We start from the raw sequence: 58,489 nt of genomic DNA on the forward strand, positions 1-58,489 counted from the left end.
AAATTATTGAACATACCTGGTTCTATGATTTAGCCATTCTTACAGACATAATAGCTAAATCTTAAACTTGAGGGAGAGGGGGAGAACTAAAGTCTTTGAATTAAAGGGTATTATAAATTCATTTTAAATCAAAATTAATTTTGTGAAAATATTACACAAATATAAGGAATATACATTTTTACCATAATGTAATGCACGTTTCGCCACTTTGAAAATCTGGAGAACTAAAGCATGAAATATAAGAAAACTGAAACAATCATTTGGAAAATCTCATCGAACTTAAATTAGTTTCTAAATTAGATGTTTTGAGTGTATTTAAAATTAGGCCAACTACTTCATTCACTTCAAACCCATTACATAATACTAGTATTTAAGAAAAATGGTAAATGATTGCGAATATGTTAAATAACAATTCTATTGATCTAGAAATGGAAAAAACTCATTTTCATCCTAATTAAGATCAAGAATATCACAAAAAGCCATTTGAATAGTCCTAGATCAGAAAAATCATGAACTGTTAAACTTTTAAAAAGATAAATTTCTGCTTCCGATTTACTTAAAAATGTGAAAGAGGATTTTCAACAATAAACTTGTTAATATATATGTTTAGATACAGGATAACAAATCAACATCCCAACGACTGCATGGATTTAGCCATAACATGTACCAGAGGGACAGAAACCTCGCAGAAGAAATGCAGTGTTAAATTTCAGATTAAAATATGATTTCCCTGTATTTAACTTCCATCTTGCTGAATTTTTTGTAAATAATACAAGGAGTATACCTTTTCCTTAACATGTTATACCACACATTTTTATACTTTGTGTAACGCATTTATAACTAAAATATTAAAAGTGCACTAGGTAATTGTAGCTAGCCAAAATTTTATAAACTCAAAATTGACTCCCAGTAAGTTAAAGTTGCGCATAACTGCACTAAGGTAAAGGAATGCAATTTTATTTCTTTGTCTGTATTTGGTTTCATTTTCATATAAAAAGAGTTAAAAATAGAGTTATCTAAGTAACAAAATTTAAACACACATTTTCAGTAAAGCCACAGATGTCCTTTTGCACTGCATTATTTCTCCGTTCTTTTTCTGTCACGATCTCATGTTCTGCATTCCAAGAGTGCACAAAAGTGATGACAAATTACACTACAAGAGGCCAAAAAGGAATCATTAGATTTTAACTACTTTGATATTAAAGAATAATTATACACAAAGAGAAATATGTAATATTGTTTCTTAATACATAAAAGTTCAAAAGTAGCCTTTTTTGTTTTAAACTCCAGCAATGTGCTACATTGTTACTAAAATCATGACTGCAGTCGATAGAAAAGCAAATGATTTTCCTAATATGACAGAAGTACAGTAAGCGAAAGGGGTTTTTAATGTATGGGTACAACATGAATAACGAAAGAAAAAAAATTTAGACAGTTATTACAGATACACAGAATAAAAGGGATAATGATCTTCGAGAAGAGTAAATAATTTCAGCACTGGTAGAAAGATGGCACCAAAAGACAATAAGTCGGTAATTTTAAATCACAAATAAACAAAATAAACTTTACTGTTAGCTTTGAAGCAGGTGTTATATATTAAACTATCTTAATTCACACACAGAATTAGTGACATAACAGATCAAAATAGAGTAAGAATCAAACTCGCAATATATTAACATTAAAAAAGCTATACATATATACTTTTAAAGATTTTATTTTTAAAAAAAAGGGCACAAAAACACCACTCTAAAAACAGACTTCGAAGAACATCTTGGAAACAAAAGTCATATACCATAAAAGAAATATTTCATTCCGAATTTTAGCGTAAGAACCGTTTCTAATTTTGAGTTCTTTACTTAGGTACTCTCATCCAAGAGAGAGGACAGCTTAGTCCAATGTACAAGAAATAATAATGAAATATTACCAGGTCACTTTAATGAAATTATAGCAATATTTCACTCAGGGAAAGAACACATTGTCTAACTGCCCGGGTTTGAGCCCAGCTTTAATACAGGTAACCAAAACACATCAAATGCCATTGAAAGATACAGCATTTTGAGATGTAGCAAAAAATTTAAATGCAATTTCGTGGAAGAGCTATTGCAGTTACCTACAAACTAAAATTATGACCAAAAATTCAAGAAAACTAAGATACTCCTTTTTCTTTTGAAGGAATCAAAGTCATATACTAATGTAGGGATGCTCGACTTATTGTACTATAACACCTAAACATAGGAATGAAATTTTGTCAGCTATGCGAGATGTCCAATACCGAGAAATTCCGTAAATTATAGAATAGAATCTGCGTCTGAAAACAAACGAAAGGTAAAACATAATTCAAATGCTTTACTTTTAGCCTTGAAGCAGGTGTTGTATATAAAACTGTGTTAATTCACATACAGAATTAGTAATATAAAAGCTCAAAATATTGTATGAACCAAACACGCATTATATAAACATTAAAAATTCTATATACATTTATTAGTGTTACGAGGGTTTATTCTGAAATATTATAAGGTCACTTTCAAAGAAATGATAGAAATTTTCACTCAGGGAAGGGATATTCTGTCTGGCTGCCAGGGTTCCATCCCAGCTTCTGTTACAAAAGTTTCATAGAAGAATTTTAAAAATCCAGAAACGAAACTTATGAAGAAATTATTGAACATACCTGGTTCTATGATTTAGCCATTCTTACAGACATAATAGCTAAATCTTAAACTTGAGGGAGAGGGGGAGAACTAAAGTCTTTGAATTAAAGGGTATTATAAATTCATTTTAAATCAAAATTAATTTTGTGAAAATATTACACAAATATAAGGAATATACATTTTTACCATAATGTAATGCACGTTTCGCCACTTTGAAAATCTGGAGAACTAAAGCATGAAATATAAGAAAACTGAAACAATCATTTGGAAAATCTCATCGAACTTAAATTAGTTTCTAAATTAGATGTTTTGAGTGTATTTAAAATTAGGCCAACTACTTCATTCACTTCAAACCCATTACATAATACTAGTATTTAAGAAAAATGGTAAATGATTGCGAATATGTTAAATAACAATTCTATTGATCTAGAAATGGAAAAAACTCATTTTCATCCTAATTAAGATCAAGAATATCACAAAAAGCCATTTGAATAGTCCTAGATCAGAAAAATCATGAACTGTTAAACTTTTAAAAAGATAAATTTCTGCTTCCGATTTACTTAAAAATGTGAAAGAGGATTTTCAACAATGAACTTGTTAATATATATGTTTAGATACAGGATAACAAATCAACATCCCAACGACTGCATGGATTTAGCCATAACATGTACCAGAGGGACAGAAACCTCGCAGAAGAAATGCAGTGTTAAATTTCAGATTAAAATATGATTTCCCTGTATTTAACTTCCATCTTGCTGAATTTTTTGTAAATAATACAAGGAGTATACCTTTTTCTTAACATGTTATACCACACATTTTTATACTTTGTGTAACGCATTTATAACTAAAATATTAAAAGTGCACTAGGTAATTGTAGCTAGCCAAAATTTTATAAACTCAAAATTGACTCCCAGTAAGTTAAAGTTGCGCATAACTGCACTAAGGTAAAGGAATGCAATTTTATTTCTTTGTCTGTATTTGGTTTCATTTTCATATAAAAAGAGTTAAAAATAGAGTTATCTAAGTAACAAAATTTAAACACACATTTTCAGTAAAGCCACAGATGTCCTTTTGCACTGCATTATTTCTCCGTTCTTTTTCTGTCACGATCTCATGTTCTGCATTCCAAGAGTGCACAAAAGTGATGACAAATTACACTACAAGAGGCCAAAAAGGAATCATTAGATTTTAACTACTTTGATATTAAAGAATAATTATACACAAAGAGAAATATGTAATATTGTTTCTTAATACATAAAAGTTCAAAAGTAGCCTTTTTTGTTTTAAACTCCAGCAATGTGCTACATTGTTACTAAAATCATGACTGCAGTCGATAGAAAAGCAAATGATTTTCCTAATATGACAGAAGTACAGTAAGCGAAAGGGGTTTTTAATGTATGGGTACAACATGAATAACGAAAGAAAAAAAATTTAGACAGTTATTACAGATACACAGAATAAAAGGGATAATGATCTTCGAGAAGAGTAAATAATTTCAGCACTGGTAGAAAGATGGCACCAAAAGACAATAAGTCGGTAATTTTAAATCACAAATAAACAAAATAAACTTTACTGTTAGCTTTGAAGCAGGTGTTATATATTAAACTATCTTAATTCACACACAGAATTAGTGACATAACAGATCAAAATAGAGTAAGAATCAAACTCGCAATATATTAACATTAAAAAAGCTATACATATATACTTTTAAAGATTTTATTTTTAAAAAAAAGGGCACAAAAACACCACTCTAAAAACAGACTTCGAAGAACATCTTGGAAACAAAAGTCATATACCATAAAAGAAATATTTCATTCCGAATTTTAGCGTAAGAACCGTTTCTAATTTTGAGTTCTTTACTTAGGTACTCTCATCCAAGAGAGAGGACAGCTTAGTCCAATGTACAAGAAATAATAATGAAATATTACCAGGTCACTTTAATGAAATTATAGCAATATTTCACTCAGGGAAAGAACACATTGTCTAACTGCCCGGGTTTGAGCCCAGCTTTAATACAGGTAACCAAAACACATCAAATGCCATTGAAAGATACAGCATTTTGAGATGTAGCAAAAAATTTAAATGCAATTTCGTGGAAGAGCTATTGCAGTTACCTACAAACTAAAATTATGACCAAAAATTCAAGAAAACTAAGATACTCCTTTTTCTTTTGAAGGAATCAAAGTCATATACTAATGTAGGGATGCTCGACTTATTGTACTATAACACCTAAACATAGGAATGAAATTTTGTCAGCTATGCGAGATGTCCAATACCGAGAAATTCCGTAAATTGTAGAATAGAATCTGCGTCTGAAAACAGACGAAAGGTAAAACATAATTCAAATGCTTTACTTTTAGCCTTGAAGCAGGTGTTGTATATAAAACTGTGTTAATTCACATACAGAATTAGTAATATAAAAGCTCAAAATATTGTATGAACCAAACACGCATTATATAAACATTAAAAATTCTATATACATTTATTAGTGTTACGAGGGTTTATTCTGAAATATTATAAGGTCACTTTCAAAGAAATGATAGAAATTTTCACTCACGGAAGGGACATTCTGTCTGGCTGCCAGGGTTCCATCCCAGCTTCGGTTACAAAAGTTTCATAGAAGAATTTTAAAAATCCAGAAACGAAACTTATGAAGAAATTATTGAACATACCTGGTTCTATTATTTAGCCATTCTTACAGACATAATAACTAAATCTTAAACTTGAGGGAGGGGGGGAGAACTAAAGTCTTTGAATTAAAGGGTATTATAAATTCATTTTAAATCAAAATTAATTTTGTGAAAATATTACACAAATATAAGGAATATACATTTTTACCATAATGTAATGCACGTTTCGCCACTTTGAAAATCTGGAGAACTAAAGCATGAAATATAAGAAAACTGAAACAATCATTTGGAAAATCTCATCGAACTTAAATTAGTTTCTAAATTAGATGTTTTGAGTGTATTTAAAATTAGGCCAACTACTTCATTCACTTCAAACCCATTACATAATACTAGTATTTAAGAAAAATGGTAAATGATTGCGAATATGTTAAATAACAATTCTATTGATCTAGAAATGGAAAAAACTGATTTTCATCCTAATTAAGATCAAGAATATCACAAAAAGCCCTTTGAATAGTCCTAGATCAGAAAAATCATGAACTGTTAAACTTTTAAAAAGATAAATTTCTGATTCCGATCTGCTTAAAAATGTGAAAGAGGATTTTCAACAATGAACTTGTTAATATATATGTTTAGATACAGGATAACAAATCAACATCCCAACGACTGCATGGATTTAGCCATAACATGTACCAGAGGGACAAAAACCTCGCAGAAGAAATGCAGTGTTAAATTTCAGATTAAAATATGATTTCCCTGTATTTAACTTCCATCTTGCTGAATTTTTTGTAAATAATACAAGGAGTATACCTTTTCCTTAACATGTTATACCACACATTTTTATACTTTGTGTAACGCATTTATAACTAAAATATTAAAAGTGCACTAGGTAATTGTAGCTAGCCAAAATTTTATAAACTCAAAATTGACTCCCAGTAAGTTAAAGTTGCGCATAACTGCACTAAGGTAAAGGAATGCAATTTTATTTCTTTGTCTGTATTTGGTTTCATTTTCATATAAAAAGAGTTAAAAATAGAGTTATCTAAGTAACAGAATTTAAACACACATTTTCAGTAAAGCCACAGATGTCCTTTTGCTCTGCATTATTTCTCCGTTCTTTTTCTGTCACGATCTCATGTTCTGCATTCCAAGAGTGCACAAAAGTGATGACAAATTACACTACAAGAGGCCAAAAAGGAATCATTAGATTTTACCTACTTTGATATTAAAGAATAATTATACACAAAGAGAAATATGTAATATTGTTTCTTAATACATAAAAGTTCAAAAGTAGCCTTTTTTGTTTTAAACTCCAGCAATGTGCTACATTGTTACTAAAATCATGACTGCAGTCGATAGAAAAGCAAATGATTTTCCTAATATGACAGAAGTACAGTAAGCGAAAGGGGTTTTTAATGTATGGGTACAACATGAATAACGAAAGAAAAAAAATTTAGACAGTTATTACAGATACACAGAATAAAAGGGATAATGATCTTCGAGAAGAGTAAATAATTTCAGCACTGGTAGAAAGATGGCACCAAAAGACAATAAGTCGGTAATTTTAAATCACAAATAAACAAAATAAACTTTACTGTTAGCTTTGAAGCAGGTGTTATATATTAAACTATCTTAATTCACACACAGAATTAGTGACATAACAGATCAAAATAGAGTAAGAATCAAACTCGCAATATATTAACATTAAAAAAGCTATACATATATACTTTTAAAGATTTTATTTTTAAAAAAAAGGGCACAAAAACACCACTCTAAAAACAGACTTCGAAGAACATCTTGGAAACAAAAGTCATATACCATAAAAGAAATATTTCATTCCGAATTTTAGCGTAAGAACCGTTTCTAATTTTGAGTTCTTTACTTAGGTACTCTCATCCAAGAGAGAGGACAGCTTAGTCCAATGTACAAGAAATAATAATGAAATATTACCAGGTCACTTTAATGAAATTATAGCAATATTTCACTCAGGGAAAGAACACATTGTCTAACTGCCCGGGTTTGAGCCCAGCTTTAATACAGGTAACCAAAACACATCAAATGCCATTGAAAGATACAGCATTTTGAGATGTAGCAAAAAATTTAAATGCAATTTCGTGGAAGAGCTATTGCAGTTACCTACAAACTAAAATTATGACCAAAAATTCAAGAAAACTAAGATACTCCTTTTTCTTTTGAAGGAATCAAAGTCATATACTAATGTAGGGATGCTCGACTTATTGTACTATAACACCTAAACATAGGAATGAAATTTTGTCAGCTATGCGAGATGTCCAATACCGAGAAATTCCGTAAATTATAGAATAGAATCTGCGTCTGAAAACAGACGAAAGGTAAAACATAATTCAAATGCTTTACTTTTAGCCTTGAAGCAGGTGTTGTATATAAAACTGTGTTAATTCACATACAGAATTAGTAATATAAAAGCTCAAAATATTGTATGAACCAAACACGCATTATATAAACATTAAAAATTCTATATACATTTATTAGTGTTACGAGGGTTTATTCTGAAATATTATAAGGTCACTTTCAAAGAAATGATAGAAATTTTCACTCAGGGAAGGGATATTCTGTCTGGCTGCCAGGGTTCCATCCCAGCTTCTGTTACAAAAGTTTCATAGAAGAATTTTAAAAATCCAGAAACGAAACTTATGAAGAAATTATTGAACATACCTGGTTCTATGATTTAGCCATTCTTACAGACATAATAGCTAAATCTTAAACTTGAGGGAGAGGGGGAGAACTAAAGTCTTTGAATTAAAGGGTATTATAAATTCATTTTAAATCAAAATTAATTTTGTGAAAATATTACACAAATATAAGGAATATACATTTTTACCATAATGTAATGCACGTTTCGCCACTTTGAAAATCTGGAGAACTAAAGCATGAAATATAAGAAAACTGAAACAATCATTTGGAAAATCTCATCGAACTTAAATTAGTTTCTAAATTAGATGTTTTGAGTGTATTTAAAATTAGGCCAACTACTTCATTCACTTCAAACCCATTACATAATACTAGTATTTAAGAAAAATGGTAAATGATTGCGAATATGTTAAATAACAATTCTATTGATCTAGAAATGGAAAAAACTCATTTTCATCCTAATTAAGATCAAGAATATCACAAAAAGCCATTTGAATAGTCCTAGATCAGAAAAATCATGAACTGTTAAACTTTTAAAAAGATAAATTTCTGCTTCCGATTTACTTAAAAATGTGAAAGAGGATTTTCAACAATGAACTTGTTAATATATATGTTTAGATACAGGATAACAAATCAACATCCCAACGACTGCATGGATTTAGCCATAACATGTACCAGAGGGACAGAAACCTCGCAGAAGAAATGCAGTGTTAAATTTCAGATTAAAATATGATTTCCCTGTATTTAACTTCCATCTTGCTGAATTTTTTGTAAATAATACAAGGAGTATACCTTTTCCTTAACATGTTATACCACACATTTTTATACTTTGTGTAACGCATTTATAACTAAAATATTAAAAGTGCACTAGGTAATTGTAGCTAGCCAAAATTTTATAAACTCAAAATTGACTCCCAGTAAGTTAAAGTTGCGCATAACTGCACTAAGGTAAAGGAATGCAATTTTATTTCTTTGTCTGTATTTGGTTTCATTTTCATATAAAAAGAGTTAAAAATAGAGTTATCTAAGTAACAAAATTTAAACACACATTTTCAGTAAAGCCACAGATGTCCTTTTGCACTGCATTATTTCTCCGTTCTTTTTCTGTCACGATCTCATGTTCTGCATTCCAAGAGTGCACAAAAGTGATGACAAATTACACTACAAGAGGCCAAAAAGGAATCATTAGATTTTAACTACTTTGATATTAAAGAATAATTATACACAAAGAGAAATATGTAATATTGTTTCTTAATACATAAAAGTTCAAAAGTAGCCTTTTTTGTTTTAAACTCCAGCAATGTGCTACATTGTTACTAAAATCATGACTGCAGTCGATAGAAAAGCAAATGATTTTCCTAATATGACAGAAGTACAGTAAGCGAAAGGGGTTTTTAATGTATGGGTACAACATGAATAACGAAAGAAAAAAAATTTAGACAGTTATTACAGATACACAGAATAAAAGGGATAATGATCTTCGAGAAGAGTAAATAATTTCAGCACTGGTAGAAAGATGGCACCAAAAGACAATAAGTCGGTAATTTTAAATCACAAATAAACAAAATAAACTTTACTGTTAGCTTTGAAGCAGGTGTTATATATTAAACTATCTTAATTCACACACAGAATTAGTGACATAACAGATCAAAATAGAGTAAGAATCAAACTCGCAATATATTAACATTAAAAAAGCTATACATATATACTTTTAAAGATTTTATTTTTAAAAAAAAGGGCACAAAAACACCACTCTAAAAACAGACTTCGAAGAACATCTTGGAAACAAAAGTCATATACCATAAAAGAAATATTTCATTCCGAATTTTAGCGTAAGAACCGTTTCTAATTTTGAGTTCTTTACTTAGGTACTCTCATCCAAGAGAGAGGACAGCTTAGTCCAATGTACAAGAAATAATAATGAAATATTACCAGGTCACTTTAATGAAATTATAGCAATATTTCACTCAGGGAAAGAACACATTGTCTAACTGCCCGGGTTTGAGCCCAGCTTTAATACAGGTAACCAAAACACATCAAATGCCATTGAAAGATACAGCATTTTGAGATGTAGCAAAAAATTTAAATGCAATTTCGTGGAAGAGCTATTGCAGTTACCTACAAACTAAAATTATGACCAAAAATTCAAGAAAACTAAGATACTCCTTTTTCTTTTGAAGGAATCAAAGTCATATACTAATGTAGGGATGCTCGACTTATTGTACTATAACACCTAAACATAGGAATGAAATTTTGTCAGCTATGCGAGATGTCCAATACCGAGAAATTCCGTAAATTGTAGAATAGAATCTGCGTCTGAAAACAGACGAAAGGTAAAACATAATTCAAATGCTTTACTTTTAGCCTTGAAGCAGGTGTTGTATATAAAACTGTGTTAATTCACATACAGAATTAGTAATATAAAAGCTCAAAATATTGTATGAACCAAACACGCATTATATAAACATTAAAAATTCTATATACATTTATTAGTGTTACGAGGGTTTATTCTGAAATATTATAAGGTCACTTTCAAAGAAATGATAGAAATTTTCACTCACGGAAGGGACATTCTGTCTGGCTGCCAGGGTTCCATCCCAGCTTCGGTTACAAAAGTTTCATAGAAGAATTTTAAAAATCCAGAAACGAAACTTATGAAGAAATTATTGAACATACCTGGTTCTATTATTTAGCCATTCTTACAGACATAATAACTAAATCTTAAACTTGAGGGAGGGGGGGAGAACTAAAGTCTTTGAATTAAAGGGTATTATAAATTCATTTTAAATCAAAATTAATTTTGTGAAAATATTACACAAATATAAGGAATATACATTTTTACCATAATGTAATGCACGTTTCGCCACTTTGAAAATCTGGAGAACTAAAGCATGAAATATAAGAAAACTGAAACAATCATTTGGAAAATCTCATCGAACTTAAATTAGTTTCTAAATTAGATGTTTTGAGTGTATTTAAAATTAGGCCAACTACTTCATTCACTTCAAACCCATTACATAATACTAGTATTTAAGAAAAATGGTAAATGATTGCGAATATGTTAAATAACAATTCTATTGATCTAGAAATGGAAAAAACTGATTTTCATCCTAATTAAGATCAGGAATATCACAAAAAGCCCTTTGAATAGTCCTAGATCAGAAAAATCATGAACTGTTAAACTTTTAAAAAGATAAATTTCTGATTCCGATCTGCTTAAAAATGTGAAAGAGGATTTTCAACAATGAACTTGTTAATATATATGTTTAGATACAGGATAACAAATCAACATCCCAACGACTGCATGGATTTAGCCATAACATGTACCAGAGGGACAAAAACCTCGCAGAAGAAATGCAGTGTTAAATTTCAGATTAAAATATGATTTCCCTGTATTTAACTTCCATCTTGCTGAATTTTTTGTAAATAATACAAGGAGTATACCTTTTCCTTAACATGTTATACCACACATTTTTATACTTTGTGTAACGCATTTATAACTAAAATATTAAAAGTGCACTAGGTAATTGTAGCTAGCCAAAATTTTATAAACTCAAAATTGACTCCCAGTAAGTTAAAGTTGCGCATAACTGCACTAAGGTAAAGGAATGCAATTTTATTTCTTTGTCTGTATTTGGTTTCATTTTCATATAAAAAGAGTTAAAAATAGAGTTATCTAAGTAACAGAATTTAAACACACATTTTCAGTAAAGCCACAGATGTCCTTTTGCTCTGCATTATTTCTCCGTTCTTTTTCTGTCACGATCTCATGTTCTGCATTCCAAGAGTGCACAAAAGTGATGACAAATTACACTACAAGAGGCCAAAAAGGAATCATTAGATTTTAACTACTTTGATATTAAAGAATAATTATACACAAAGAGAAATATGTAATATTGTTTCTTAATACATTAAAGTTCAAAAGTAGCCTTTTTTGTTTTAAACTCCAGCAATGTGCTACATTGTTACTAAAATCATGACTGCAGTCGATAGAAAAGCAAATGATTTTCCTAATATGACAGAAGTACAGTAAGCGAAAGGGGTTTTTAATGTATGGGTACAACATGAATAACGAAAGAAAAAAAATTTAGACAGTTATTACAGATACACAGAATAAAAGGGATAATGATCTTCGAGAAGAGTAAATAATTTCAGCACTGGTAGAAAGATGGCACCAAAAGACAATAAGTCGGTAATTTTAAATCACAAATAAACAAAATAAACTTTACTGTTAGCTTTGAAGCAGGTGTTATATATTAAACTATCTTAATTCACACACAGAATTAGTGACATAACAGATCAAAATAGAGTAAGAATCAAACTCGCAATATATTAACATTAAAAAAGCTATACATATATACTTTTAAAGATTTTATTTTTAAAAAAAAGGGCACAAAAACACCACTCTAAAAACAGACTTCGAAGAACATCTTGGAAACAAAAGTCATATACCATAAAAGAAATATTTCATTCCGAATTTTAGCGTAAGAACCGTTTCTAATTTTGAGTTCTTTACTTAGGTACTCTCATCCAAGAGAGAGGACAGCTTAGTCCAATGTACAAGAAATAATAATGAAATATTACCAGGTCACTTTAATGAAATTATAGCAATATTTCACTCAGGGAAAGAACACATTGTCTAACTGCCCGGGTTTGAGCCCAGCTTTAATACAGGTAACCAAAACACATCAAATGCCATTGAAAGATACAGCATTTTGAGATGTAGCAAAAAATTTAAATGCAATTTCGTGGAAGAGCTATTGCAGTTACCTACAAACTAAAATTATGACCAAAAATTCAAGAAAACTAAGATACTCCTTTTTCTTTCGAAGGAATCAAAGTCATATACTAATGTAGGGATGCTCGACTTATTGTACTATAAAACCTAAACATAGGAATGAAATTTTGTCAGCTATGCGAGATGTCCAATACCGAGAAATTCCGTAAATTGTAGAATAGAATCTGCGTCTGAAAACAGACGAAAGGTAAAACATAATTCAAATGCTTTACTTTTAGCCTTGAAGCAGGTGTTGTATATAAAACTGTGTTAATTCACATACAGAATTAGTAATATAAAAGCTCAAAATATTGTATGAACCAAACACGCATTATATAAACATTAAAAATTCTATATACATTTATTAGTGTTACGAGGGTTTATTCTGAAATATTATAAGGTCACTTTCAAAGAAATGATAGAAATTTTCACTCAGGGAAGGGATATTCTGTCTAGCTGCCAGGGTTCCATCCCAGCTTCTGTTACAAAAGTTTCATAGAAGAATTTTAAAAATCCAGAAACGAAACTTATGAAGAAATTATTGAACATACCTGGTTCTATGATTTAGCCATTCTTACAGACATAATAGCTAAATCTTAAACTTGAGGGAGGGGGGGAGAACTAAAGTCTTTGAATTAAAGGGTATTATAAATTCATTTTAAATCAAAATTAATTTTGTGAAAATATTACACAAATATAAGGAATATACATTTTTACCATAATGTAATGCACGTTTCGCCACTTTGAAAATCTGGAGAACTAAAGCATGAAATATAAGAAAACTGAAACAATCATTTGGAAAATCTCATCGAACTTAAATTAGTTTCTAAATTAGATGTTTTGAGTGTATTTAAAATTAGGCCAACTACTTCATTCACTTCAAACCCATTACATAATACTAGTATTTAAGAAAAATGGTAAATGATTGCGAATATGTTAAATAACAATTCTATTGATCTAGAAATGGAAAAAACTGATTTTCATCCTAATTAAGATCAAGAATATCACAAAAAGCCATTTGAATAGTCCTAGATCAGAAAAATCATGAACTGTTAAACTTTTAAAAAGATAAATTTCTGCTTCCGATTTACTTAAAAATGTGAAAGAGGATTTTCAACAATGAACTTCTTAATATATATGTTTAGATACAGGATAACAAATCAACATCCCAACGACTGCATGGATTTAGCCATAACATGTACCAGAGGGACAGAAACCTCGCAGAAGAAATGCAGTGTTAAATTTCAGATTAAAATATGATTTCCCTGTATTTAACTTCCATCTTGCTGAATTTTTTGTAAATAATACAAGGAGTATACCTTTTCCTTAACATGTTATACCACACATTTTTATACTTTGTGTAACGCATTTATAACTAAAATATTAAAAGTGCACTAGGTAATTGTAGCTAGCCAAAATTTTATAAACTCAAAATTGACTCCCAGTAAGTTAAAGTTGCGCATAACTGCACTAAGGTAAAGGAATGCAATTTTATTTCTTTGTCTGTATTTGGTTTCATTTTCATATAAAAAGAGTTAAAAATAAGAGTTATCTAAGTAACAAAATTTAAACACACATTTTCAGTAAAGCCACAGATGTCCTTTTGCTCTGCATTATTTCTCCGTTCTTTTTCTGTCACGATCTCATGTTCTGCATTCCAAGAGTGCACAAAAGTGATGACAAATTACACTACAAGAGGCCAAAAAGGAATCATTAGATTTTAACTACTTTGATATTAAAGAATAATTATACACAAAGAGAAATATGTAATATTGTTTCTTAATACATAAAAGTTCAAAAGTAGCCTTTTTTGTTTTAAACTCCAGCAATGTGCTACATTGTTACTAAAATCATGACTGCAGTCAATAGAAAAGCAAATGATTTTCCTAATATGACAGAAGTACAGTAAGCGAAAGGGGTTTTTAATGTATGGGTACAACATGAATAACGAAAGAAAAAAAATTTAGACAGTTATTACGGATACACAGAATAAAAGGGATAATGATCTTCGAGAAGAGTAAATAATTTCAGCTCTGGTAATCTGGAGAAGAATAGTTAATTTCAGCGATGGTAGAAAGATGGCACCGAAAGACAATAAGTAGGTAATTTTAAATGACAAATAAACAAAATTAACTTTACTGTTAGCTTTGAAGCAGGTGTTATATATTAAACTATCTTAATTCACACACAGAATTAGTGACATAACAGATCAAAATAGAGTAAGGATCAAACTCGCAATATATTAATATTAAAAAAGCTATACATATATACTTTTAAAGATTTTATTTTAAAAAAAGGGCACAAAAACACCACTCTAAGAACAGTCTTCGAAGAACATCTTGGAAACAAAAGTCATATACCATAAAAGAAATACTTCATTCCGAATTTTAACGTAAGAACCGTTTCTAATTTTGAGTTCTTTACTTAGGTACTCTCATCCAAGAGAGAGGACAGCTTAGTCCAATGTACAAGAAATTATAATGAAATATTACCAGGTCACTTGAATGAAATTATAGCAATATTTCACTCAGGGAAAGAACACATTGTCTAACAGCCCGGGTTCGAGCCCAGCTTTAATACAGGTAACCAAAACACATCAAATGCCATTGAAAGACACAGCATTTAGAGATGTAGCAAAAAATTTAAATGCAATTTCGTGGAAGAGCTATTGCAATTACCTACAAACTAAAATTATGACCAAAAATTCAAGAAAACTAAGATACTCCTTTTTCTTTCGAAGGAATCAAAGTCATATACTAATGTAGGGATGCTCGACTTATTGTACTATAAAACCTAAACATAGGAATGAAATTTTGTCAGCTATGCGAGATGTCCAATACCGAGAAATTCCGTAAATTGTAGAAAAGAATCTGCGTCTCAAAAACAGACGAAAGGTAAAACATAATTCAAATGCTTTACTTTTAGCCTTGAAGCAGGTGTTCTATATTAAAGTGTGTTAATTCACATACAGAAATAGTAATATAAAAGCTCAAAATATTGTATGAACCAAACACGCATTATATAAACATTAAAAATTCTATATACATTTATTAGTGTTACGAGGGTTTATTCTGAAATATTATAAGGTCACTTTCAAAGAAATGATAGAAATTTTCACTCAGGGAAGGGATATTCTGTCTGGCTGCCAGGGTTCGAATCCCAGCTTCTGTTACAAAAGTTTCATAGAAGAATTTTAAAAATCCAGAAACGAAACTTATGAAGAAATTATTGAACATACCTGGTTCTATGATTTAGCCATTCTTACAGACATAATAGCTAAATCTTAAACTTGAGGGAGGGGGGGAGAACTAAAGTCTCTGAATTAAAGGGTATTATAAATTCATTTTAAATCAAAATTAATTTTGTGAAAATATTACACAAATATAAGGAATATACATTTTTACCATAATGTAATGCACGTTTCGCCACTTTGAAAATCTGGAGAACTACAGCATGAAATATAAGAAAACTGAAACAATCATTTGGAAAATCTCATCGAACTTAAATTAGTTTCTAAATTAGATGTTTTGAGTGTATTTAAAATTAGGCCAACTACTTCATTCACTTCAAACCCATTACATAATACTAGTATTTAAGAAAAATGGTAAATGATTGCGAATATGTTAAATAACAATTCTATTGATCTAGAAATGGAAAAAACTCATTTTCATCCTAATTAAGATCAAGAATATCACAAAAAGCCCTTTGAATAGTCCTAGATCAGAAAAATCATGAACTGTTAAACTTTTAAAAAGATAAATTTCTGATTCCGATCTGCTTAAAAATGTGAAAGAGGATTTTCAACAATGAACTTGTTAATATATATGTTTAGATACAGGATAACAAATCAACATCCCAACGACTGCATGGATTTAGCCATAACATGTACAAGAGGGACAAAAACCTCGCAGAAGAAATGCAGTGTTAAATTTCAGATTAAAATATGATTTCCCTGTATTTAACTTCCATCTTGCTGAATTTTTTGTAAATAATACAAGGAGTATACCTTTTTCTTAACATGTTATACCACACATTTTTATACTTTGTGTAACGCATTTATAACTAAAATATTAAAAGTGCACTAGGTAATTGTAGCTAGCCAAAATTTTATAAACTCAAAATTGACTCCCAGTAAGTTAAAGTTGCGCATAACTGCACTAAGGTAAAGGAATGCAATTTTATTTCTTTGTCTGTATTTGGTTTCATTTTCATATAAAAAGAGTTAAAAATAGAGTTATCTAAGTAACAAAATTTAAACACACATTTTCAGTAAAGCCACAGATGTCCTTTTGCTCTGCATTATTTCTCCGTTCTTTTTCTGTCACGATCTCATGTTCTGCATTCCAAGAGTGCACAAAAGTGATGACAAATTACACTACAAGAGGCCAAAAAGGAATCATTAGATTTTAACTACTTTGATATTAAAGAATAATTATACACAAAGAGAAATATGTAATATTGTTTCTTAATACATAAAAGTTCAAAAGTAGCCTTTTTTGTTTTAAACTCCAGCAATGTGCTACATTGTTACTAAAATCATGACTGCAGTCGATAGAAAAGCAAATGATTTTCCTAATATGACAGAAGTACAGTAAGCGAAAGGGGTTTTTAATGTATGGGTACAACATGAATAACGAAAGAAAAAAAATTTAGACAGTTATTACAGATACACAGAATAAAAGGGATAATGATCTTCGAGAAGAGTAAATAATTTCAGCACTGGTAGAAAGATGGCACCAAAAGACAATAAGTCGGTAATTTTAAATCACAAATAAACAAAATAAACTTTACTGTTAGCTTTGAAGCAGGTGTTATATATTAAACTATCTTAATTCACACACAGAATTAGTGACATAACAGATCAAAATAGAGTAAGAATCAAACTCGCAATATATTAACATTAAAAAAGCTATACATATATACTTTTAAAGATTTTATTTTTAAAAAAAAGGGCACAAAAACACCACTCTAAAAACAGACTTCGAAGAACATCTTGGAAACAAAAGTCATATACCATAAAAGAAATATTTCATTCCGAATTTTAGCGTAAGAACCGTTTCTAATTTTGAGTTCTTTACTTAGGTACTCTCATCCAAGAGAGAGGACAGCTTAGTCCAATGTACAAGAAATAATAATGAAATATTACCAGGTCACTTTAATGAAATTATAGCAATATTTCACTCAGGGAAAGAACACATTGTCTAACTGCCCGGGTTTGAGCCCAGCTTTAATACAGGTAACCAAAACACATCAAATGCCATTGAAAGATACAGCATTTTGAGATGTAGCAAAAAATTTAAATGCAATTTCGTGGAAGAGCTATTGCAGTTACCTACAAACTAAAATTATGACCAAAAATTCAAGAAAACTAAGATACTCCTTTTTCTTTCGAAGGAATCAAAGTCATATACTAATGTAGGGATGCTCGACTTATTGTACTATAAAACCTAAACATAGGAATGAAATTTTGTCAGCTATGCGAGATGTCCAATACCGAGAAATTCCGTAAATTGTAGAATAGAATCTGCGTCTGAAAACAGACGAAAGCTAAAACATAATTCAAATGCTTTACTTTTAGCCTTGAAGCAGGTGTTGTATATAAAACTGTGTTAATTCACATACAGAATTAGTAATATAAAAGCTCAAAATATTGTATGAACCAAACACGCATTATATAAACATTAAAAATTCTATATACATTTATTAGTGTTACGAGGGTTTATTCTGAAATATTATAAGGTCACTTTCAAAGAAATGATAGAAATTTTCACTCAGGGAAGGGATATTCTGTCTAGCTGCCAGGGTTCCATCCCAGCTTCTGTTACAAAAGTTTCATAGAAGAATTTTAAAAATCCAGAAACGAAACTTATGAAGAAATTATTGAACATACCTGGTTCTATGATTTAGCCATTCTTACAGACATAATAGCTAAATCTTAAACTTGAGGGAGGGGGGGAGAACTAAAGTCTTTGAATTAAAGGGTATTATAAATTCATTTTAAATCAAAATTAATTTTGTGAAAATATTACACAAATATAAGGAATATACATTTTTACCATAATGTAATGCACGTTTCGCCACTTTGAAAATCTGGAGAACTAAAGCATGAAATATAAGAAAACTGAAACAATCATTTGGAAAATCTCATCGAACTTAAATTAGTTTCTAAATTAGATGTTTTGAGTGTATTTAAAATTAGGCCAACTACTTCATTCACTTCAAACCCATTACATAATACTAGTATTTAAGAAAAATGGTAAATGATTGCGAATATGTTAAATAACAATTCTATTGATCTAGAAATGGAAAAAACTCATTTTCATCCTAATTAAGATCAAGAATATCACAAAAAGCCATTTGAATAGTCCTAGATCAGAAAAATCATGAACTGTTAAACTTTTAAAAAGATAAATTTCTGCTTCCGATTTACTTAAAAATGTGAAAGAGGATTTTCAACAATGAACTTCTTAATATATATGTTTAGATACAGGATAACAAATCAACATCCCAACGACTGCATGGATTTAGCCATAACATGTACCAGAGGGACAGAAACCTCGCAGAAGAAATGCAGTGTTAAATTTCAGATTAAAATATGATTTCCCTGTATTTAACTTCCATCTTGCTGAATTTTTTGTAAATAATACAAGGAGTATACCTTTTCCTTAACATGTTATACCACACATTTTTATACTTTGTGTAACGCATTTATAACTAAAATATTAAAAGTGCACTAGGTAATTGTAGCTAGCCAAAATTTTATAAACTCAAAATTGACTCCCAGTAAGTTAAAGTTGCGCATAACTGCACTAAGGTAAAGGAATGCAATTTTATTTCTTTGTCTGTATTTGGTTTCATTTTCATATAAAAAGAGTTAAAAATAGAGTTATCTAAGTAACAAAATTTAAACACACATTTTCAGTAAAGCCACAGATGTCCTTTTGCTCTGCATTATTTCTCCGTTCTTTTTCTGTCACGATCTCATGTTCTGCATTCCAAGAGTGCACAAAAGTGATGACAAATTACACTACAAGAGGCCAAAAAGGAATCATTAGATTTTAACTACTTTGATATTAAAGAATAATTATACACAAAGAGAAATATGTAATATTGTTTCTTAATACATAAAAGTTCAAAAGTAGCCTTTTTTGTTTTAAACTCCAGCAATGTGCTACATTGTTACTAAAATCATGACTGCAGTCAATAGAAAAGCAAATGATTTTCCTAATACGACAGAAGTACAGTAAGCGAAAGGGGTTTTTAATGTATGGGTACAACATGAATAACGAAAGAAAAAAAATTTAGACAGTTATTACGGATACACAGAATAAAAGGGATAATGATCTTCGAGAAGAGTAAATAATTTCAGCTCTGGTAATCTGGAGAAGAATAGTTAATTTCAGCGATGGTAGAAAGATGGCACCGAAAGACAATAAGTAGGTAATTTTAAATGACAAATAAACAAAATTAACTTTACTGTTAGCTTTGAAGCAGGTGTTATATATTAAACTATCTTAATTCACACACAGAATTAGTGACATAACAGATCAAAATAGAGTAAGGATCAAACTCGCAATATATTAATATTAAAAAAGCTATACATATATACTTTTAAAGATTTTATTTTAAAAAAAGGGCACAAAAACACCACTCTAAGAACAGACTTCGAAGAACATCTTGGAAACAAAAGTCATATACCATAAAAGAAATACTTCATTCCGAATTTTAACGTAAGAACCGTTTCTAATTTTGAGTTCTTTACTTAGGTACTCTCATCCAAGAGAGAGGACAGCTTAGTCCAATGTACAAGAAATTATAATGAAATATTACCAGGTCACTTGAATGAAATTATAGCAATATTTCACTCAGGGAAAGAACACATTGTCTAACAGCCCGGGTTCGAGCCCAGCTTTAATACAGGTAACCAAAACACATCAAATGCCATTGAAAGACACAGCATTTAGAGATGTAGCAAAAAATTTAAATGCAATTTCGTGGAAGAGCTATTGCAATTACCTACAAACTAAAATTATGACCAAAAATTCAAGAAAACTAAGATACTCCTTTTTCTTTCGAAGGAATCAAAGTCATATACTAATGTAGGGATGCTCGACTTATTGTACTATAAAACCTAAACATAGGAATGAAATTTTGTCAGCTATGCGAGATGTCCAATACCGAGAAATTCCGTAAATTGTAGAAAAGAATCTGCGTCTCAAAAACAGACGAAAGGTAAAACATAATTCAAATGCTTTACTTTTAGCCTTGAAGCAGGTGTTCTATATTAAAGTGTGTTAATTCACATACAGAAATAGTAATATAAAAGCTCAAAATATTGTATGAACCAAACACGCATTATATAAACATTAAAAATTCTATATACATTTATTAGTGTTACGAGGGTTTATTCTGAAATATTATAAGGTCACTTTCAAAGAAATGATAGAAATTTTCACTCAGGGAAGGGATATTCTGTCTGGCTGCCAGGGTTCGAATCCCAGCTTCTGTTACAAAAGTTTCATAGAAGAATTTTAAAAATCCAGAAACGAAACTTATGAAGAAATTATTGAACATACCTGGTTCTATGATTTAGCCATTCTTACAGACATAATAGCTAAATCTTAAACTTGAGGGAGGGGGGGAGAACTAAAATCTCTGAATTAAAGGGTATTATAAATTCATTTTAAATCAAAATTAATTTTGTGAAAATATTACACAAATATAAGGAATATACATTTTTACCATAATGTAATGCACGTTTCGCCACTTTGAAAATCTGGAGAACTACAGCATGAAATATAAGAAAACTGAAACAATCATTTGGAAAATCTCATCGAACTTAAATTAGTTTCTAAATTAGATGTTTTGAGTGTATTTAAAATTAGGCCAACTACTTCATTCACTTCAAACCCATTACATAATACTAGTATTTAAGAAAAATGGTAAATGATTGCGAATATGTTAAATAACAATTCTATTGATCTAGAAATGGAAAAAACTGATTTTCATCCTAATTAAGATCAAGAATATCACAAAAAGCCATTTGAATAGTCCTAGATCAGAAAAATCATGAACTGTTAAACTTTTAAAAAGATAAATTTCTGATTCCGATCTGCTTAAAAATGTGAAAGAGGATTTTCAACAATGAACTTGTTAATATATATGTTTAGATACAGGATAACAAATCAACATCCCAACGACTGCATGGATTTAGCCATAACATGTACAAGAGGGACAAAAACCTCGCAGAAGAAATGCAGTGTTAAATTTCAGATTAAAATATGATTTCCCTGTATTTAACTTCCATCTTGCTGAATTTTTTGTAAATAATACAAGGAGTATACCTTTTTCTTAACATGTTATACCACACATTTTTATACTTTGTGTAACGCATTTATAACTAAAATATTAAAAGTGCACTAGGTAATTGTAGCTAGCCAAAATTTTATAAACTCAAAATTGACTCCCAGTAAGTTAAAGTTGCGCATAACTGCACTAAGGTAAAGGAATGCAATTTTATTTCTTTGTCTGTATTTGGTTTCATTTTCATATAAAAAGAGTTAAAAATAGAGTTATCTAAGTAACAAAATTTAAACACACATTTTCAGTAAAGCCACAGATGTCCTTTTGCTCTGCATTATTTCTCCGTTCTTTTTCTGTCACGATCTCATGTTCTGCATTCCAAGAGTGCACAAAAGTGATGACAAATTACACTACAAGAGGCCAAAAAGGAATCATTAGATTTTAACTACTTTGATATTAAAGAATAATTATACACAAAGAGAAATATGTAATATTGTTTCTTAATACATAAAAGTTCAAAAGTAGCCTTTTTTGTTTTAAACTCCAGCAATGTGCTACATTGTTACTAAAATCATGACTGCAGTCGATAGAAAAGCAAATGATTTTCCTAATATGACAGAAGTACAGTAAGCGAAAGGGGTTTTTAATGTATGGGTACAACATGAATAACGAAAGAAAAAAAATTTAGACAGTTATTACAGATACACAGAATAAAAGGGATAATGATCTTCGAGAAGAGTAAATAATTTCAGCACTGGTAGAAAGATGGCACCAAAAGACAATAAGTCGGTAATTTTAAATCACAAATAAACAAAATAAACTTTACTGTTAGCTTTGAAGCAGGTGTTATATATTAAACTATCTTAATTCACACACAGAATTAGTGACATAACAGATCAAAATAGAGTAAGAATCAAACTCGCAATATATTAACATTAAAAAAGCTATACATATATACTTTTAAAGATTTTATTTTTAAAAAAAAGGGCACAAAAACACCACTCTAAAAACAGACTTCGAAGAACATCTTGGAAACAAAAGTCATATACCATAAAAGAAATATTTCATTCCGAATTTTAGCGTAAGAACCGTTTCTAATTTTGAGTTCTTTACTTAGGTACTCTCATCCAAGAGAGAGGACAGCTTAGTCCAATGTACAAGAAATAATAATGAAATATTACCAGGTCACTTTAATGAAATTATAGCAATATTTCACTCAGGGAAAGAACACATTGTCTAACTGCCCGGGTTTGAGCCCAGCTTTAATAGGTAACCAAAACACATCAAATGCCATTGAAAGATACAGCATTTTGAGATGTAGCAAAAAATTTAAATGCAATTTCGTGGAAGAGCTATTGCAGTTACCTACAAACTAAAATTATGACCAAAAATTCAAGAAAACTAAGATACTCCTTTTTCTTTTGAAGGAATCAAAGTCATATACTAATGTAGGGATGCTCGACTTATTGTACTATAAAACCTAAACATAGGAATGAAATTTTGTCAGCTATGCGAGATGTCCAATACCGAGAAATTCCGTAAATTGTAGAATAGAATCTGCGTCTGAAAACAGACGAAAGGTAAAACATAATTCAAATGCTTTACTTTTAGCCTTGAAGCAGGTGTTGTATATAAAACTGTGTTAATTCACATACAGAATTAGTAATATAAAAGCTCAAAATATTGTATGAACCAAATACGCATTATATAAACATTAAAAATTCTATATACATTTATTAGTGTTACGAGGGTTTATTCTGAAATATTATAAGGTCACTTTCAAAGAAATGATAGAAATTTTCACTCACGGAAGGGACATTCTGTCTGGCTGCCAGGGTTCCATCCCAGCTTCGGTTACAAAAGTTTCATAGAAGAATTTTAAAAATCCAGAAACGAAACTTATGAAGAAATTATTGAACATACCTGGTTCTATTATTTAGCCATTCTTACAGACATAATAACTAAATCTTAAACTTGAGGGAGGGGGGGAGAACTAAAGTCTTTGAATTAAAGGGTATTATAAATTCATTTTAAATCAAAATTAATTTTGTGAAAATATTACACAAATATAAGGAATATACATTTTTACCATAATGTAATGCACGTTTCGCCACTTTGAAAATCTGGAGAACTAAAGCATGAAATATAAGAAAACTGAAACAATCATTTGGAAAATCTCATCGAGCTTAAATTAGTTTCTAAATTACATGTTTTGAGTGTATTTAAAATTAGGCCAACTACTTCATTCACTTCAAACCCATTACATAATACTAGTATTTAAGAAAAATGGTAAATGATTGCGAATATGTTAAATAACAATTCTATTGATCTAGAAATGGAAAAAACTGATTTTCATCCTAATTAAGATCAAGAATATCACAAAAAGCCATTTGAATAGTCCTAGATCAGAAAAATCATGAACTGTTAAACTTTTAAAAAGATAAATTCCTGCTTTCGATCCACTTAAAAATGTGAAAGAGGATTTTCAACAATGAACTTGTTAAAATCAATGTTTAGATAGAAGATAACAAATCAACATCACAACGACTGCAAGGATTTAGCCATAACATCGCATGTACCAGAGGGGAAAAAACTCGCAGAAGAAATGCAGTGTTAAATTTCAGATTAAAATATGATTTCCCTGTATTTAACTTCCACCTTGCTGAATTTTTTGTAAATAATACAAGGTGTATACCTTTTCCGTAACATATTATACCACACATTTTTATACTTTGTGTAACGCATTTATAACAGAAATATTAAAAGTGCACTAGGTAATTGTAGCTAGCCAAAATTTTATAAACTCAAAATTGACTCCCAGTAAGTTAAAGTTGCGCATAACTGCACTAAGGTAAGGAATGCAATTTTATTTCTTTGTCTGTATTTGGTTTCATTTTCATATAAAAAGAGTTAAAAATAGGGTTATCTAAGTAACAAAATTTAAACACACATTTTCAGTAAAAATTGCAGAATAACAGATTTTGTCTTCCTGAAGACGCAACACCTCGCTATTCCAGCTATGATACAGACTGCATACTGTCAGAGAGAAATTCCTTTCTTAAACAGGGAATCCATAGACTTTAATGTGTTTTGACACAAGTACTGTTTATAACTAATCCAAGGTCCAGGAATAAAATACTTTAGAGTAAATCCACCTAAATTTTTATGATTTCCAATCATCTGTATAGACTGTTTATTTATCAGGACTAAACTCTCAATCTGCATTCTACATACCTCATATGATTCTTCAAGTCACGTTTCGTAGCCTATAATTTTTAATACAGCAGGTACTTTCTGAGCGCAGACTTCTAAAGCATGATTTCGTGTATAGCAGTACCTTAAAGGATTCCATTTAATTTGTCCACTGCTAGTATTTCATTCATACGTGGTTCAACATTCAGCCATCAACACCGAAAAGAATTTATCTGCTACTTTAAACAATTTACATCGACTGAAAATGAAGCCCAAATAAAAATCTTACAAACCTCAAAAGCAAAGGATGCCGAAGAATTTTCACATACGGAAGATAGAGAAGTCAAACAATGAATCAGAAAATTACAAAAGAAGAATTGGGTTCTTATAAAACCCTTGATAATAAAAGCGCTCATTACGAAGAAGAGCTTTTAACTAAAGATAAGATGAAGGAATTGTTAAATAACAGAAAAGCAATGTCTGATCTTCTAGCGGAGATTGACCCAATTAAAGAAAAAATAGGACACTTTAAAAGTAATACTGGGAAACATGTGCTCTTTACAGCGAACGGCTACAGTTTGATCAGTCGTTATTATAAGCAAAAGACATCAGCTTTTTCAAAAAATAATTCTGTCATGTATTTGCCAAGAGAACGGAAAGAAGTCCAAAAGAAACTTTCAGAGTGCTTTTCAAAACAAAGTTGAAAGTTAATCTGCAGAATTTTACTTCGATAATAATAAAAAATCTGTGATCTGATTTCAAAATGAATTTTTATTTATCGAATCAATTTTGAATAGATCTTCGCAAATTGGTTCAAAAAACTTCACAATATGCCAAAATTGTTCAGATTAAGGAAAAAATATAATAAAGTATGCTTAAAACAACTAAGAAAAAGCCCATTTTGAGCATCCTTAACAGAAGATAATTTGGCTCCACTAACTTTCTTTACAAGTACACATTAAATTTTTATTTACATTTATTTTTTGTTCGACACTTAACTTTCAATGGTTTTAACAGAAATAGCACTTGAGAGAGACACCCTAAATTCAGAAAAAACTGAAACAAAATTGTTTTATACACAGGCAGTGCAATTAAATTGGCCTGTTGGGAAGAGAAAACCCCGTCGGACAGGGAAAATATTAGGCCACACAGAGAAGAAAATGTTTAGCCTCCTTCTCGTAATGCGAAAGGAGGCCACTTGGGAAAATGTTACACCACAGCAGTAATTTTGAAACCACTACGAAGCAACAGAACTCTAACAAATCTCAGACTTCTGATAATTATAATGTGATTAACAGTTCAACCGCACTTCGAATATTACAAAAGAAAACACCAATTCAGACAATTCAAAATGGAATTCAAAACCTACGAAATTAACGCATAAATGCTACCCTAAACATTAAAACATAATTTGATGCGTTCATGTAAAATAAATAACTAGTAAAGCTCCAATATAAAGCAACATGTGAAAAGAGACGTACAAATTATAACATTCAAGCATTTCTAGTGGAAATAAAGTTGATATAAAACAAGAATTACCAGCCACAGATGTCCTTTTGCTCTGCATTATTTCTCCGTTCTTCTTGTGTCACGATTTCATGTTCTGCATTCCAAGAGTGCACAAGAATGATGACAAATTACACTAGAAGAGGCCAAAAAGGGAAAAAAGGAGTCATTAGATTTTAACTACTTTGATATTAAAGAATAATTATACACAAAGAGAAATATCTAAAATTGTTTCTTAATACATAAAAGTTCAAAAGTAGCCTTTTTTGTTTTAAACTCGAGCTATGTGCTACATTGTTACTAAAATCATGACTGCAGTCGATAGAAAAGCAAATGATTTTCCTAATACGACAGAAGTACAGTAAGCGAAAGGGGTTTTTAATGTATGGGTACAACATGAATAACGAAAGAAAAAAAATTTAGACGGTTATTACGGATACACAGAATAAAAGGGATAATGATCTTCGAGAAGAGTAAATAATTTCAGCTCTGGTAATCTGGAGAAGAATAGTTAATTTCAGCGATGGTAGAAAGATGGCACCGAAAGACAATAAGTAGGTAATTTTAAATGACAAATAAACAAAATTAACTTTACTGTTAGCTTTGAAGCAGGTGTTATATATTAAACTATCTTAATTCACACACAGAATTAGTGACATAACAGATCAAAATAGAGTAAGGATCAAACTCGCAATATATTAATATTAAAAAAGCTATACATATATACTTTTAAAGATTTTATTTTAAAAAAAGGGCACAAAAACACCACTCTAAGAACAGTCTTCGAAGAACATCTTGGAAACAAAAGTCATATACCATAAAAGAAATACTTCATTCCGAATTTTAACGTAAGAACCGTTTCTAATTTTGAGTTCTTTACTTAGGTACTCTCATCCAAGAGAGAGGACAGCTTAGTCCAATGTACAAGAAATTATAATGAAATATTACCAGGTCACTTGAATGAAATTATAGCAATATTTCACTCAGGGAAAGAACACATTGTCTAACAGCCCGGGTTCGAGCCCAGCTTTAATACAGGTAACCAAAACACATCAAATGCCATTGAAAGACACAGCATTTAGAGATGTAGCAAAAAATTTAAATGCAATTTCGTGGAAGAGCTATTGCAATTACCTACAAACTAAAATTATGACCAAAAATTCAAGAAAACTAAGATACTCCTTTTTCTTTCGAAGGAATCAAAGTCATATACTAATGTAGGGATGCTCGACTTATTGTACTATAAAACCTAAACATAGGAATGAAATTTTGTCAGCTATGCGAGATGTCCAATACCGAGAAATTCCGTAAATTGTAGAAAAGAATCTGCGTCTCAAAAACAGACGAAAGGTAAAACATAATTCAAATGCTTTACTTTTAGCCTTGAAGCAGGTGTTCTATATTAAAGTGTGTTAATTCACATACAGAAATAGTAATATAAAAGCTCAAAATATTGTATGAACCAAACACGCATTATATAAACATTAAAAATTCTATATACATTTATTAGTGTTACGAGGGTTTATTCTGAAATATTATAAGGTCACTTTCAAAGAAATGATAGAAATTTTCACTCAGGGAAGGGATATTCTGTCTGGCTGCCAGGGTTCGAATCCCAGCTTCTGTTACAAAAGTTTCATAGAAGAATTTTAAAAATCCAGAAACGAAACTTATGAAGAAATTATTGAACATACCTGGTTCTATGATTTAGCCATTCTTACAGACATAATAGCTAAATCTTAAACTTGAGGGAGGGGGGGAGAACTAAAGTCTCTGAATTAAAGGGTATTATAAATTCATTTTAAATCAAAATTAATTTTGTGAAAATATTACACAAATATAAGGAATATACATTTTTACCATAATGTAATGCACGTTTCGCCACTTTGAAAATCTGGAGAACTAAAGCATGAAATATAAGAAAACTGAAACAATCATTTGGAAAATCTCATCGAACTTAAATTAGTTTCTAAATTAGATGTTTTGAGTGTATTTAAAATTAGGCCAACTACTTCATTCACTTCAAACCCATTACATAATACTAGTATTTAAGAAAAATGGTAAATGATTGCGAATATGTTAAATAACAATTCTATTGATCTAGAAATGGAAAAAACTGATTTTCATCCTAATTAAGATCAAGAATATCACAAAAAGCCATTTGAATAGTCCTAGATCAGAAAAATCATGAACTGTTAAACTTTTAAAAAGATAAATTTCTGATTCCGATCTGCTTAAAAATGTGAAAGAGGATTTTCAACAATGAACTTGTTAATATATATGTTTAGATACAGGATAACAAATCAACATCCCAACGACTGCATGGATTTAGCCATAACATGTACAAGAGGGACAAAAACCTCGCAGAAGAAATGCAGTGTTAAATTTCAGACTAAAATATGATTTCCCTGTATTTAACTTCCATCTTGCTGAATTTTTTGTAAATAATACAAGGAGTATACCTTTTCCTTAACATGTTATACCACACATTTTTATACTTTGTGTAACGCATTTATAACTAAAATATTAAAAGTGCACTAGGTAATTGTAGCTAGCCAAAATTTTATAAACTCAAAATTGACTCCCAGTAAGTTAAAGTTGCGCATAACTGCACTAAGGTAAAGGAATGCAATTTTATTTCTTTGTCTGTATTTGGTTTCATTTTCATATAAAAAGAGTTAAAAATAGAGTTATCTAAGTAACAAAATTTAAACACACATTTTCAGTAAAGCCACAGATGTCCTTTTGCTCTGCATTATTTCTCCGTTCTTTTTCTGTCACGATCTCATGTTCTGCATTCCAAGAGTGCACAAAAGTGATGACAAATTACACTACAAGAGGCCAAAAAGGAATCATTAGATTTTAACTACTTTGATATTAAAGAATAATTATACACAAAGAGAAATATGTAATATTGTTTCTTAATACATAAAAGTTCAAAAGTAGCCTTTTTTGTTTTAAACTCCAGCAATGTGCTACATTGTTACTAAAATCATGACTGCAGTCGATAGAAAAGCAAATGATTTTCCTAATATGACAGAAGTACAGTAAGCGAAAGGGGTTTTTAATGTATGGGTACAACATGAATAACGAAAGAAAAAAAATTTAGACAGTTATTACAGATACACAGAATAAAAGGGATAATGATCTTCGAGAAGAGTAAATAATTTCAGCACTGGTAGAAAGATGGCACCAAAAGACAATAAGTCGGTAATTTTAAATCACAAATAAACAAAATAAACTTTACTGTTAGCTTTGAAGCAGGTGTTATATATTAAACTATCTTAATTCACACACAGAATTAGTGACATAACAGATCAAAATAGAGTAAGAATCAAACTCGCAATATATTAACATTAAAAAAGCTATACATATATACTTTTAAAGATTTTATTTTTAAAAAAAAGGGCACAAAAACACCACTCTAAAAACAGACTTCGAAGAACATCTTGGAAACAAAAGTCATATACCATAAAAGAAATATTTCATTCCGAATTTTAGCGTAAGAACCGTTTCTAATTTTGAGTTCTTTACTTAGGTACTCTCATCCAAGAGAGAGGACAGCTTAGTCCAATGTACAAGAAATAATAATGAAATATTACCAGGTCACTTTAATGAAATTATAGCAATATTTCACTCAGGGAAAGAACACATTGTCTAACTGCCCGGGTTTGAGCCCAGCTTTAATAGGTAACCAAAACACATCAAATGCCATTGAAAGATACAGCATTTTGAGATGTAGCAAAAAATTTAAATGCAATTTCGTGGAAGAGCTATTGCAGTTACCTACAAACTAAAATTATGACCAAAAATTCAAGAAAACTAAGATACTCCTTTTTCTTTCGAAGGAATCAAAGTCATATACTAATGTAGGGATGCTCGACTTATTGTACTATAAAACCTAAACATAGGAATGAAATTTTGTCAGCTATGCGAGATGTCCAATACCGAGAAATTCCGTAAATTGTAGAATAGAATCTGCGTCTGAAAACAGACGAAAGGTAAAACATAATTCAAATGCTTTACTTTTAGCCTTGAAGCAGGTGTTGTATATAAAACTGTGTTAATTCACATACAGAATTAGTAATATAAAAGCTCAAAATATTGTATGAACCAAATACGCATTATATAAACATTAAAAATTCTATATACATTTATTAGTGTTACGAGGGTTTATTCTGAAATATTATAAGGTCACTTTCAAAGAAATGATAGAAATTTTCACTCACGGAAGGGACATTCTGTCTGGCTGCCAGGGTTCCATCCCAGCTTCGGTTACAAAAGTTTCATAGAAGAATTTTAAAAATCCAGAAACGAAACTTATGAAGAAATTATTGAACATACCTGGTTCTATTATTTAGCCATTCTTACAGACATAATAACTAAATCTTAAACTTGAGGGAGGGGGGGAGAACTAAAGTCTTTGAATTAAAGGGTATTATAAATTCATTTTAAATCAAAATTAATTTTGTGAAAATATTACACAAATATAAGGAATATACATTTTTACCATAATGTAATGCACGTTTCGCCACTTTGAAAATCTGGAGAACTAAAGCATGAAATATAAGAAAACTGAAACAATCATTTGGAAAATCTCATCGAACTTAAATTAGTTTCTAAATTACATGTTTTGAGTGTATTTAAAATTAGGCCAACTACTTCATTCACTTCAAACCCATTACATAATACTAGTATTTAAGAAAAATGGTAAATGATTGCGAATATGTTAAATAACAATTCTATTGATCTAGAAATGGAAAAAACTGATTTTCATCCTAATTAAGATCAAGAATATCACAAAAAGCCATTTGAATAGTCCTAGATCAGAAAAATCATGAACTGTTAAACTTTTAAAAAGATAAATTCCTGCTTTCGATCCACTTAAAAATGTGAAAGAGGATTTTCAACAATGAACTTGTTAAAATCAATGTTTAGATAGAAGATAACAAATCAACATCACAACGACTGCAAGGATTTAGCCATAACATCGCATGTACCAGAGGGGAAAAAACTCGCAGAAGAAATGCAGTGTTAAATTTCAGATTAAAATATGATTTCCCTGTATTTAACTTCCACCTTGCTGAATTTTTTGTAAATAATACAAGGTGTATACCTTTTCCTTAACATATTATACCACACATTTTTATACTTTGTGTAACGCATTTATAACAGAAATATTAAAAGTGCACTAGGTAATTGTAGCTAGCCAAAATTTTATAAACTCAAAATTGACTCCCAGTAAGTTAAAGTTGCGCATAACTGCACTAAGGTAAGGAATGCAATTTTATTTCTTTGTCTGTATTTGGTTTCATTTTCATATAAAAAGAGTTAAAAATAGGGTTATCTAAGTAACAAAATTTAAACACACATTTTCAGTAAAAATTGCAGAATAACAGATTTTGTCTTCCTGAAGACGCAACACCTCGCTATTCCAGCTATGATACAGACTGCATACTGTCAGAGAGAAATTCCTTTCTTAAACAGGGAATCCATAGACTTTAATGTGTTTTGACACAAGTACTGTTTATAACTAATCCAAGGTCCAGGAATAAAATACTTTAGAGTAAATCCACCTAAATTTTTATGATTTCCAATCATCTGTATAGACTGTTTATTTATCAGGACTAAACTCTCAATCTGCATTCTACATACCTCATATGATTCTTCAAGTCACGTTTCGTAGCCTATAATTTTTAATACAGCAGGTACTTTCTGAGCGCAGACTTCTAAAGCATGATTTCGTGTATAGCAGTACCTTAAAGGATTCCATTTAATTTGTCCACTGCTAGTATTTCATTCATACGTGGTTCAACATTCAGCCATCAACACCGAAAAGAATTTATCTGCTACTTTAAACAATTTACATCGACTGAAAATGAAGCCCAAATAAAAATCTTACAAACCTCAAAAGCAAAGGATGCCGAAGAATTTTCACATACGGAAGATAGAGAAGTCAAACAATGAATCAGAAAATTACAAAAGAAGAATTGGGTTCTTATAAAACCCTTGATAATAAAAGCGCTCATTACGAAGAAGAGCTTTTAACTAAAGATAAGATGAAGGAATTGTTAAATAACAGAAAAGCAATGTCTGATCTTCTAGCGGAGATTGACCCAATTAAAGAAAAAATAGGACACTTTAAAAGTAATACTGGGAAACATGTGCTCTTTACAGCGAACGGCTACAGTTTGATCAGTCGTTATTATAAGCAAAAGACATCAGCTTTTTCAAAAAATAATTCTGTCATGTATTTGCCAAGAGAACGGAAAGAAGTCCAAAAGAAACTTTCAGAGTGCTTTTCAAAACAAAGTTGAAAGTTAATCTGCAGAATTTTACTTCGATAATAATAAAAAATCTGTGATCTGATTTCAAAATGAATTTTTATTTATCGAATCAATTTTGAATAGATCTTCGCAAATTGGTTCAAAAAACTTCACAATATGCCAAAATTGTTCAGATTAAGGAAAAAATATAATAAAGTATGCTTAAAACAACTAAGAAAAAGCCCATTTTGAGCATCCTTAACAGAAGATAATTTGGCTCCACTAACTTTCTTTACAAGTACACATTAAATTTTTATTTACATTTATTTTTTGTTCGACACTTAACTTTCAATGGTTTTAACAGAAATAGCACTTGAGAGAGACACCCTAAATTCAGAAAAAACTGAAACAAAATTGTTTTATACACAGGCAGTGCAATTAAATTGGCCTGTTGGGAAGAGAAAACCCCGTCGGACAGGGAAAATATTAGGCCACACAGAGAAGAAAATGTTTAGCCTCCTTCTCGTAATGCGAAAGGAGGCCACTTGGGAAAATGTTACACCACAGCAGTAATTTTGAAACCACTACGAAGCAACAGAACTCTAACAAATCTCAGACTTCTGATAATTATAATGTGATTAACAGTTCAACCGCACTTCGAATATTACAAAAGAAAACACCAATTCAGACAATTCAAAATGGAATTCAAAACCTACGAAATTAACGCATAAATGCTACCCTAAACATTAAAACATAATTTGATGCGTTCATGTAAAATAAATAACTAGTAAAGCTCCAATATAAAGCAACATGTGAAAAGAGACGTACAAATTATAACATTCAAGCATTTCTAGTGGAAATAAAGTTGATATAAAACAAGAATTACCAGCCACAGATGTCCTTTTGCTCTGCATTATTTCTCCGTTCTTCTTGTGTCACGATCTCATGTTCTGCATTCCAAGAGTGCACAAGAATGATGACAAATTACACTAGAAGAGGCCAAAAAGGGAAAAAAGGAGTCATTAGATTTTAACTACTTTGATATTAAAGAATAATTATACACAAAGAGAAATATCTAAAATTGTTTCTTAATACATAAAAGTTCAAAAGTAGCCTTTTTTGTTTTAAACTCGAGCTATGTGCTACATTGTTACTAAAATCATGACTGCAGTCGATAGAAAAGCAAATGATTTTCCTAATACGACAGAAGTACAGTAAGCGAAAGGGGTTTTTAATGTATGGGTACAACATGAATAACGAAAGAAAAAAAATTTAGACGGTTATTACGGATACACAGAATAAAAGGGATAATGATCTTCGAGAAGAGTAAATAATTTCAGCTCTGGTAATCTGGAGAAGAATAGTTAATTTCAGCAATGGTAGAAAGATGGCACCGAAAGACAATAAGTAGGTAATTTTAAATGACAAATAAACAAAATTAACTTTACTGTTAGCTTTGAAGCAGGTGTTATATATTAAACTATCTTAATTCACACACAGAATTAGTGACATAACAGATCAAAATAGAGTAAGGATCAAACTCGCAATATATTAATATTAAAAAAGCTATACATATATACTTTTAAAGATTTTATTTTAAAAAAAGGGCACAAAAACACCACTCTAAGAACAGACTTCGAAGAACATCTTGGAAACAAAAGTCATATACCATAAAAGAAATACTTCATTCCGAATTTTAACGTAAGAACCGTTTCTAATTTTGAGTTCTTTACTTAGGTACTCTCATCCAAGAGAGAGGACAGCTTAGTCCAATGTACAAGAAATTATAATGAAATATTACCAGGTCACTTGAATGAAATTATAGCAATATTTCACTCAGGGAAAGAACACATTGTCTAACAGCCCGGGTTCGAGCCCAGCTTTAATACAGGTAACCAAAACACATCAAATGCCATTGAAAGACACAGCATTTAGAGATGTAGCAAAAAATTTAAATGCAATTTCGTGGAAGAGCTATTGCAATTACCTACAAACTAAAATTATGACCAAAAATTCAAGAAAACTAAGATACTCCTTTTTCTTTCGAAGGAATCAAAGTCATATACTAATGTAGGGATGCTCGACTTATTGTACTATAAAACCTAAACATAGGAATGAAATTTTGTCAGCTATGCGAGATGTCCAATACCGAGAAATTCCGTAAATTGTAGAAAAGAATCTGCGTCTCAAAAACAGACGAAAGGTAAAACATAATTCAAATGCTTTACTTTTAGCCTTGAAGCAGGTGTTCTATATTAAAGTGTGTTAATTCACATACAGAAATAGTAATATAAAAGCTCAAAATATTGTATGAACCAAACACGCATTATATAAACATTAAAAATTCTATATACATTTATTAGTGTTACGAGGGTTTATTCTGAAATATTATAAGGTCACTTTCAAAGAAATGATAGAAATTTTCACTCAGGGAAGGGATATTCTGTCTGGCTGCCAGGGTTCGAATCCCAGCTTCTGTTACAAAAGTTTCATAGAAGAATTTTAAAAATCCAGAAACGAAACTTATGAAGAATTTATTGAACATACCTGGTTCTATGATTTAGCCATTCTTACAGACATAATAGCTAAATCTTAAACTTGAGGGAGGGGGGGAGAACTAAAGTCTCTGAATTAAAGGGTATTATAAATTCATTTTAAATCAAAATTAATTTTGTGAAAATATTACACAAATATAAGGAATATACATTTTTACCATAATGTAATGCACGTTTCGCCACTTTGAAAATCTGGAGAACTAAAGCATGAAATATAAGAAAACTGAAACAATCATTTGGAAAATCTCATCGAACTTAAATTAGTTTCTAAATTAGATGTTTTGAGTGTATTTAAAATTAGGCCAACTACTTCATTCACTTCAAACCCATTACATAATACTAGTATTTAAGAAAAATGGTAAATGATTGCGAATATGTTAAATAACAATTCTATTGATCTAGAAATGGAAAAAACTGATTTTCATCCTAATTAAGATCAAGAATATCACAAAAAGCCATTTGAATAGTCCTAGATCAGAAAAATCATGAACTGTTAAACTTTTAAAAAGATAAATTCCTGCTTTCGATCCACTTAAAAATGTGAAAGAGGATTTTCAACAATGAACTTGTTAAAATCAATGTTTAGATAGAAGATAACAAATCAACATCACAACGACTGCAAGGATTTAGCCATAACATCGCATGTACCAGAGGGGAAAAAACTCGCAGAAGAAATGCAGTGTTAAATTTCAGATTAAAATATGATTTCCCTGTATTTAACTTCCACCTTGCTGAATTTTTTGTAAATAATACAAGGTGTATACCTTTTCCTTAACATATTATACCACACATTTTTATACTTTGTGTAACGCATTTATAACAGAAATATTAAAAGTGCACTAGGTAATTGTAGCTAGCCAAAATTTTATAAACTCAAAATTGACTCCCAGTAAGTTAAAGTTGCGCATAACTGCACTAAGGTAAGGAATGCAATTTTATTTCTTTGTCTGTATTTGGTTTCATTTTCATATAAAAAGAGTTAAAAATAGGGTTATCTAAGTAACAAAATTTAAACACACATTTTCAGTAAAAATTGCAGAATAACAGATTTTGTCTTCCTGAAGACGCAACACCTCGCTATTCCAGCTATGATACAGACTGCATACTGTCAGAGAGAAATTCCTTTCTTAAACAGGGAATCCATAGACTTTAATGTGTTTTGACACAAGTACTGTTTATAACTAATCCAAGGTCCAGGAATAAAATACTTTAGAGTAAATCCACCTAAATTTTTATGATTTCCAATCATCTGTATAGACTGTTTATTTATCAGGACTAAACTCTCAATCTGCATTCTACATACCTCATATGATTCTTCAAGTCACGTTTCGTAGCCTATAATTTTTAATACAGCAGGTACTTTCTGAGCGCAGACTTCTAAAGCATGATTTCGTGTATAGCAGTACCTTAAAGGATTCCATTTAATTTGTCCACTGCTAGTATTTCATTCATACGTGGTTCAACATTCAGCCATCAACACCGAAAAGAATTTATCTGCTACTTTAAACAATTTACATCGACTGAAAATGAAGCCCAAATAAAAATCTTACAAACCTCAAAAGCAAAGGATGCCGAAGAATTTTCACATACGGAAGATAGAGAAGTCAAACAATGAATCAGAAAATTACAAAAGAAGAATTGGGTTCTTATAAAACCCTTGATAATAAAAGCGCTCATTACGAAGAAGAGCTTTTAACTAAAGATAAGATGAAGGAATTGTTAAATAACAGAAAAGCAATGTCTGATCTTCTAGCGGAGATTGACCCAATTAAAGAAAAAATAGGACACTTTAAAAGTAATACTGGGAAACATGTGCTCTTTACAGCGAACGGCTACAGTTTGATCAGTCGTTATTATAAGCAAAAGACATCAGCTTTTTCAAAAAATAATTCTGTCATGTATTTGCCAAGAGAACGGAAAGAAGTCCAAAAGAAACTTTCAGAGTGCTTTTCAAAACAAAGTTGAAAGTTAATCTGCAGAATTTTACTTCGATAATAATAAAAAATCTGTGATCTGATTTCAAAATGAATTTTTATTTATCGAATCAATTTTGAATAGATCTTCGCAAATTGGTTCAAAAAACTTCACAATATGCCAAAATTGTTCAGATTAAGGAAAAAATATAATAAAGTATGCTTAAAACAACTAAGAAAAAGCCCATTTTGAGCATCCTTAACAGAAGATAATTTGGCTCCACTAACTTTCTTTACAAGTACACATTAAATTTTTATTTACATTTATTTTTTGTTCGACACTTAACTTTCAATGGTTTTAACAGAAATAGCACTTGAGAGAGACACCCTAAATTCAGAAAAAACTGAAACAAAATTGTTTTATACACAGGCAGTGCAATTAAATTGGCCTGTTGGGAAGAGAAAACCCCGTCGGACAGGGAAAATATTAGGCCACACAGAGAAGAAAATGTTTAGCCTCCTTCTCGTAATGCGAAAGGAGGCCACTTGGGAAAATGTTACACCACAGCAGTAATTTTGAAACCACTACGAAGCAACAGAACTCTAACAAATCTCAGACTTCTGATAATTATAATGTGATTAACAGTTCAACCGCACTTCGAATATTACAAAAGAAAACACCAATTCAGACAATTCAAAATGGAATTCAAAACCTACGAAATTAACGCATAAATGCTACCCTAAACATTAAAACATAATTTGATGCGTTCATGTAAAATAAATAACTAGTAAAGCTCCAATATAAAGCAACATGTGAAAAGAGACGTACAAATTATAACATTCAAGCATTTCTAGTGGAAATAAAGTTGATATAAAACAAGAATTACCAGCCACAGATGTCCTTTTGCTCTGCATTATTTCTCCGTTCTTCTTGTGTCACGATCTCATGTTCTGCATTCCAAGAGTGCACAAGAATGATGACAAATTACACTAGAAGAGGCCAAAAAGGGAAAAAAGGAGTCATTAGATTTTAACTACTTTGATATTAAAGAATAATTATACACAAAGAGAAATATCTAAAATTGTTTCTTAATACATAAAAGTTCAAAAGTAGCCTTTTTTGTTTTAAACTCGAGCTATGTGCTACATTGTTACTAAAATCATGACTGCAGTCGATAGAAAAGCAAATGATTTTCCTAATACGACAGAAGTACAGTAAGCGAAAGGGGTTTTTAATGTATGGGTACAACATGAATAACGAAAGAAAAAAAATTTAGACGGTTATTACGGATACACAGAATAAAAGGGATAATGATCTTCGAGAAGAGTAAATAATTTCAGCTCTGGTAATCTGGAGAAGAATAGTTAATTTCAGCAATGGTAGAAAGATGGCACCGAAAGACAATAAGTAGGTAATTTTAAATGACAAATAAACAAAATTAACTTTACTGTTAGCTTTGAAGCAGGTGTTATATATTAAACTATCTTAATTCACACACAGAATTAGTGACATAACAGATCAAAATAGAGTAAGGATCAAACTCGCAATATATTAATATTAAAAAAGCTATACATATATACTTTTAAAGATTTTATTTTAAAAAAAGGGCACAAAAACACCACTCTAAGAACAGACTTCGAAGAACATCTTGGAAACAAAAGTCATATACCATAAAAGAAATACTTCATTCCGAATTTTAACGTAAGAACCGTTTCTAATTTTGAGTTCTTTACTTAGGTACTCTCATCCAAGAGAGAGGACAGCTTAGTCCAATGTACAAGAAATTATAATGAAATATTACCAGGTCACTTGAATGAAATTATAGCAATATTTCACTCAGGGAAAGAACACATTGTCTAACAGCCCGGGTTCGAGCCCAGCTTTAATACAGGTAACCAAAACACATCAAATGCCATTGAAAGACACAGCATTTAGAGATGTAGCAAAAAATTTAAATGCAATTTCGTGGAAGAGCTATTGCAATTACCTACAAACTAAAATTATGACCAAAAATTCAAGAAAACTAAGATACTCCTTTTTCTTTCGAAGGAATCAAAGTCATATACTAATGTAGGGATGCTCGACTTATTGTACTATAAAACCTAAACATAGGAATGAAATTTTGTCAGCTATGCGAGATGTCCAATACCGAGAAATTCCGTAAATTGTAGAAAAGAATCTGCGTCTCAAAAACAGACGAAAGGTAAAACATAATTCAAATGCTTTACTTTTAGCCTTGAAGCAGGTGTTCTATATTAAAGTGTGTTAATTCACATACAGAAATAGTAATATAAAAGCTCAAAATATTGTATGAACCAAACACGCATTATATAAACATTAAAAATTCTATATACATTTATTAGTGTTACGAGGGTTTATTCTGAAATATTATAAGGTCACTTTCAAAGAAATGATAGAAATTTTCACTCAGGGAAGGGATATTCTGTCTGGCTGCCAGGGTTCGAATCCCAGCTTCTGTTACAAAAGTTTCATAGAAGAATTTTAAAAATCCAGAAACGAAACTTATGAAGAATTTATTGAACATACCTGGTTCTATGATTTAGCCATTCTTACAGACATAATAGCTAAATCTTAAACTTGAGGGAGGGGGGGAGAACTAAAGTCTCTGAATTAAAGGGTATTATAAATTCATTTTAAATCAAAATTAATTTTGTGAAAATATTACACAAATATAAGGAATATACATTTTTACCATAATGTAATGCACGTTTCGCCACTTTGAAAATCTGGAGAACTAAAGCATGAAATATAAGAAAACTGAAACAATCATTTGGAAAATCTCATCGAACTTAAATTAGTTTCTAAATTAGATGTTTTGAGTGTATTTAAAATTAGGCCAACTACTTCATTCACTTCAAACCCATTACATAATACTAGTATTTAAGAAAAATGGTAAATGATTGCGAATATGTTAAATAACAATTCTATTGATCTAGAAATGGAAAAAACTGATTTTCATCCTAATTAAGATCAAGAATATCACAAAAAGCCATTTGAATAGTCCTAGATCAGAAAAATCATGAACTGTTAAACTTTTAAAAAGATAAATTTCTGATTCCGATCTGCTTAAAAATGTGAAAGAGGATTTTCAACAATGAACTTGTTAATATATATGTTTAGATACAGGATAACAAATCAACATCCCAACGACTGCATGGATTTAGCCATAACATGTACAAGAGGGACAAAAACCTCGCAGAAGAAATGCAGTGTTAAATTTCAGACTAAAATATGATTTCCCTGTATTTAACTTCCATCTTGCTGAATTTTTTGTAAATAATACAAGGAGTATACCTTTTCCTTAACATGTTATACCACACATTTTTATACTTTGTGTAACGCATTTATAACTAAAATATTAAAAGTGCACTAGGTAATTGTAGCTAGCCAAAATTTTATAAACTCAAAATTGACTCCCAGTAAGTTAAAGTTGCGCATAACTGCACTAAGGTAAAGGAATGCAATTTTATTTCTTTGTCTGTATTTGGTTTCATTTTCATATAAAAAGAGTTAAAAATAGAGTTATCTAAGTAACAAAATTTAAACACACATTTTCAGTAAAGCCACAGATGTCCTTTTGCTCTGCATTATTTCTCCGTTCTTTTTCTGTCACGATCTCATGTTCTGCATTCCAAGAGTGCACAAAAGTGATGACAAATTACACTACAAGAGGCCAAAAAGGAATCATTAGATTTTAACTACTTTGATATTAAAGAATAATTATACACAAAGAGAAATATGTAATATTGTTTCTTAATACATAAAAGTTCAAAAGTAGCCTTTTTTGTTTTAAACTCCAGCAATGTGCTACATTGTTACTAAAATCATGACTGCAGTCGATAGAAAAGCAAATGATTTTCCTAATATGACAGAAGTACAGTAAGCGAAAGGGGTTTTTAATGTATGGGTACAACATGAATAACGAAAGAAAAAAAATTTAGACAGTTATTACAGATACACAGAATAAAAGGGATAATGATCTTCGAGAAGAGTAAATAATTTCAGCACTGGTAGAAAGATGGCACCAAAAGACAATAAGTCGGTAATTTTAAATCACAAATAAACAAAATAAACTTTACTGTTAGCTTTGAAGCAGGTGTTATATATTAAACTATCTTAATTCACACACAGAATTAGTGACATAACAGATCAAAATAGAGTAAGAATCAAACTCGCAATATATTAACATTAAAAAAGCTATACATATATACTTTTAAAGATTTTATTTTTAAAAAAAAGGGCACAAAAACACCACTCTAAAAACAGACTTCGAAGAACATCTTGGAAACAAAAGTCATATACCATAAAAGAAATATTTCATTCCGAATTTTAGCGTAAGAACCGTTTCTAATTTTGAGTTCTTTACTTAGGTACTCTCATCCAAGAGAGAGGACAGCTTAGTCCAATGTACAAGAAATAATAATGAAATATTACCAGGTCACTTTAATGAAATTATAGCAATATTTCACTCAGGGAAAGAACACATTGTCTAACTGCCCGGGTTTGAGCCCAGCTTTAATAGGTAACCAAAACACATCAAATGCCATTGAAAGATACAGCATTTTGAGATGTAGCAAAAAATTTAAATGCAATTTCGTGGAAGAGCTATTGCAGTTACCTACAAACTAAAATTATGACCAAAAATTCAAGAAAACTAAGATACTCCTTTTTCTTTCGAAGGAATCAAAGTCATATACTAATGTAGGGATGCTCGACTTATTGTACTATAAAACCTAAACATAGGAATGAAATTTTGTCAGCTATGCGAGATGTCCAATACCGAGAAATTCCGTAAATTGTAGAATAGAATCTGCGTCTGAAAACAGACGAAAGGTAAAACATAATTCAAATGCTTTACTTTTAGCCTTGAAGCAGGTGTTGTATATAAAACTGTGTTAATTCACATACAGAATTAGTAATATAAAAGCTCAAAATATTGTATGAACCAAATACGCATTATATAAACATTAAAAATTCTATATACATTTATTAGTGTTACGAGGGTTTATTCTGAAATATTATAAGGTCACTTTCAAAGAAATGATAGAAATTTTCACTCACGGAAGGGACATTCTGTCTGGCTGCCAGGGTTCCATCCCAGCTTCGGTTACAAAAGTTTCATAGAAGAATTTTAAAAATCCAGAAACGAAACTTATGAAGAAATTATTGAACATACCTGGTTCTATTATTTAGCCATTCTTACAGACATAATAACTAAATCTTAAACTTGAGGGAGGGGGGGAGAACTAAAGTCTTTGAATTAAAGGGTATTATAAATTCATTTTAAATCAAAATTAATTTTGTGAAAATATTACACAAATATAAGGAATATACATTTTTACCATAATGTAATGCACGTTTCGCCACTTTGAAAATCTGGAGAACTAAAGCATGAAATATAAGAAAACTGAAACAATCATTTGGAAAATCTCATCGAGCTTAAATTAGTTTCTAAATTAGATGTTTTGAGTGTATTTAAAATTAGGCCAACTACTTCATTCACTTCAAACCCATTACATAATACTAGTATTTAAGAAAAATGGTAAATGATTGCGAATATGTTAAATAACAATTCTATTGATCTAGAAATGGAAAAAACTGATTTTCATCCTAATTAAGATCAAGAATATCACAAAAAGCCATTTGAATAGTCCTAGATCAGAAAAATCATGAACTGTTAAACTTTTAAAAAGATAAATTCCTGCTTTCGATCCACTTAAAAATGTGAAAGAGGATTTTCAACAATGAACTTGTTAAAATCAATGTTTAGATAGAAGATAACAAATCAACATCACAACGACTGCAAGGATTTAGCCATAACATCGCATGTACCAGAGGGGAAAAAACTCGCAGAAGAAATGCAGTGTTAAATTTCAGATTAAAATATGATTTCCCTGTATTTAACTTCCACCTTGCTGAATTTTTTGTAAATAATACAAGGTGTATACCTTTTCCTTAACATATTATACCACACATTTTTATACTTTGTGTAACGCATTTATAACAGAAATATTAAAAGTGCACTAGGTAATTGTAGCTAGCCAAAATTTTATAAACTCAAAATTGACTCCCAGTAAGTTAAAGTTGCGCATAACTGCACTAAGGTAAGGAATGCAATTTTATTTCTTTGTCTGTATTTGGTTTCATTTTCATATAAAAAGAGTTAAAAATAGGGTTATCTAAGTAACAAAATTTAAACACACATTTTCAGTAAAAATTGCAGAATAACAGATTTTGTCTTCCTGAAGACGCAACACCTCGCTATTCCAGCTATGATACAGACTGCATACTGTCAGAGAGAAATTCCTTTCTTAAACAGGGAATCCATAGACTTTAATGTGTTTTGACACAAGTACTGTTTATAACTAATCCAAGGTCCAGGAATAAAATACTTTAGAGTAAATCCACCTAAATTTTTATGATTTCCAATCATCTGTATAGACTGTTTATTTATCAGGACTAAACTCTCAATCTGCATTCTACATACCTCATATGATTCTTCAAGTCACGTTTCGTAGCCTATAATTTTTAATACAGCAGGTACTTTCTGAGCGCAGACTTCTAAAGCATGATTTCGTGTATAGCAGTACCTTAAAGGATTCCATTTAATTTGTCCACTGCTAGTATTTCATTCATACGTGGTTCAACATTCAGCCATCAACACCGAAAAGAATTTATCTGCTACTTTAAACAATTTACATCGACTGAAAATGAAGCCCAAATAAAAATCTTACAAACCTCAAAAGCAAAGGATGCCGAAGAATTTTCACATACGGAAGATAGAGAAGTCAAACAATGAATCAGAAAATTACAAAAGAAGAATTGGGTTCTTATAAAACCCTTGATAATAAAAGCGCTCATTACGAAGAAGAGCTTTTAACTAAAGATAAGATGAAGGAATTGTTAAATAACAGAAAAGCAATGTCTGATCTTCTAGCGGAGATTGACCCAATTAAAGAAAAAATAGGACACTTTAAAAGTAATACTGGGAAACATGTGCTCTTTACAGCGAACGGCTACAGTTTGATCAGTCGTTATTATAAGCAAAAGACATCAGCTTTTTCAAAAAATAATTCTGTCATGTATTTGCCAAGAGAACGGAAAGAAGTCCAAAAGAAACTTTCAGAGTGCTTTTCAAAACAAAGTTGAAAGTTAATCTGCAGAATTTTACTTCGATAATAATAAAAAATCTGTGATCTGATTTCAAAATGAATTTTTATTTATCGAATCAATTTTGAATAGATCTTCGCAAATTGGTTCAAAAAACTTCACAATATGCCAAAATTGTTCAGATTAAGGAAAAAATATAATAAAGTATGCTTAAAACAACTAAGAAAAAGCCCATTTTGAGCATCCTTAACAGAAGATAATTTGGCTCCACTAACTTTCTTTACAAGTACACATTAAATTTTTATTTACATTTATTTTTTGTTCGACACTTAACTTTCAATGGTTTTAACAGAAATAGCACTTGAGAGAGACACCCTAAATTCAGAAAAAACTGAAACAAAATTGTTTTATACACAGGCAGTGCAATTAAATTGGCCTGTTGGGAAGAGAAAACCCCGTCGGACAGGGAAAATATTAGGCCACACAGAGAAGAAAATGTTTAGCCTCCTTCTCGTAATGCGAAAGGAGGCCACTTGGGAAAATGTTACACCACAGCAGTAATTTTGAAACCACTACGAAGCAACAGAACTCTAACAAATCTCAGACTTCTGATAATTATAATGTGATTAACAGTTCAACCGCACTTCGAATATTACAAAAGAAAACACCAATTCAGACAATTCAAAATGGAATTCAAAACCTACGAAATTAACGCATAAATGCTACCCTAAACATTAAAACATAATTTGATGCGTTCATGTAAAATAAATAACTAGTAAAGCTCCAATATAAAGCAACATGTGAAAAGAGACGTACAAATTATAACATTCAAGCATTTCTAGTGGAAATAAAGTTGATATAAAACAAGAATTACCAGCCACAGATGTCCTTTTGCTCTGCATTATTTCTCCGTTCTTCTTGTGTCACGATCTCATGTTCTGCATTCCAAGAGTGCACAAGAATGATGACAAATTACACTAGAAGAGGCCAAAAAGGGAAAAAAGGAGTCATTAGATTTTAACTACTTTGATATTAAAGAATAATTATACACAAAGAGAAATATCTAAAATTGTTTCTTAATACATAAAAGTTCAAAAGTAGCCTTTTTTGTTTTAAACTCGAGCTATGTGCTACATTGTTACTAAAATCATGACTGCAGTCGATAGAAAAGCAAATGATTTTCCTAATACGACAGAAGTACAGTAAGCGAAAGGGGTTTTTAATGTATGGGTACAACATGAATAACGAAAGAAAAAAAATTTAGACAGTTATTACGGATACACAGAATAAAAGGGATAATGATCTTCGAGAAGAGTAAATAATTTCAGCTCTGGTAATCTGGAGAAGAATAGTTAATTTCAGCGATGGTAGAAAGATGGCACCGAAAGACAATAAGTAGGTAATTTTAAATGACAAATAAACAAAATTAACTTTACTGTTAGCTTTGAAGCAGGTGTTATATATTAAACTATCTTAATTCACACACAGAATTAGTGACATAACAGATCAAAATAGAGTAAGGATCAAACTCGCAATATATTAATATTAAAAAAGCTATACATATATACTTTTAAAGATTTTATTTTAAAAAAAGGGCACAAAAACACCACTCTAAGAACAGACTTCGAAGAACATCTTGGAAACAAAAGTCATATACCATAAAAGAAATACTTCATTCCGAATTTCAATATAAGAACCGTTTCTAATTTTGAGTTCTTTACTTAGGTACTCTCATCCAAGAGAGAGGACAGCTTAGTCCAATGTACAAGAAATTATAATGAAATATTACCAGGTCACTTGAATGAAATTATAGCAATATTTCACTCAGGGAAAGAACACATTGTCTAACAGCCCGGGTTCGAGCCCAGCTTTAATACAGGTAACCAAAACACATCAAATGCCATTGAAAGACACAGCATTTAGAGATGTAGCAAAAAATTTAAATGCAATTTCGTGGAAGAGCTATTGCAATTACCTACAAACTAAAATTATGACCAAAAATTCAAGAAAACTAAGATACTCCTTTTTCTTTCGAAGGAATCAAAGTCATATACTAATGTAGGGATGCTCGACTTATTGTACTATAAAACCTAAACATAGGAATGAAATTTTGTCAGCTATGCGAGATGTCCAATACCGAGAAATTCCGTAAATTGTAGAAAAGAATCTGCGTCTCAAAAACAGACGAAAGGTAAAACATAATTCAAATGCTTTACTTTTAGCCTTGAAGCAGGTGTTCTATATTAAAGTGTGTTAATTCACATACAGAAATAGTAATATAAAAGCTCAAAATATTGTATGAACCAAACACGCATTATATAAACATTAAAAATTCTATATACATTTATTAGTGTTACGAGGGTTTATTCTGAAATATTATAAGGTCACTTTCAAAGAAATGATAGAAATTTTCACTCAGGGAAGGGATATTCTGTCTGGCTGCCAGGGTTCGAATCCCAGCTTCTGTTACAAAAGTTTCATAGAAGAATTTTAAAAATCCAGAAACGAAACTTATGAAGAAATTATTGAACATACCTGGTTCTATGATTTAGCCATTCTTACAGACATAATAGCTAAATCTTAAACTTGAGGGAGGGGGGGGAGAACTAAAGTCTTTGAATTAAAGGGTATTATAAATTCATTTTAAATCAAAATTAATTTTGTGAAAATATTACACAAATATAAGGAATATACATTTTTACCATAATGTAATGCACGTTTCGCCACTTTGAAAATCTGGAGAACTAAAGCATGAAATATAAGAAAACTGAAACAATCATTTGGAAAATCTCATCGAACTTAAATTAGTTTCTAAATTAGATGTTTTGAGTGTATTTAAAATTAGGCCAACTACTTCATTCACTTCAAACCCATTACATAATACTAGTATTTAAGAAAAATGGTAAATGATTGCGAATATGTTAAATAACAATTCTATTGATCTAGAAATGGAAAAAACTGATTTTCATCCTAATTAAGATCAAGAATATCACAAAAAGCCATTTGAATAGTCCTAGATCAGAAAAATCATGAACTGTTAAACTTTTAAAAAGATAAATTTCTGATTCCGATCTGCTTAAAAATGTGAAAGAGGATTTTCAACAATGAACTTGTTAATATATATGTTTAGATACAGGATAACAAATCAACATCCCAACGACTGCATGGATTTAGCCATAATATGTACCAGAGGGACAAAAACCTCGCAGAAGAAATGCAGTGTTAAATTTCAGATTAAAATATGATTTCCCTGTATTTAACTTCCATTTGCTGAATTTTTTGTAAATAATACAAGGAGTATACCTTTTCCTTAACATGTTATACCACACATTTTTATACTTTGTGTAACGCATTTATAACTAAAATATTAAAAGTGCACTAGGTAATTGTAGCTAGCCAAAATTTTATAAACTCAAAATTGACTCCCAGTAAGTTAAAGTTGCGCATAACTGCACTAAGGTAAAGGAATGCAATTTTATTTCTTTGTCTGTATTTGGTTTCATTTTCATATAAAAAGAGTTAAAAATAGAGTTATCTAAGTAACAAAATTTAAACACACATTTTCAGTAAAGCCACAGATGTCCTTTTGCTCTGCATTATTTCTCCGTTCTTTTTCTGTCACGATCTCATGTTCTGCATTCCAAGAGTGCACAAAAGTGATGACAAATTACACTACAAGAGGCCAAAAAGGAATCATTAGATTTTAACTACTTTGATATTAAAGAATAATTATACACAAAGAGAAATATGTAATATTGTTTCTTAATACATAAAAGTTCAAAAGTAGCCTTTTTTGTTTTAAACTCCAGCAATGTGCTACATTGTTACTAAAATCATGACTGCAGTCGATAGAAAAGCAAATGATTTTCCTAATATGACAGAAGTACAGTAAGCGAAAGGGGTTTTTAATGTATGGGTACAACATGAATAACGAAAGAAAAAAAATTTAGACAGTTATTACAGATACACAGAATAAAAGGGATAATGATCTTCGAGAAGAGTAAATAATTTCAGCACTGGTAGAAAGATGGCACCAAAAGACAATAAGTCGGTAATTTTAAATCACAAATAAACAAAATAAACTTTACTGTTAGCTTTGAAGCAGGTGTTATATATTAAACTACCTTAATTTACGCACACAATTAGTGACATCTTGGAAATTTAACTCATATACCTTAAAAGAAGTATTTCAATCAGAATTTTAACCTAAAAAACGTATCTAAAATTTTAAGTTTTTTATTAGGTACTCTCATCCATGAGAGGTGACAGCTTAGCCCAATGTACGAGGGTTTATCCTGAAATATTACGAGGTCACTTTCAATGAAATGATAGCAATATTTCACCGAGGAAAAGAACACACCTAGCTGACCGGATTCCACCCCGACTTAAATACAGCAAGACAAAACATATCAAATGCCGTTTTTCCAAGATGGAGTCGTCCGATTTTTCCCAAAATGGCGTCCCAGACAGACAGACAGACAAAGTAGACAGATGTCTTGTTTTGCACCCGCTACGTCTTTCTGCACGGATGGGCGAAAATTCAAGCATAGGTGTGACGGAAAGGTATATAGAAAGGGGGGCAATTTCGTATTTGAGGAGAGTAAAAAGGAACTTCGTACATTTTTTACGAGTTTAAAAGGCCAGAAAGAAAAGATGGGACAAAATAAAATTTAAAATAAATGGCCCAAAACTAACAGAGGGAAAAAAAAAATGGGCTTAAAGAAAGAAAAGGAAAAGAAGTAGAAAATATCCTAAAATACGATTGGGTCCATGAGTGTAGTTAAGGAGTTCATCTGCAAAAATTAGTTTCTTTAAGAAGCAAACTTTAGCTAAGTTTAATAAAAAAAAAAAAATAAATGAATGAATTCCTACATGGTAATGTGTATGCCCTTATCTTGAGACCTAACTAGAAAAGACATATATCATCACAGAGATGTACACTGCTCAAAAAAAAAATGGGACAGTCCTATATCTCCCGATCTACTGGGCCGATTGACAAAATTCAAATTGCGTTCTTCATGTCTCGAAAGCGCGACTTAGGATATATATTAGATTTATATATAGCACTATTCTAACATAGGTATTTTGACACAAAATCGGACTTTTTCTGAAATAAAATACCAATTTTTTTACATATTTCGATTCTACGACTCAACTTACGCCTAAATATGAAATTATGTAAAATTTGGAGCGAAATTTAGGAGAAATTCACAAATTTTTGATGGCACTTTTTTGTCAGTTTGCGCCAAGAATACTTTACTTGGCGAACTTCTTAATATATGGCAACCTAGTTTCCTTTTCCGTGATAGGAAAAAAAGTCACCATCGTTCCTTTTTTCCAAATAATATTCTTTATATTATATTTTTAATTATAACTTATTGTTTTAAGTAATTTTTTCTTTTTCGAATTTCATTTTAATTGTTTAAGTTGCACGTTTTTTTTTTTTTTTTTTTTTTTTTTTTCGAATAACTGTTTTAAAAATTTCTATTTACCTATTCGAACTGCGTAAATTAAGGTGCAGCGTTAATTTTTTTTCAAATAGTTTTCTTTATATATATTTTTCGTCATAGTTATTATTTTAGGTAATTTTTAAATTTTTATACTTTTATTTTAATTGTTTGTGTTGCATTGTCTCTTCAGATAATTGTTTTAAAATTTTCTATTTATTCCTTCGAACTGAACATTTTAAATATATTTATTCATATCAATTTTCCAGAATTTGATTTTATTTATTTGAACTGCGTTTCTTTCGGAAAAATACTTTGTAACCCAGACTACGATGCGTTTGAAAACTGCATACTTTATTAAAAGAGAAAATACAGTAAAGCACACTTTTACACTCCTTTCAATGTTCCGTTCAGAAAAAATATATATAAATAAGAGAGATGTATAACCGATATTTTAACTTAGGATGACTTGCATACACTGCTTTAAACAGTTTTATCATTGTGCCCATTGCTTTACACAATTTTATCCTACATTTGGTTTCTTAAAATGTTATTCATATTTTAGTCAAATATTTTATTTTTGAAATCGCAAGAATCCAATATCATAAGATTGAAAAGTTTTAAATTTAAAAAAACACGAATACTAAATTTTACGAAAAAATTTATTTTTCTTCTCTTTTTCTTTAAGCATTCTGAAAGTATATTGAAAAGTATCCAACTTTTCGAAACATTTTGGTATTTCTGACAATCATTTTAAATAAAGTTATCGCCTTCCATTTCATAAAGGCCCACAAACGGCCGAGCGGTAAAGTTGCTGAACACTGGTAGTTCACCGAGGTTACCGTTTACCGGGGTTCGAACCCCGGTAAACGGGCTGGTTGCATGGGCATTTTCGTGAATTTTCTCATGTGTACCGCGTATGACAGCTGGTTTCCCTTAGAAAGTTCTTCACGAAGTATTTCGTCTTTAGATCCTTTATCGGTCTTTAGAGGCTAAACATTTTGAAGGTATGAGATGAAAGGAAAGACTGGTTTCATCAAAAGGTTTTGGTTTATTTTATTATGACAAAGCACACTACGGCTATCTGCCTAAGGGGAGGGATGCCTTCCTGGAGGACTTTTTAAGGGAAACTGGCTCGCATACACGTTACACATGGGGAAAACCACGAAAACGTCCATGCAGCCAGCCCGTTCGCGGGATTCGAACCTCGGACCGAACTACCAGTGTTCAGGGACTTTACCGCTCGGCCGCTGTTTCATCAGGAAGGGGAAAAACATCTTTAAGTGACATCCACATACATCACTGAATAAACTCCTGAATCTTCAAATAATTCGACTGAGGAAATCATGGGATTCACCATTTATGATACGATATGATGTTCTATAACGTAATTTACACAACCATATAGTTTAAAACCAGTCACTCTTCACTTTAATCTGCAATGATATCGTTTTGTCTTTTCTGTTAACACAAGCTCAATTGATGGTATTTGCTGGTGTACACGTCCAAGTGTTTTCTCTTTGAACACCTAAATTCTTTGAAGTATCCTGAAAGTATATTCGAAAGCGTCCAACTTTTTGAACATCTTGGTACGTCTGACAGCCAAATTTCCCTGCAAATTTTTGCTTACTTTTCTTTCTCCCTAATTTTCTTCTTTCCTTCTACAGTTATTTACAGTGCTCACACAAGAAAAAAATCCCATACATTTTGCATTCTTGTCAATTTTTTAAAATATCAATTATATGAATTGCGTTTCAGCTAAAGACAGCTTTTCATTTTCTAGTCATTTTAGCTATAAATAAAGTTTAAAGCGAAGTCCAAAGGATAAATATTTTAATTAAAAGATTTTTGCTAAATGACAAAGAAATAAAACAGTCCAGCAGGGTTTATTCTGTACCACAGAGTAACCCGATTCTTATATCGGCTGAAACAATCTAAATCATACTAAAGATCATGTTTTGTTTATACAGTCTATAACGCGAGAGAAAAATTAGCTTCTTAAAACATGCTTTCTAAGAGGATTATTATAAAAGATTATATTTATATATATATTTTTAAAGCTGGGACTTGAACCAAACTGTCAAACTTTTAAAGTTTAATTTACATGGTGGTTATAATTAAAGTTTCAATTTGAAATGGTCATAAAAGGAAAACTACCGGACCAAATGTTATCAAACTTGGGAATCGTGTAAGGTTATGGAAATTTATTTTCGGCGGAAAAAAAAGAGTTCAAAAACTCACCATCAGGGGAAAAATGGCGCTGTATACAATATTGTTAAATGAAATAAGACACGAAAACATCTGTTTAAAATGTGTTTAATATTTTCCGAAACGTGTTACAAAGCATGTTCAATGTAGCGTCCAGCATTTTCCGAAAGCAAGTTAAATCATGTTACTGCATTCTCAACAGCAGCTCTTAGCATATCAGGTTTAGTTTCGGTTTGGTTTATTAGATTACGACAAAGCACTCGAGGGCTATCTGCCTTAAGGGAAGGATGCCTTCGTGGAGGACTTTTTAAGGGAAACTGGCTCGTATACACGTTACACATAGCATATGAGGAGGAATGTTATCAGTGTATCACATTTTTCATTTCTGCCAAATTGTTTAGATTATCACCATAAACAGTGCTTTTGAGATAACCTCATAGACAAAAGTCACAGAGGTTGAGGTCTGGTGGGAAGAGGGGAAGTGTTGGCCTATAAGACGTTCATTCGTGAAATGTTGCCTAAGTAACTAGCGACACTCTTGAGGTGGTGCCCAGCCCTTCATAAAAATCGTAGTATCTAAAATGCCACGTTACTGCAGTTCGTGTATCACGAAACATTTTAATATTGGCTCTGAGTGAGCTGCAAACGCAGTAGTCCAGCTGTCGACTGCTCTTCAGAAAAAAATGGTTCAGTTATAAAACTAGCTGTCATTCAACAGTAAACGGTGTGAAATAACTGTTATGCAATCGAATGCAGTAGGAGAATGCAATGGAACTAGATAGATAACATGAGAGATTTCTTTGGCCCAGATCGATTAAAAGCGTTTTGAATCAGTATCTTCATGTTTTAGTGCCGAATTCAGGCTTAAAAAATTACAAATTATCGATCTGTAAGAAAACGATTTCCAGATTGTACGCACTTGTGAGAGTGATTTGCGATCTCACATTTTCTAATCGCTAATTCGTGGTTTTCACGGACGAAATTCTCACTTACAGGGATGGCGCACTCGAAATTTATCGAATTTAACGTCTTTAAATGGTAATTTGCTTACTTCAAAGTTTCTTAAGGGTATACAACATATTAAACCCGTTTAACAAAAGGTTAAGTTAGATTCCGACCCATATTTCGTTTAACAATATTGCATACAGCGCCATTTCCCCCCTGGTGGTGATGTTTCGAACTTCCTTTTTTTCGCAGAAAATAAATTGCCATGACCTCCTTTACACGATTTCCAAGTTTGATAACATTTGATCCAGTAGTTTTCCTTTTATGACCATTTCAATGTGGAACTTTAATTATAACCACTCTGTATATTATTAAATTTTAATTTGAAGCTATGCGTTATATGTATACCATGCGTAAAATTTTCGCTTTTATAGAAAAATAAAAAATCGAAGCAAATATACTTAGTATAATGGACCAAAACTGAAAACATTTCCCCTCCCTCCGAAAATAAAATATTGAAATTTCGAACTTGAATTTACTGGGTTATCGAAATATTTAATTTGACTTATCTTCTAAGTCCTAGTTCCGACAACAATTCCGTCAAAAATTCCGAATTACTTAAGCTAAAGTAAAAGATTTAGTATATATTCACTGTATGTTAATAAAGTAATCAGAGCGTAATAAAAATAGATTATAGAATTTACGCTGATGTAATTTTTTGTCTGACTGCACAACATGTAATGGAAGAGAAGGTTTGTAGAGATCTGTTTTTGACATGCCTCTAAAAGTAGATGTCATATTAATTTTGTCTCTTCAGTGTCAAAAAACTTTCCTTTGAGAGGCAACTTTAGTTTTTGGGAAAGAAAAAAAATCACAAGAAGACAAATTTGAAGAACATGCAGGACGATTAAGTACACATACTTATTTTCGGAACACAAGCGGTTCTCCGACTGGTTATTGATTAATGAAAAGATGCATTGTCATGCAATACAAAACATTTGGAATACGTTTTCTGGCTGAATAACGTAAGATTAAAAGTCATCTGCTTAATTCACATCCATTTACAAGTCAACTACTCGGGCAATTGCAGAATCGTTTTGATCCTGAGCTTGTAAGACAAACCTAATATCACTGGATTTAAACACTTCTTTAATCTTCCGAGAACGTTCCTTCTTTAGCTCATATTCCAAGAATATTAAGTGAATACAATTATTGCCAAAGAAATTGAATATTCATTTGCACTACGGCTTGGTAGTTTACTAACGAGTTAACAAAACTTAAATTCTGCTTTTTGTGTCTAAGAATACAACAATATTTTAAATATTTACAAATAAAATATTAAATTGGAGATTTAATTGAAGCCTCATCAGCTGCCTAGCATTTTTAAAAAAAAAAAGATTGTTAAATACTAATTGTTTGCTGCTCAGTCTAACCCAGGCTGCATGGTTGGTTTTCGTAGTTTTTTAGGTTCGCTTTACAAAGATTCTCTATGAAAGCATCTTAATCAAATAGCTCCCACGTTCTTTCTATGTTCAAATAACCAACTAACCTAGTTTAAGCGCGATTTCCAAGTGAAGTTACTAGTAAAATCCGAATACTCATTAAAAATCATGTAGCTAGCCAATCGGGAGTAACATGAAAGATACGGCGCCAATAATTGAAATGTTGTTACGATACGCTGTTTCTTAACTTAGATGGTCATTCTTTAATTAAATAGCCCATCAACGGCCGAGCGGTAAAGACGCTGAACACTGGTAGTTCAGTCCGAGGTTCGAATCCCCCGAACGGGCTGGCCGCATGGGCGGTTTCGTGGTTTTCCCCACGTGTAACGTGTATGCGAGCCAGTTTCCATTAGAAAGTCCTCCACGAAGGCATCCCTCCCTTTAGGCAGATAGCCCTCGTGTGCTTTGCTATAATTAAATAATTCAATCCAATCCTTAATTAAATATAATTGATTTGTAAATTCTACTAGAACTGACGGTAAGAATTGAAGTGGAAATAAGTAATATGGTGTGCAATCTTGATTAATATAAAATTAAAAATATTTGCATAGAAAAATAATTGCATTCAGACAGAAAGTGTTTTGAAATATTTGCAATTACTTTATAAGAAGGATTTATTAATAACCGTAATAATTAGTTATTATATTACTGATGATTAGGATTCAGTTCTTGACAATTACATTCTAAATTAGAATTTTAAGGATATAATGAAAATACGCTACGCACAAAAATACATTTTAGGAAAAAAATGAGTTGATTTTTTATGTTTTAAAACTTCTTAAATTCATTTAGTAAACATCGTATCCTCATTGTTTATTGAATCCAGAATGTTGGTGTCGTTTACATAATTATTCATACTTGTAAACAGAACCTGCTGACTTATCCAGCCATTGAGTAGCTGCAGATCATTTCTACATAACCACTAAACTTCCATTAATTTAGTCTCTAGAGGGTTGTATGTTTATATCATAATTTGACTTTTATAAAAATGATTATTCTAAATCTTATGTTTCTATAAAAATATACTGTGCTTTAAAAATATGGATGATAGTATCAGCCGCTCTTTCAGCCACTTCATAAGCAACAGTTTCTTCAGAAATAAATTATGCAGTTAATGTCATAAAATATTTTCACAAAATTCAAATAAACATCAAACGAAAATTCTCAGTTATAGACAATTCGATTTAAACAAAGTTAAAGCAAAGTAGCAGACGATAAAACGCCGAAGGTAAAAATTTACTCTTAAATTTTTTAAAAAAAGAAAAGATACGAGAGAAATAAAAAAAACATAGTTAAAAATTTGAATAATATCATCTATAATTTAAAAAAATAGCCTTTCATATAGTATTAATAAATATTTATTACGCATCATTGAGGGAAAAAATGTCATATAATTAATTCTCCGTAAAATTTTACTTGAAGTTTAAGGTTAAAAATAGCTGTGGCAATGCAGTGTAACAAAAATCCATAGACCACATTTGGCGTTATTATCGCTCAAAAAAAAAGGTGCCAAATTTCAAAACGCGAAATTATGTAAATTCATGTATATCTTAGAAAATTTTGAATAAAAAAGTCTAATTTTTTGCAGATATGCTTAAAAATACACCTACTTTAAGATGATGGTAAAAATTTTATAGGTTATAATTCAAAATTTTTTTCGAAAAATTTATAGAAATTATTTAAAAATAGAAATTTAAAAAATAAAACTCAAAAAATGGGTAAATTTTATTTGGAATGAACCAAAATTTCGAAATGTGAGAGAAAAAATCAAAAAAGTTTAATAAAAAAGAGATATTAATAAATATTTGCCAAATTCAATTAATATTGAGGAGCTAAAATTTTGAGAGCTAATATTTTAAAAACTATTCGTACGATTTTTACAAAACTTGGTATTCTGGCATAATTTGAGTCGTAGAATCGAAATATGTAAAAAAATTGGTATGTTATTTCAGATAAAGTCCGATTTTGTGTCAAAATACCTATGTTAGAATAGTGCTATATATAAATCTAATATATATCCTAAGTCGCGCTTTCGAGACATGAAAAACGCAGTTTGAATTTTGTCAATCGGCCCAGTAGAACGGGAGATATAGCACTGTCCCATTTTTTTTTTTTTTTTGAGAAGTGTACATAATATTTTAACTAAAGTAACATTAACTATTGTCGTTCCCAAAAAATTCATGTATATTTCAGAAAAACAGTAATTGACAAAATCATAAATGCATACACAGTGTGAGAGCATATCAACAAAAATAAATTATACAGTTTATTTTTCTTAAATATTAGTTAAATATAAAATTAATTTATTAATTTAACCGTTGTAATTTATTATAGTACAAGTTTAATAAATTTCGTCACTCTGTATTCATATTTGATCATAATTCCAAGTTTGATACCTGAAAAAAAAAAGGTCGGGGATCTTAGTTACAAAAATCACAATCTATACTCATCGATGGTCAAGAGATCCCCATTTTTTCCCTCTCAAGAAATTCCTAAGCACGAAGAGAGGGGCCTTCGAAGGGTGTGAATTGCTGATAAGAAAGGACTACTGATAAGGAATGTGGCGTCTCTACGGAATAGTTACGAAGAAAGAACCACATGACTTGCTACTATTACTAACTATTGTATAATGCTAGAATCTTATGAAAAATAATAACTAAAGAAATTTAATTGCACTCTAGTGATAGAGAAACATATATTGTATAGAGAACAGAATGTTACTTATCTGAATATTCCGTGTCAGGGCCTCTTTTGGATTTCTCGTGTTGATAGTAAACAGCTAACAAAACACCTGAAGTTTCGAAGAAGCGAAGTGTCCTTTTTCAATTCGATGAATGAGACATTGCATAGGAAAGGTGCATTAAACTTTTTAGAGAGTTGAAAATATTAACTGAAACAGTTATATAAAAAAATTTCGCAGCTATGTTTAGACACTGCCTTCAGCTTTCGTGATCGCAGCGTCAGCATTGACAGATAAAAGTAAACAAGCCTAATGGCGTCCCAATTCAAAGAAAGGGAGAGGCGTGGTGAGCGGTCATAAGAAAGAGAGAGGCGTGGTGAGCGGTCATTTCCGTTCTCCAAGGTGGGGTCGTCCGCTTTTCTCAAAATGGCTTCCCAATTCAAAGAGAGATCGTGACCATTTTTCAGTCTTTTCCAAGATGGGGAAAGAAGAAAACCTAGGATGGAATAACACGAGAGAGAGAAAAAAAACGCCACCCTTTCATTTTCTGATAGGGTACCGGTGTTCGAATACTTTTGTGACCGACTGTACAGGAATTTGAGCAACACGTGTTAAGAAGAAACGTTCGTTGACAAAACGTCAGATGCGCCGAGAATCACAAATCCTTCCAGTGCCCTCAAAAAGGTAAAGAATTTCCTGCGAAATGTGTCCTCTGTGGAGGACGACATGCATCCTGTAGTAAGGAATGCCCCCAAAGACCAGAAAATACAGATATTGAAAAAACGTCCGAAGTTTTCAATCAAAATTTTTACGGCAGATATTAAACGCTCCATGGTTCATAAGGAACGATGGCATTCATAACGACCTCAAAATTATGCCCATTAATCGCTTTATACAGGGCGATTTAAGAAAATCCTCATTAATTTATGAGCAAGCCTTACTTCATATCTCCAGTAACAAGCGTGATAATTTTTTGTCGGCAAGCTGCATTTCAAAAATGAGTTTTCTAAGCCGCTGTTCCTCGGTATCGGCATATTGCGTACCGAGACAGTTTTTGATTGCCGTATATGAAGGGAGGGTTAAGAATAATATCTCCCACACCCACTAACTCCTCA

The 58,489-nt window shown here is 30.8% G+C and overlaps 1 long non-coding RNA gene across 2 annotated transcripts; it reads right to left on the reverse strand.

Annotated features, from left to right (window-relative positions):
* Positions 1–26,759: 26,759 nt before the first annotated feature.
* On the reverse strand, positions 26,760–49,055 carry LOC146992787 (uncharacterized). 2 transcript variants are annotated; one of them, XR_015038909.1, is made up of 5 exons: positions 48,953–49,055; positions 45,467–45,569; positions 38,348–38,450; positions 33,879–33,981; positions 26,760–26,862 (listed from the first exon to the last, which is right to left on the reverse strand). It is a non-coding gene; the product is annotated as an uncharacterized LOC146992787 (long non-coding RNA). The 2 variants fall into 2 exon arrangements; XR_015038910.1 differs by lacking the exon at positions 48,953–49,055 and adding an exon at positions 48,767–48,930.
* Between the last annotated feature and the right edge of the window lie 9,434 nt (positions 49,056–58,489).

The sequence above is a fragment of the Stegodyphus dumicola genome, chromosome X2 (assembly GCF_044657685.1).
Source record: "Stegodyphus dumicola isolate Sdum_Otavi_A_Nest chromosome X2, ASM4465768v1".
Classification (NCBI taxonomy): Eukaryota; Metazoa; Arthropoda; class Arachnida; order Araneae; family Eresidae; genus Stegodyphus; species Stegodyphus dumicola.